The sequence below is a fragment of the Mobula hypostoma genome, chromosome 11, assembly GCF_963921235.1.
Source record: "Mobula hypostoma chromosome 11, sMobHyp1.1, whole genome shotgun sequence".
NCBI classification, from domain to species: domain Eukaryota; kingdom Metazoa; phylum Chordata; class Chondrichthyes; order Myliobatiformes; family Myliobatidae; genus Mobula; species Mobula hypostoma.
Window position 1 is genome coordinate 53,761,183 of NC_086107.1, and position 72,089 is coordinate 53,833,271.

At 40.6% G+C, this 72,089-nt stretch overlaps 2 protein-coding genes across 7 annotated transcripts; both read right to left on the reverse strand.

The window, feature by feature from the left end:
• Positions 1 to 359: 359 nt before the first annotated feature.
• pgghg (protein-glucosylgalactosylhydroxylysine glucosidase) lies at positions 360 to 49,035 on the reverse strand. Of its 5 annotated transcripts, none has more exons than XM_063062068.1 (14): positions 47,932 to 48,580; positions 43,388 to 43,645; positions 41,554 to 41,764; positions 35,641 to 36,076; positions 34,229 to 34,348; positions 32,628 to 32,759; positions 27,225 to 27,336; positions 26,757 to 26,829; positions 25,733 to 25,869; positions 24,642 to 24,739; positions 15,204 to 15,299; positions 8,901 to 8,998; positions 3,402 to 3,610; positions 360 to 1,794 (listed from the first exon to the last, which is right to left on the reverse strand). In XM_063062068.1, exons 2-14 carry the CDS (start codon positions 43,638 to 43,640, stop codon positions 1,709 to 1,711), a joined length of 2,061 nt encoding a protein of 686 aa, XP_062918138.1. In that variant the 5' UTR covers positions 43,641 to 43,645; positions 47,932 to 48,580; the 3' UTR covers positions 360 to 1,708. The 5 variants fall into 5 exon arrangements, with proteins under 5 accessions (XP_062918138.1, XP_062918137.1, XP_062918135.1 ...); XM_063062067.1 differs by lacking the exon at positions 47,932 to 48,580 and adding an exon at positions 49,017 to 49,035 and having other exon boundaries at positions 363 to 1,794; positions 24,642 to 24,775; XM_063062065.1 differs by having other exon boundaries at positions 363 to 1,794; positions 24,642 to 24,775; positions 47,899 to 48,573.
• A 4,229-nt stretch (positions 49,036 to 53,264) lies between these two features.
• LOC134354287 (uncharacterized) lies at positions 53,265 to 65,912 on the reverse strand. 2 transcript variants are annotated; one of them, XM_063063210.1, is made up of 4 exons: positions 65,270 to 65,911; positions 62,552 to 62,644; positions 59,804 to 59,896; positions 53,269 to 55,713 (listed from the first exon to the last, which is right to left on the reverse strand). In XM_063063210.1, the coding sequence occupies exons 1-4, from the start codon at positions 65,685 to 65,687 to the stop codon at positions 55,421 to 55,423; spliced, it is 897 nt and encodes a 298-aa protein (XP_062919280.1). In that variant the 5' UTR covers positions 65,688 to 65,911; the 3' UTR covers positions 53,269 to 55,420. The 2 variants fall into 2 exon arrangements, with proteins under 2 accessions (XP_062919281.1, XP_062919280.1); XM_063063211.1 differs by lacking the exon at positions 59,804 to 59,896 and having other exon boundaries at positions 53,265 to 55,713; positions 65,270 to 65,912.
• Between the last annotated feature and the right edge of the window lie 6,177 nt (positions 65,913 to 72,089).

Here is a 72,089-nt window from a genome sequence, read left to right on the forward strand (position 1 = left end):
ATGCCTAGTGATATTCAACATACTGTCTTCGACTGGCACCTCACTTTTCAGTAATGCCTAGTGATATTCAGCATACTCTCCCAGATTGGCAGACATCCCACCCTGCAAAAATTCATTTCAGGGAGGTAGCACCACCACCCCCGCCCCCCGCCCCGGTCGACCTCCAAGGGTGTATGTATACAGGACATTTGATCATGAAAGAACACAACAGTTTATTTGATCACATATTGAAACTATTTACACACACACACAGATATATATATATATATATATTCCTTGTAGAGTAGCTCCTTAGCAGCTAGTCAGCTAGTTTAAATAACGTTAGCTATGCTAATGAATGAATGACACCTGTTAAACTCACCTCAACATGTCTTTTGCACTCCTAACCCACCATGGTCAATAGAAAAATCACTGGTGCAAACAGTGCAGCGAGCAACATTGTCATTATTTTTGACCCCTATTAGGCAGGGGTACACTTTAGTGTAGTCTGGGGTGAAGTACGTTTTATATTTTCGTTTTTTTTGGAACACTCAGCCATGGCGCTGCAGGACACTAAACGGAAATGATGGACAATGAAAGAGAGAGCGAGAGGTCGACTGTAAAGCCGGCCCACAGAGAAAACTGATAGGACTACTTAGCACAAAGAGAGACCAATCAGGATGATCTCTCTGTCACTCTCTCGCTACATCTGTCACTCGCTCTCAAAAGAATCGATTTCCGGGATATTGTATATAATTTGCGGGCGTCAGAGAGCCACTAACAACATGTGGGAGACTCACGGAACTTCTGGAAGAGGTGGGATGTCTGGATTTGTACCTCAGTTTCCAGTAAGGCCTAGTGATATTCAGCACACTGTACTAGACTGGCACGGCACTTTTCAGTAAGGCCTAGTGACATTCAGCCTATACTCCCAGATTAGTACATCACTTTTCAGTACATCTAATGATGCTTAGCATACCCTTCTGCACATTTCACTGAATCAGGAACAGGCCCCTAGCCTACTAGTAATAGTAAAGTGTGAGATATGCCAAGACATAAGGTTGCATTTTGTGATGAGATATGCCAAGATATGAGATTACATTTTGTGGGGAGAATACAGTTTAAAGCAAAAAATATTGGTTAAAAATGAAAACACAGAATATAAGAGTCAACAGGCATCATTTATTGAAACAATTTATACTGAATTTTAAAGATAGTTTTGTGTTTGAGTAATTCATAGAGATTAGGATTAAGTTGCATTTATGAATGGATCACAATTGTCGATAAAATATGTGATATGTTGGGGAGTACTCACATACACTTGAAGTAAAAAGCTTGCAGACTCAGTCTGCAAATAACTCTGAGCTTAAAAAGAAGCTGGGAGTGGAGTGAAGGGAATCGGTCAGAGTTCCCACTCTTCACCCAAATACAATGACTCCACTCAGAAATATCCATGCAAACACACCTTCAGGTTCATCTAATGTAATATTCCTCACAGTCTAGGCTTATATATAAAAACATAACAGTTGAATATTCGATAACTCTGCACTTTAGTGAAATCATACCTCAACAAGAATCCACATCTTTGGTGTAGAAAGGCAGAAGAAAGAAATTAAGAATTCACTATAAAGTTTACAATCCCGGTGGCATGCAATGTCTCTCAAATTTTCATTTAAAAAAAATGCCAGAACCTGCATTTTGCAGGTGATAAACAGTGTTCAATAACAAGCTATAATTTTGTACACATTTCAGAAGAATCAGTATTACACCTAGTTTGAATCTTCCCAGGTTCCAGAAGAAAAGACACAGGTTGATCTGTAATAAAGAATGAAATAGATTGTTACAAATTTCGGATTTAGCCTTAGAAGCATTTAGCCCTTTGAGCCTGCTTTACTTACCTGCTTATTTATTGAGCTGTGCTGTGGACTAGGCTCTTCCTGCCTTTCAAGCCACACTGCCCAACAACCCCCAATTTAACTCTAGCCTAATCACAGGACAACTTACAATGACCAATTAACCTACCAACCAGTACATCTTAGACTGTGGGAGGAAAGCGAACCACTAGAGGAAACCCACGCAGTCACGGGGAGAAAGTACAAACTCCTGACAGACAGTGGTGGGAATTGAACCCGGGCCTCTGGCACTGTAAAGTGTTATTCTGATCACTACACTACCGTGCTGTCCCCTCTGCCACTCAATGTGTTCATGACTCATCCGATCTCAATGCAATATTTCCATCACTTCCCATCTTTATTGATGCCTTTCAATGTTTCTTGTGACCTTGTTGATACGTAAGTGTGCCTCTTGTTTTCAAAATGTAATTAGGATAGCAAATGTTAGTGACCACTAATAATCTGAGATAGATACTTACGTATCTTATCAGCTCGGCAAATTCATATTTTCTTTCCCTCTCTCTCTCTCTCGTTGGTGAGGGAGAGTTTGTGCCAATTCTCAAGTCAGAGAACACGGAAAAAAGCAACACGGCAAGCTTTATGATTGCAAATCAGCGAGATGTTCTATTATGTCTCCCCTCTCACTGTGAAAGGGGACATCTCTCTGTCCCTTTATCGGGGAGAAACAGAACCTGTGGTGTGTTGAATTGTCGGGTGAACAATTAGTTTTTGTTGTACTGCAGATCATGGTCTTTCTTGGGGGCTTTGTTAATGCTTCCTTTGTGAGTGGAGGGTGCTGATGCTTTTTTTTGTTGAAGTAGGGGAGGGGGAGAGTCATTGCTTTCCTGCTGCTTGTGTGTGGAGGGAGGGAGTAGGGGGACTTTAGGGTTCTAACATTTTTACTGTCACTCATTCTTTGGGTCACTCTTCTATTTTCGTGGATGTCTGTGAAGAACAAGAATTTCAGGTTGTATATTGTTTACATTTCTCTGATATTAAATGAAACCATTAAACTATTGAACATTCCCCAACTCCAACGTCACCAAGTTTAATTCAGCAACACTTGATAGAATCAGGCCAAACACAAAGTATTAATTTCATACAACTGAACATACAGAGCAGGTTAAAATCGGATCCTCTAAACTTCATTAGAATGTGTGTTTTACATATTAATTCAAAATAAAGAACGCGCTTAGCTTCCCCAAAGAAGGGACATATTTTGTATCAATAGAACAATATAATTTTCATTATCATTCAATAACCTTTAACAAGTAACAAAGCAGCATCAGAGTGAAGCCAACTACTTCTACCCATAGAAGTTGTATTTAAGTTGACATAAAATGGATATAAGTAGAGAAGAGGGAACCAACATTATAAAATGGATGAGTCCTCTGTCTAACTTGTTCCCAAGAGATTGATTTAAGCAAGGTAGGTAGCATATTTTTCTATATGAACAGACAAGCAAGATGATGTGTATGTTTATAAAATTAATTACTGCACACAGCATTACATGAACAAGTTTTCCTGTACCTCTGTTTAAAACAAAAATCCTTCCTGAATCCTGTAGAACAATCTCCAAGGCCATGTACCGAATTTCACATCTCATCAAAACAATGGTGGCCTGTTCCTTTGAAAGTTTAAGTTGCAGTATATTTCCAAGGTAATTAATTCCAGTAATCTGTAATTCATCAATATCCTCTGGGATAATGGGATCAAAGAGCAAACAATTCTTTGTAATTCTGCAGAACAAAAAGACAAAGCAAAGATCTGGTTTAATTATGGACATCATAAAATGAAATCAGTAACTGGGAATGGCAGTAACTACAACAAAAAAGGTCCTCAACCGTGATTCTTTGTTCAGGGAGGAAAGGTTGCGTGCAGTCTGTGTAGAGTCACACTCAGAAGCATATCCCCTCAACCGAGTACTGTGGAAAATGAATTCCACAGAGACTGAAATATTTATACCTATAGTGTCTTGGGATAATGTTGAATATACACCAAGCAGATATATACAGGATAAGGCCATAAGGATGTGTTAATACAATTATCTAGGTTAGTTCATTATCATTTTACCCTCACATGGGAAAGTATTTATCTTTGAAATAATTTTAAAGAATGACCACACTTTTCTCGGAACAAACAGAATTTATTGTGAAACTGGAGTCAACTGCTAAAAAGATAAATTTTTAAAGTTTGCTTCCAATTAGACAATAGACGATAGACAATTGGTGCAGGAGTAGGCCATTTGGTCCTTCAAGCCAGCACCACCATTCGCTGTGATCACGGCTGATCATCCACTATCAGTATCCAGTTCCTGCCTTATCCCCATAACCCTTGATTCCGCTATCTTTAAGAGCTCTATCCATCCCTTTCTTGAAAGCATCCAGAGACTTGGCCTCCACAGCCTTCTGAGGCAGAGCATTCCATATATCCACCACTCTCTGGGTGAAAAAGTTTTTCCTCAACTCCGTTCTAAATGGCCTAACCCCTTATTCTTAAACTGTGGCCTCTGGTTCTGGACTCACCCATCAGCGGGAACATGCTTCCTGCCTCCAGCGTGTCCAATCCCTTAATAATCTTATATGTTTCAATAAGATCCCCTCTCAGCCTTTCAAATTCCAGAGTATACAAGCCCAGTCGCTCCAATCTTTCGACATGTGACAGTCCCGCCATCCCGGGAATTAACCTTGTGAACCTACGCTGCACTCCCTCAATAGCAAGAATGTCCTTCCTCAAATTTGGAGACCAAAACTGCACACAGTACTCCAGGAGTGGTCTCAGTGAATGATCAGTGAATTTGAATAACTCTAATATTTAATCTGCTATCTGTGCAAAATATGTCTATCTCTATTCAAAGGCTGATGGGCTTAGAGATTTCTAATGCTGCTTGGTAGCCAAAGATCAAGCCTGGAAGTTGTGGATGTGTGAACGTCAAGTACTGTAGGTCTACCCCATCAGCAAGTTGCTCATTGTTGGAGAAACTGAAGGAGCTGGACCTGGTGCAGACTGTAATGCTGCCTGCAACAGAGAGGCATTGGTGCGTGAAGGGGGCGTACGGTCTAAAAGCAAGTTGCTTTTCTTCTGATTAAAAGACCTGTTGGACACTGGTGGTGTGGAATGCTGCAAGTACAATTCATTGGTTTATTGGCAAAAAGCAGGATCGGGCAGCGAGAAAGCTACGCGGCCTCAGCCATAGCGATGACTAGGCCTCAAGCCACAGTGTTGCCTGTTTGCAGCGATGACTAGGCCTCAAGCCACAGTGTTGCCTGTTTGCAGCCACCCAGGTGGAGACATTGGAGTGGGGCTCTCGTCTGGAGTGCAAGAGGCAATGCGGCACAGCGTCCATGCTGGAGTCAGTGCTGCAACCCAGTGTTCGCTCAGCAGGAGATCAGCTGTATCGTGTTCAATTGCAGACTGCTGCAACATTCATGGACTCAGGGGCTTAGACTATATATTTTCGTGTACTGTATTTTACCGCCTATATGTACGCCTTGTGCTGTGTATGACTATCGGTACTGTGTTTTGCACCCTGACCCCGCAGTAACACCGTTTCATTTGGCTATATTCTTTTTTTTTTAATTTTATTTTTATTTGGATAAGGAGTTCACAATTATCATGTACTTTTTTCACACATATAACCTTTTCCATTTTTTTATATGTATAAAACTACAATTACTTATACATTCTTAAGTACACATTGAGATGATATAAAAGCAAAATAAACATTTAAATAGATAATTATGTACTGTGGTAAATCTAACCTATTAGGCTAAGTAATGAAATTAGTTGTTAAGAAAAATGGTAATAATAGTTTCCATACAACCCTTCTGGACCATTTCCACTGGTCCAAAATGTTGCATACAAGCCTATATACCAACCATTGTAGGTGTTTATATCCCAATTTGTTCGTGCTTGTTCCTGCCCGCAGACATAATTATCCAATCCCTATGTACTTATTTACTTAATTTTTTCATTTTTTTTATCCCTTTCCCAAATCTTTCCCTTTACTTGTGTTAATTCTCTATTTTCCAAAAAAAAACAACAAACATTTAGACTAGGGGTGCTTACGTTAGCAATATTACTGTGTTGATGAGAAGAGCAATATAAATCATTAGGAGAGTCATCTAAAGTCTGCTCGCATTGGGGTTATATATTCAATCCATTTATTCCAGATTTGATAAAATGTTTCTTTTTGAGTTCTCAGGGAGTAGGTCAATTTTTCCATTTTAAATATTTCCAAGATAATTTCGTACCAATCTTCTAATGTAGGTGTTATTGGATTTAGCCATTTTCTAGTGATTGATTTCTTACTTGCCGCTAAGAGGGCCTGCAGCAACTTTATATCTTCCTTCTGTTCAAGGAACAATACATGCCCCAAATAGAGCGTCTCAAAGTTCAGAGGTATCTGGGACCTAAGTACCTTAACTAATGTTCTATGAATACCTTCCCAAAATAGACTTAATTTAGGGCAATCCCAGAAAATATGAAAATGATTTGCCTCCTTAGAGCCGCACCTTCTCCAACACATCACATTTGTATCTTTATATTTTTCCTGATATGGGGTCTTGAAGTATCTTATAATGTTTTTCCAACAATGTTCTCTCCAAGTCAAAGAATTAGTCGAGGACCATTGAAAGCTGCAGATTTTCCCCCAAGCCTCCTCTGAAAGTACCAACCCCGCTTCTTTCTCCCACTTCTCTTTAATATACAGTGTATTTACATTTTTAGCATGGGAGAGTGCATTATATAGGCGAGAAACTGATTTACTAGGTATTGAACTGCAAGCCGAATTCAGAATCTTGAAAAATTCTAATTCTACTGTTGATAGGTCTGTATATCTACAACTCTGGTTAACATAGTTTCGTATTTGAAGGTACCTAAAAAAGTCATTATGTTCTAGGCCATGTTTGTCCTGCAGGATTTGGAAACTTTGTAATACTCTTTTATCTATAAATGAGAGGTAGGTTGTAAGACCTTTCTTTATCCATAGCTCAAATCTTTTATCTCCTCTGTTGGGAAGGAATTCGGTATCATATGCACACCATCTAAAGAGTTTTAGCATGTTATTAATTCCACATGAATTAACCACCTTCTGCCATACTTTTAATGTAAGATTTATCCAAGCATTATTTAATTTTTCCAACTGGGCCATCAATCCTTTGTCAGCTATTGAGGCCTGAAGAGGAAAACTGTCAACTAATCCAAATCCTATTTCCTTCCATCTAGCCTTATATTCCCTATTACACCAATATAACAGAGGGGTTATCTGTGAGGCATAAAAATAATTTCTCAGGCAAGGAAGAACCATACCTCCTCTTTCCTTCCCTAACTGTAAAGTGTTATATCGAATTCTAGGTTTCCTTCCTTGCCAAATGAAGCGGGAAATCCATTTGTCCCATTCCCTGAATTGATTATCATCCACCTCCACTGGTAAAGTACGGAAAAGATATAATAACCGAGGAAGAATATTCATTTTTATAGTATTTATCCTTGAATTTAAACTTAAAAAGGGGATAAGATTCCATCTATGCATATCTGCTTTTATCTCTGAGATTAATGGCCCATAATTTACCTGTGACAGTGTTGAAAGATCCTTCGGCAGGGTTATTCCTAAATATTTTAATGATTTAGCTTCCCACTTAAGATCGTATGTATCCTGCAATTTTTTGGATGGTGTATAATTTAGGGACATAACCTGCGTTTTCTTTACATTTATTTTATAACCTGATATTTTCCCAAAGTCATCCAACAGTGTAAACAATCCTATAAATGATTTTTCTGGTTCACTCAGATAGACCAAAACATCATCTGCGAATAACGCCACTTTCTGTTCAATCCCTGCCACCTTGATACCTTTTACGATTTCGCTCTGTCTTATTAGTTGGGCAAGTGGTTCAATATATAGCGCAAAAAGGAGAGGAGAAATTGGGCATCGCTGTCTAGTGCCTCTCTCTAAAATGAAGGAGTCAGAGAGGTCCCCATTTATCTTAATTCGGGCTGTTGGGCTGTCATACAGAGTCTGAATTACTTTAATAAACCTTTCTTGAAAGCCGAATCTTCCTAACACTCTGTTTAGGAATGCCCAACTAACCGAATCAAAAGCTTTCTCAGCGTCCAATCCTACTACCATTGTCTCTGTCTCGTTCTTATTAACCTGTTCTAATATGTGCAGAGTTCTCCTTATGTTGTCCTGTGTTTGTCTTTGTTGAATAAATCCAGTCTGGTCTAAATGGATTAGGCCAGGTAAAAGCTTTTCCAATCTGCGCGCTAATATAGATGTAAATAGTTTGTAATCTAAATTAAGAACACTAATTGGCCGATAATTGCCACATTCTAGTTTATCTTTACCCTCTTTAGGAATAACTGAAATAATCGCTTCTCTCCAAGAAGGTGGAGTTTCTCCTCTCTGCAAGATCCAATTAAAGGTGTTAAGTAGTAATGGGGCTAACTGTGTCTTCAGGGACTTGTACCACTCTGAGGTAAACCCATCAGAACCTGGGGACTTTCCAGCCTTTAACCTAGAGATGGCCACGTTCAGTTCTTTGACAGTTACTGGTTCTAATAAACTTTCATTTTGTAAATCTGTAAGTTTAGGTAGATCTAAAAAATTCAATACACTGTCTATATAGGGCTCATTGGGGGCCCGGGGTTGGGAGTACAGCTCTCGATAATACGTTTCAAAACTCTCTTGAATTTTCCCTATTGTACTCTGCACAAGCTTTGTCTTTGGATTCTTTATTTTATGAATTGTATTGTCTGCTTGTTGTTTTCGTAATTTATATGCTAATAATCTAGCTGATTTACCTCCTACTTCATAATTCTTTTGTCTCAGGTAAAGAAAATTTCTTTGAGTTTCCAACGTATAAATATCATCAATTTCACTTTGCAATTTCCTAATTTCATTTGGCTATATTCATGTATGGTTGAATGACAATTAAACTTGAATTTGAACTTGAATAGAAGTGTTTGAGCAGAATAAAATCAATTGGTGGATATCCCAAGGATCCTAAAAAGTATATTTGCACTGACCTGAATCCTGTGTAGCCAAATAGTACAGTCTGTAAAAAGCCACCCATTCCTGTTAAGAAATTCACAGCTCCTGACCCATCTGCATTTTCACTCCAAATCTGAGGCCATGAGAGAGAAAAGTAAAGGAAATATCAGTATCATGAAAACTGTCACTCAAGCACCTTGCTCAAATTTTGACTTGTATTTCTCATTGTCATGACGTCCAGGTTTAGAAGGCCAAGAATTCCAATCCCTGTTCACAGGGAAGTATGTTGACAGCATCCCCTGGTGAGATGGAGGGCAATGTTGGGAATTCAACAAGGGTGCTTCCAACACACTTCCTTTGATAAGTCTGGATCATCGTTAAAAACATTATAAACTTCATTACATGCAAGTCTAATGCAATGAAAATGCAAGAAGTACCAACCTCTCAAAATACACTTCTTGTCTTCAGCCTAAATTCTTCCTTGCCTCCTTATTCCAGTCATTGCTCCACTCTCACAACAGTTTAGATTCTACATTCAGATTCCCAATACTGCCTCTTGATATTCCAGTCTAGAACACACACGTAATCTTTCATGTCAGCTCTCCTTGTTTCCCTAAGAATCCTATTATATATAGGTTTTGCTACCATTTTTATAACCACTCTCTTAATCTTGTCAGTTATTATAACTATTTTTACCAGTTGGGCAATCTCTGACCGCATTCCTGTTTTCACTGTGTCCATTCATTTCTACTTCCCAACCCGCCCCCACCACCAGACCTCATTTTTCAATATGTACTGTGGAAATGTCTCCTCAAATCCCCTGGCTCTGCATTTTGAAATTAATTCCTAATTACTTAACCTTAGGCCCGCCATTGTTCATGATATTTTGGTGGCTGAATTGATTTGCTGAATCACATCTATTCCAATATCTTGATGGCCTTAACCCAGTGGTTCCTAACCTGGGGTCCACGAACCCCTTGCTTAATGGCATTGGTCCGTGGCATAAAAAAGATCGGGATGCCCCGTCACCACTGAAGATTCCCCACAGCCTATGCACTCACTTTCAAGGACTCCTCAGCTTATGTTCTCTATATTTATTGCTTGCTTGTTTGTTTGTTTGTTTATTTACTTATTCTCTCTTTTGTATTTGCAGAGTTTGTCGTCTTTTGCACATTGGTTATTTGTCTGTCCTGTTGGGTGCAGACCTTCATTGATTCTATTGTGTTCTTTGGATTTACCATGTATATCTTCAAGACGACAAATCTCAAGGTGTATATGGTGACATATATGTCCTTTGATAATATATTTACTTTGAACTTGCAACTGTTGAACTTTGAGCTTCCCATGAGGGACCCTGTCAAACACCCTACTAAAATCTTTGTAGACAACATCCACAACTCTGCCTTCAACAATCACCCTCTCAGTCAAGCTAGTAAGACATGGCTTGCCCCATACAAAGCCATTCCAGCTCTCCCTAATTAGGCCATGGTTTTCCAGGACAATGCCTGGTTTCCTTCATGAATCATGGAACAAGATTTGATACTCATCAGTCCTCTGGGACCTCGCCTGTGACTAGAGAGGACACCAAGATATTGGTCAAAGCCCAAGCAATCTCTTCTCTTGGCTCCTTCAATTACCTGGGGTATATCCTATCAGACCCTGGGGACATATTTGTAGAGAACACCTTGGGAGTCTCTTTACCCTACATGAAAAGGACTTTTCATAGCCCCTCTTGGCTTTCTTACTTCCCTTATTGAGTTCTTTTCTGGCTTCTTTATAACCCTCAACATCTCTGTTTAATTTAGCTTCCTAAGCTTTACACACTTTTCCTTTTTCTTCTTGATTAAATTCATCATCTCTCTCTACATCTAAGGCTCCCTCATCTTGCTATTCTTGTCCTTCCTTCTGACTGGAACACACCTGTCCTGTACACCACGCAGTTGGTCCTCAAACACCCAATGCGTGTCAGACGTGGACTTGTCCAAAATGGCTGTTTTCAATTAACTCTCTATAGTTCCTGGCTAATGCTCTTGTAATCTGCCCTGCTTGAACTTAAAACTCTCCCGCAAGGTCCATACTTATCCTTACCTATAGCTATCTTAAAATTTAAGGAGTTGTGGTCACTGTTCCTTAAGTGCTCACCCACTGAAAGGTCTCTCACCTGGACAGAATGATTAGCCAACACCAGGCCCACGGTGGTTATTGTGGACTGTGTAGTGATTGCACCCTTCCTATTTTTGAGTTCCACCTACAAAAACTCAGTGAATGAGTCCTTCATTATGTCCCCTTTGAGTGTGACTGTGATATTGTCCCTGATTAGTAGTGCAACTCCCCCACTTCTTTTATCTCTCTCTCTATCTTTTCTAAAACATCAACATCCTGGGAAATTAAGCACCCATTCTTGTCTCTCTCTCTCTCTCGCTCAACCAAGTCTCTGTAGTCAAGATGGCTCCAATGATCCTTCAGGCAACATCTTCCAAATGACAAATCTTTTAAATTATTTCACTTTTTCTATACCTTCTGTTTGTACTTTCCGTCTTGTTTGTGTTATGGAAACGGTTGGAATCTGTGACGTGCAGCTTGGAACTCGATTGAATGATTTGGCGCTAAGCTGTGTCCGGAGAGCTGCCTCGAGGAGATCAGAGGCGTGGGGACCGAAAAGGACCAAGAACATGAGCTGGCTCGTGGGAAAGACCAGAGATGAGACGCAGAGTCATGAACGACTCCATCTCGAAGTGGCGAGGAAGAGTGAAGCATCGAGGTGAATGCAGAAGGGGTCAGCGATCTTCCCAACACAGGCCACTGGGTCAGCGGCGTTCAGACCCAGTCAGTTACTGCTCTTTACAGAGAACACTGAGGTGAATGCAGAAGGGGTCAGCAATCCTCCCAACACAGGCCACTGGGTCAGTGGCGTTCAGACCCGGTCAGTGAGCGCTCTTTACAGAGACCACTGAGGTGAATGCAGAGGATGTCACTGATCGCTCCCAACGGAGCAGGCGTGAGTTCTGAGTCACGGAGGATTGTCCAGTGTTCCCAGATCTATGTGATTGGACTGTACTTTAAGTTGGTCTCCTTCAGTTTCTCAGCGTTTTCTTTCTTGTGGCCGATTGGCGGGTAGGTGATCTGTTAGTTCCTTGTGTGTGAGCTGGAGGTGGGGGAGAGGAGGGAGGGCATTTTTGATGGTACTGTAGCTGTTCTTTTTGCGAGAGAGGGGTCAGGGACTATTAATTGCCAATGTTTTTTCTCCAGGGAAGGGGTGGAAATTTGCTGGTCTTGTTACTGTTTTTTTCTGCGGGGAGGGGGTGGGGGATTCTGGGGTCTGCTAGTTTTGTTTTGTTTTCTTTTCATGTATTTCATGGCTATCTGGAGAAGACAAATATCAGAGTTGTATTGTACATACATACTTTGAAAATAAAGTGAACCGCTGAGCCTTTGTAGTGGGCACAACATCATAGTTCCACGTACTGATTCAGGTTCTAAGTTCATCAACTTTACTCCGAGTATTAAAATACACATATTCAAACTATCTGTCCTATTGTATCTATCACTTTGTTCCTATCTGGCTTTACTGGCTCATACATCTACCTTCCTCTCCATCTCTCCACTTTATGACCTGGTGCTCTGGTTCCCATCCCCCTGCCGAACAAGTTTAAACTCTCCCAAGTAGCACCATGTCTATATATTGGTTCCCCTCCAGTTTAGGTGTAACCTGTCTCTCTTGTCCCAGAAAAGGTTCCAATGATCCAAGAACCTGAAACCTTGCCCCCTACATCAGTTCCTCAGCCACCCATTCATCTGTACGATCATCCTGTTCCTGCCCTGACTAGCACATGGCACTGGGAGTAAATCAGAGATTACTACCTTGGAGGTCCTGCCCGCTAACCTCTTCCCTAACTCCCTATACTCACTGCACAGGACCTCCTCCCCCTTTCGACCTATGTCACTGGTGTCAATGTGCACCACCACCTCTGGCGGCTCACCCTCCCTCTCTTGAGAATATTCAGCAGCTCCTCTGAGACATCCTCGACCCAGCACACCATCCTGGCATCACTTTCATGGCCACGGAAACTCCTGCCCATCCCCCTAACTATCGAGTCTCCTACCACTATGGCTCTACGTGACTTTACTCTCCCACGCTGAGCCTCAGAGCCTCACTCTGTTTCCATGTGAAAACCTGGTTCCTCAGATTCATTTTAAATCAGCCTCCTCTCACCTGAAGTCTATGCCCTCTACCATCCGGAAAAGACTGTAATCTTCCAGCCTTCCAATAGAACATAACAATACAATACTGGTCCTTTGGCCCACGATGTAGTTCTGACTTTTTAACCTACTCTATGATCAATCTAACCTTCCCCTCCACAGAGTCCTTCATTCTTCTGTCATCCATGTGTCTATCCAAGAGTCCCTTAAATGACCTCAAAGTTCCTGCCTCTACCCACACACCCACCGATCTCTGTGTAAAAAAAACTCACCTCTGACATCACCCTTGTACTTCCCTCAAGTCACCTTAAAATCATGACCCCTCGTATTAACCAATTCTGCCCTGGGGAAAAGGCACTGGCTGTCCGTTCAAATTATACTTCTTATCATCTTGTATACCTCTATCAAGTCACCTGTCATCCTCCTCAACTCCAAAGAGAAAAGTCTTAGCTCACTCAACCTATCTTCATAAGTCACGCTCTCCAATCCAGGTAGCATGCTGGTCAATCTACTCTGCACCCTCTCTAAAGCTTCCACACCCTACCTATAATGAGGCAACCTGAACTGAACACAATATTCTAAGTGTAGTCTAAACACAGTTTTATAGAGCCTCATAGCTCTTGAATTCAGTTCCCCAGGACCACCACACTATATGCCTTTTTAACAACCCTACCAACTTGTGAAAATCCATCAATTTGTGACAATCCTATCAACTATGCCTTTCATAATTTTCCAATCTCTCCTTATAGTTCAAGCCCTCCAGTCCTGTGTGGAAATATATCTGTAACCCTCAAGTCTTTATGAAATTGTAACTTTTGTAAAATGTAATGTAATGAAATGGAGTCTATGAAATCCTAAGGTGCTTTGCTGATTTGGATGAGAAAATGTGAAAGTGTGTTTGTGTTATATGGGAACAAACTATCTTCTTTGATGACAGGTAATTATTTTGTGAACTGAGGGGATGTTTGATAACACAGGGAACAGGATGGAACTTCTAAAGATCAAACATGTGAACGAAATAACCGAGGAATGTAATGTTATGAAATGGAGCAAGCGAGTCGCTGTTCTTTGTAAAAAAGGTATACATGAACTTTGGTTGAAACAGAAATCAGAGCTACCGTATATTTCCAGACGAAACTTGGCTGGAAGTACATCTCCCCTTGCAAGTAAAATAATAAATGCATTAATAATATGATCCACTCTGAATCTGTTGTTGTTCGTTCCTTTATATTGGAAGACCCAGCTGAATAGTACACACCTGGTAACTTGGTTCTCTTTTCTCTACACTCTCTGACTTAATGACAGCCTATGATTTGGCAACCAAAACTACACAAGTGCAGTTTAACCAATGTTTAGTATACTAGTAAGATGGTATCCCAACCCTTGTAGTCCATGCCATAGCCATGAAAGCAAGCATGTTACTTGTCCTGTTCCCTCTGTCTAGCTGTGTTGCGAGTTTTATGTACAAAGATTGTAACTGTCTCAGGGACATGTTTCATTGAGATGTTTATTTTATATGTTTTGTCATAAATTCATGATTAATTTATCACCTTAAAATATCTTATGTAAGGTTTATTTAATGCAGAGTGTAATGGGTCACATGACCAAGTTTAATGAAAGCATGACTGTGGTATTATGGGTCAGAACCAACATGGAAGCACAGAAAGACACATGGCCCTAAAATAACCTCACTCTGCATGTGGTCCAAGAGGTGCACACGGTATGTTTTCTTAATTTGTTTTATATAATGTTGTTGAGGTGTCTTTATATGAACAGTGTGATATGATTTAGTGATTTATTTGATTTCAGCACACTTCTGATGTACTAACATGTTTGGGCCTGTTTATTGGCGGACACTAGCTTGAGAGACTTTTAAAGACTGAGGGATGTATGTTTCAAACTTTATGTACTTTACTTTCTTGTAGTTTTCACGGTGTCTACGGAAGAGAGAAAGAAATAAAAATAAATCTTCAAAGACATCTGTATGTTGCGTGGGCATTATTTCATTGGACCGGTGCAGTTACAAAGATTGTATAAAAGTTTTTGATGAAGCACTTAGATAGCTTCTGATAATTTTAGTTTGGAGTGCGGGTAACCAGAAAGAGCCATAAGAAGTTTTCATGACAACACTTATGTACCTTGAATGGTTCCTGAATATTGCTATAGCACTTGTTCAGTTGCTGCCGAGCTTGGGTAGCATTCTTCAGCTCCAACCATCCAACTGCAAACATGCTCTGAAAAATAAAAAATAAAATAAAATAATACATCCAGACAAGAAACAGGCAGCATCTGTGGAGGCAACTAAAGTTTCAAGCAGATGACCTTTCATTTACAGAGATAGGGCTGGTTTGATAGAACTAGAGAATTGCTCTAATTGAGAGCTAGTGTGACCACGATAGGCGAAATTTTCTGAGCCGTAATCCTTCTATGATCTGAGGCATTAACTTTGTTTCTGTCTCCACAGATACTCTCCAGACCTGTACAGCTCCTGTAGCTAACGGAGAGAAAACTTCAAAAGCAGACTGAGCTGAAAAGGAATGTGGTCAAGAGGAAATAGTGCTTTTGTCCATAGGAATTGGTTTTTAATTGTTTACTCTCCATTTTGGATTGTTCCAACATCAGTCTGATTGCACAGGAGTGAGAATTAACAGCATGAAGCAGGACACAATTTATCTTAAATTAGCAATCAAATGCAGGATGACTAAAATGTCATGCCAGGAGGGGGATTATGCCGAGGCTCTGAGGAGGAGGAGCTAGTTAAACTGACTGCAGTTGGGGCAAAGGACTGAGCCTGCTGTTGGGGGTTTTCCCTCAGGCAGGAAGGGGGATAGAGGTAGCAGGAAGTAACGGAGAAGATGGAGGTAGGAAATGGGAAGCGGTATTGGGTTTTTTGGAGGAAGGTGAATGGCAGATTTCTGGAAAATGGATCAATAAACAGCCGGCTGAAGACTGTAGCAGCTTATCATGCAGCAATGAAGGCAGTAGAAGGAAGAGTTTAAGGTTTTGCTGAGTTTTGAATGTGGACCTGTTTCTAATATCAATCCAATTAGAGCAACTAAGGATTTGTAAAAAGGACTAGAAGATATTGTGGGTATAAAACCTTTAAGAGATGGGGCATTCTTAGTATTTTTTTAAAGATAGTAAACGAAATGAGAAAGCTTTGGAGTTAGATGTGGGAAGAAGAAAAGTAAAACCAAGAAATTATATTAAACAACAGTGGCTTTTTAGAAGTTTTTTGTATGACGCATGACTCCGGGGTTGTACACCTAATGGGTTCTTTTCTTTTCTCACTTTTTCTGCTTAGTAGGTTTTTTTTGTTATCACAAGATTTTTTTCAATCTTTAAGATAATGTCTTTTTTGAGACATTGTAAGTGTTGTTACTTCAGTGTGCTCATGTTATTTCTTTTGTCTCATACAACAATAAAAAGATTTGAAAAGAAAGAAACAACAGTGGCTTTGGGGAGTAATCTCTGGAGTGCCTCTAGATGTAATCACGGACCAAGTAAAAAATAATTTAGTTGGGGGAAAGGTTGTGGACATCAAATGTTTAAGAAGGTTTCATGGTAGAGCTAGAACAGATAGCTTATTGGTATTAATTCAATTTGATGGGACAAAAGTTACCGGAGAGGGTTAACAGGTTATATGGTTCAGGTCTGTGTGCCACCCCCTCTGAGATGTTTACAATGCTAGAGGTTTGGTCGAGTAGCAGCTGTGTTTAAGGGTGAAAAGTGGTGTGGTAGATGTGGTAGATTTGGTGGAGAACATGATTATGACAATCATGGAGAACATAACTTTGTTAATGCAGGGTGTCCTGTATATAGGAAAGCTGTGAAGTGCGGCGTGTTTGGGTGGAAATGGGCATATCATATGCAGAGGCTCTGCAGAAAATACAGAAGACAGTGTCAATGAGACCTATTAGTATCTGCAATGCAGACAGTTTAAATACAGTGTGTAAAGAGGACTAGAGTGTAAAAGTAAGGATGTAATGCTGAGAGTTTATAAGGAAATAGTCAGTCTGCAGTTTTATCTAAGAAAGGATATGTAGGCATTGTAAAAGGTACAGAGGAGGCTCATGAGAATGATCCTGGGAATGAAAGGTTTAACATTCTTGGAGCCCTTTTTGGCTCTGGGACTGTATTCACTAGAGTTTAGAAGAATGGAGGGAGGGGGATCTCACTGAGGCCTATCAAATATTGAAAGGCCTTGACAAGAGTGGATGTGGAGTGGATGTTTCCTACAGTAGGAAAATCTAAGACCACGTGGCACAGTCTAAAAATAGAAGGACATCCCTTTGGAACAGAGAGGAGGAGAAATTTCTTTAGCCACAGGTTGGTGAATCTGTGGACTTCATTGCCACAGACGGCTGTGGAGGCTAAGCCATTAGGAATTTTAAAGCAGAGGTTGATAGGTTGTTGATTAGTAAGTGCATCAAAGGTCATGGAGAGAAGACAGGAGAATGGGGTTGAGAAGGATAATAAATCAGCCATGATGGAATGGTGGAGCAGACCCTGATGGGCCAAATTGCTTGTTTGAATCTCATTGATTGAGAGGAAAGGTTTTAGCCTTTGGTGCTCATGGCTGGCTGAAATCTAACTCAGAACATCAAAATGCTTTAATATCAGCAGTTTGAGATATGAATAAGGATTTAATTTTCACATGAGACCCTGCACCCCCTTCCTCAACACCTTCCACCCCCACCCCTATCTTCTCCTCAACTTCAAATGGCCATGGAAGAGAAAAGCTTAACCAAAAAATTATAATGAACTAAAATGGTGTGCTAAGCAAGCGTCACAGCAAGTCACTCACCATTATGAACACACTCAACGGAGGGAAACAGGTGGATGTGGTACACTTGGATCTCCAGAAGGCATCCCTCAAGGTGCTGCATAAATGACTGGTACATGGGATTGGGGGTAATGTATCAGCATGGATAGAGGAAGAGTTAACCAAAGGAAGGGAAAGAGTTGGTATAAATGGGTGTTTCTCTGGATGACAATGAGCAGAGTGCCACAGGGGTCAGTGATGACCCCATAACTTGATTTGGAAGAGGGGGCCGAATGGAGCGTATCTAAGTTTGCTGATGACACTAAATTGAGCAGAAAAGCAAATCGTGCAGAGGATATGGAGCCTGCAGAGAGATTTAAATAGGTTAAGTGAAGTGGGCAAGTGTCTGGTATATGGAGCACAATGTTTGTAAATGGGAGATCACCCACTTGGGAAGGAAAAACAGAAGATCAGATTATTACTTAAATGGTGAAAGATTGCAGCATGCTGCTGTGCAGAGGGACTTGGGAGTGCTCGTACAGGAATCACAAAAGGTCGGTTTGCTGGTGCAACGGATTATCAAGGCAGCAAAAGGACTATTGCCCTTCATTGCTAGAAGGATTGAAATTAAGTTCAGGGAGTTTATGCTGCAACTGTACAGGATATTGGTGAGGCCAGTATTGGCCAGTATCTGGAGTACTGTGTGCAGTCTCCCTACTTGAGGAAAGATATTCTGAGGCTTTGGAGGCGGTGGAGAGGAGGTTCACCAGATTGAATCCAGAGATGAGGAGGTTAGACTATGAAAAGAGACTGGTTGACCTGGGATACAGAAGAAAGACAGGGGTTCTTACAGAAACATTAACCGATAAACTGGATCGATAAGACAGAGAAAGAAAAGTTGTTTCCTATGGTAAGTGAGACTAGAATTAGAGGACATGGTGTCAAAATTTGGGAATAGATTTATGACTGGGGAGAATCTGCTTTTCCCAGAGAGCTGTGAATCTGTAGAATTTTCTGCCTAACTAAGTAATAGAGGCTACCTCATTAAATATATTTAAGACACTATTAGGTAGACTTACAAAGCAGGGGAATTAAGAGTTATGGGGAAAAAGGAAGTGTGTGGAGCTGTATTATCAACCATGATCTTATTGAATAGTGGAGCAGGCTCGATGGGCCAGATGGCCTACTCCTGCTCCTATTTCTTATGTTCTTATGATATCTGTCCTGACTGAATCCATGTCACCCAATATGAGGATCTGTTCAAGGAGAAGGAGGGGCCGAAGACACAAAATTGTTCCAGATTATGGTGTGCTGCACGAAAAGATTGTGGCCTTTGGGTGTAGTCGGTGATCAGGATTTGAATGAGAGATCTCAGTAAGTTAGGATGAACAGAGGGGCTATGGGACTTAAGGGATCTGATTTTTGGGATATTGGACCTGGGTGTCCTTTGGAATGAACAATAAACTGAATCTCTGACTTTCTAACTGGAAGACCACAATCTGTGCAGATTGGAAATGATATCTCCACCTCACTGAGGATCAACACTGGTGCACCACAGGGATGTGTGCTTAGCCCACTGTTTTACTGTATCTACATCCATGACTGTGTGGCTAGGCATTGCTAAAATGTCATCTATAAATTTGCTGATGATACAGCCATTGTTGGTAGAATATCAGATGGTGACGAAAGGGTGTACGGGAGCGAGATATACCAGTCGGTTGAGTGGTATCACAGCAACAATCTTGCATTCAGTGTCAGCAGGACTAAAGTGCTGATTGTGGGCTTCAAGAAGGGTAAGACGAGGAAACACAAACCAATCCTCATAGAGGGATCAGAAGTGGAGAAAGTGAGCAGTTTCAAGTTCCTGGGAGTCAATATTTCTGAGGACCTAACCTGGTCCCAACATATCAATGCAGTTATAAAGAAGGCAAGACAGCGACTATACTTCATTAGCAGTTTGAGATCCAGTTTGTCAATTAAAACACTCGAAAACTTCTACAAATATATCGTGGACAGCACTTGGACTGATTGCATCACCCAGGGAGGGGTGCTACTGCACAAGATCCAAGTAAGTTGCAGAAACTTGTAAAATTAGTCAGCTCATTCATGGGTACTAGCCTCCATAGTATCCAAGACATCTTCAAGGAGCTGTGCCTTCAAGGCGGCATCCATCATTAAGGATCCCCACCACCCATGACATGCCCTCTTCTCGTTGTTACTGTCAAGAAGGAGGTACAGGAGCCTGAAGGCACACACTCAGCAATTCAGAAACAGCTTCTGTGAGAACATTGCCAGGACTTGAAGAGCTGAGGGAGAGGTTGAGCAGGTTAGGACTTTATTCCTTTCAGTGTTGGAGACTAGGTAGAGTCAGGAGATATATAAAATCATTGGTAGAAAGAATGCATATAGTCTTTGACCCAGGGAAAGAGAACCAAAAGCTGGAGGCTTAGGTTTAATGCAAGAGGGGTGCGATTTAAAAGGGACCTGAGGGTGTGGTGAGTATACTGCATGAGCTGCCAGAAAAAGTGGTTGAGGCAGGTACAATAATGATATTTAAAAGGCGTTTGGATAAGTACATGGATGGGAAAAGTTTAGAGGGACACAGGTCAAACATTGGGTAAGTCTGACTAGCTTAGGTGGTACCTTGATTGGCAAGGATGAGTTGGGATGAAGAGCCTGTTTATGTGCTGTGCTATTCTATGACTCCATAACCCTATGAAATGGGAATTCTATTGTATTGCAATGTCGTTTTCCATAGAAGGGAAAAAAAAACTCATGATCTTTAAATAAATATTACAGAGATATCTGCCTTCACTCAAAAAGATCCAGTTATTTAAAGTTACATTTTTAGCCAATTTAAAGTTCAAGATTTAGATTCTCTAAATGCCATATGCATGTTAGAATGTCTGGTTCTCATTTAACAAGAATTAAATTATTCAGTTAAGAGCAGAGAAAATTGCATTTTACCTCTCTGGTGAGTGGGCAAAAATGGAATTTTCTATCCTCATAGAAAATCAGAGCCTTCGGAATTTAGTTGAGCTTTCTTTTCTCACTGGTACACTCTGTGGTGAAACTGTCAGCTGTCATGTACATAGCACACCATTTAATAGTGTTACAAATGTTGAAGCACACTCAACAACCAGCCTAATTTTTGCCCCCCTTCTCAGATTTTCATTGTCATCCACTACTAATTTCACAACTCTTCAGCAAAGCTGACAAACTTTGCTAATCTTTGAATTACTAGTAAGAAAAATAACATTGCTTCAAAGGTTTCAAACTGATTTCTCCTGCCCTGCTGAAATAAGTCTAAAACATTATTCTAAATATATGAAATGGTTTTGTACACTCAACAAGTTCCTTTTATCAAGATTATTTGTCTCCCTTCTCTGATCAACACAAGATCATCTTTACAAATCCAGGTGGACTAGATAGAATTGGATATAATTGTGATCATCTTAAAGTTCTAATAACAATGAACTCATATTTTAGTCAAAATTTAGTTACTCTTATGATATTAAGCAACTTCCAAACCTGAGCCTCTATACTTCCATATGCCACTGGATCCTCGACTTCCTCATTGGGAGATCACAATCAGTATGGATTGGTGACAATGCCTCCTCACTGACAGTCAATGCAGGCACACCTCAAAGTAGGCGCTTAGCGCACTGCTCTACTCTTTCTACACTCATAACTGTGTGTCTACACTCAACACAGCTCAAATACTATCTATAAATTTGTTGATGACACTATTGTTGTGGGTAAAATCTCAGGTAATAACAAGGAGGCATACAGGAGTGAGACAGATTGGCCAGTTGAGTGGTGTTGCAACAAGAACCCTGCACTCAATGTCAGCAGGACCAAGGAATTAATTATGACCTTCAGGAAGAGGAAGATGGAAAACACACACCAGTGTTCATTGAGGGATCAGCGGTGGAAAGGGAGTAGCTTCAAGTTCCTGCGTGTCAACATCTCTGAGGATCTATCCTGAGTCTAACAATATTATGAACCTATATCATTTCCATGAAGTAGTAAACAGAATATTTTCAAAAAGACTTGGAGATATTGTTCCCTTGAAAAACAATGTAATTTTTTTAATGGAGATACAGTGTGGAATAGGCCCTTCCAGCCCTTTGAGCCGCGCCCCCCCCCAGCAATCCCACAATTTAAACTGAGCCTAATCACGGGAAGATTTACAATGAGCAATTAACTTATCAACTGGTAGGTCTTTGGACTGTGGGAGGAAACCGGAGCACCCAGAGGAAACCCACACGGTCACAGGGAGAATGTACAAACTCCTTACAGGCACCAGCAGGAATTGAACCTAGGTCACTTGCACTGTGAACCGTTGTGCTAACCACTACACTACTGTGCCAATTTGCTCAATGAAGAAACTATCCGAACAGTAGAGCTAGCTGCATTAGACAAAATTAATACAGCTCCACCTTCAATACTATAATTCCAAGCAAACTCATCTCCAAGATCTCAGACTTGGAACTCAACATCTCCCTTCACACCTGAATTCTTGACTTCCTGACCAACAGGCCACAATCAGTAAGGACAGGCAGCAACACCGCTATCATGAATATTCTGAACGCTTGTGTCCCAAGGCTGCATCCTCAGCCTCCAACTCTACTCACGACTTTGCTCGTTTGCAGATGATTCCACCACACTGGGCCAAATCCCAAAAAAGATGAGTCAGAACATTGGAAGGAGCACAGCTCTAGACTGAACTGAGATGAACTGAATATGCCTGGACTCTTTCGATTTTGTGTTTTATATATTCTATGTTTCTCACTTCATTTTTTTTTACCATTTGTGTTGTTTATTTTTGCACATGGGGGGAGGTTTGATTGTTTTCTTTGAACAGGTTCCATGGTCTTCCTTGTTTCGTGGCTGTACTTTGAATCTTTGAATTTGAGACGAAGAGCCAAGTAGCACGGTGCCATGACAACAATCTTTCCCTCAAAGTCAGCAAAACAAAAGAGCCGGTCACTGACTTCAGGATGGGAAGGGGTGCATATGCTCTTACTTACATCAATGGTGCTGAGGTTTAGAGGGTAGAGAGCTTCAGGTTCCTCAGAGACAATGTCATCAATTACCTGTCCTTGTCCAATTACGTAGATACGATGGATGAGAAATGCACCAGTACCTCTACTTTTCAGGAGGCTAAAGAAATTTGCCATATCCCCCTTGACTCACACCAATTTTCATCTATCCAGATGGAAAGCATCCCATCCCGATGCATCATGGCTGCGCCTGGCAACTGCTAGGCCTAAGACTGCAAGAAACTGCAGAAAGTTGTGGACACAGATCTTGGTTCCCTCCATACACTTCTCACTGACCCAGTAAAGCAGTCAACATAATCAAAGACCCCTACCACCCAAACCTTCACTCTTCCTCCCTTTCCCATCAGGCAGAAAATACAAAAGTCTGAAAGCATGTACCACCGGGATAGAAGCTCTCAAAGAGAGCTTATCCTGCTGTTATAAGATCCCCAGTCTGATAAAACGGGCCTCGCTCTACCTCGTTATGGCTTTGCAGCTTATTGTCCGCTTGCACCACACTTTCTCTGTAACACTTCATTTTGCAATCTGTTATTGCGTCTCCCTTGTACTACCTCAACGTACTGAGATGAAGAAATGCTCTGTAGGGATGGATGGCATGGAAATCAAAAATTTTCCCTGAACCTAGGTTCATGCGACAATGATAAAGCAATTTACTCCATTTATATCCATTGGATTGACAATGCTTCAGAAAAAAAATTCAACCCTAGCATTTGGAATTTCACTGGTCATTTGTCGCATCTCAATCCACTGAATATCTGGTCACCCCATTACAGGAAGGATCTGGATGCTATGAAGAGAGTGCAGAGGAGATTTAGAAGAATGTTGCCTGGACTGAAGAGTGTGCTTTATGAGAACAGGTCGAGTGAACTTGGCCATTTCTCCTTGGAGTGACGGAGGATGAGAGGTGACCCAATAAATCAGAATGAGAATCAGGTTTATTACCACTGGCATATGACATGAAATTTGTTAACTTAGCAGCAACAGTTCAATGCAATACATAATCTAGCAGAGAAAAAAAAAATAATAAATAAAATTTTTAAAAAGGTGCATAAGATGATGAGAGGCATTGATCGTGTGGAGAGCCAGAGGCTTTTTCCCAGGGCTGAAATGGCTAACAGGAGGAGGCATAGTTTTAAGGTGCTTGGAAGTAGGTACCAGGGGGATGTCAGAGCTAAGTTTTTTTAAACAGAGAGTGGTAGATGTGTGGAAAGCACTGCCAGTGACAGTGGTAGAGGGAGATACAACAGGTCTTTTGAGAGACTCTTAGATAGGTACATGGAGCTTAGAAAAATAGAGGGCTCTGTGGTAGGGAATTTCTAGGCAGTTTCTAAAGTAGGTTACATGGTTGGCACACCATTGTGGGCTAAAGGGCCCATAATGTGCTATAAATTTCTATGTTCTATGAATACAGAAGCTAATCAACTCAATATACTAACAAAGAAAATGGTTTTAATGAAATGTTTTGCTACTTGTTTTATTTATTGGTAAGTTTTCAAGTTGAAGTTTATTGCCATCTGACAGTAGGTATATATAACCAAACAAAATAACGTTCCTCCAGACCACAGTGCACCCATGAACATATATCACACACAGCATATGATATATGTTTTGTGGGTGCACCATGGTCCAGTGGAACGTTGTTTCAATATGTGTAGTCAGATGACATTTAACTAAGTTTGACAATAATCTTTTAAAATGGTGTCTCTCCTGTGCCTGTTAAGATCCAGAATTAAACTTGTACTAACCCAGGTCATGGCTGGTCCCTCAGGATCCGTCACAGCTTCATATATTACCAGGTCATTCTTCCGCACCTGAGGACTCATTGGATACATGAGTGGGTAACCTAGCAACACAACATCTGCCTGTTTCACAACATCCCCTGTAATGAAGAAACAGCTACTCACATAAGTTATTTCATTCCTTGTTCGGTGTGCTGCAGACCAGAGAGAAGACAGTTGGAGCTGCTGCAAGAGATAGTGATGTTGGCCAAAGATTTTTCACCCAGACTCATTTTCTGATATGAGACCTGTGTAATCTCTGACTGACAGGCTCACAACTGAAACATCTATTCCATTCTGACCACTGGGAAAGGCACCAGGCCTTAAAGGAACTCCCCCTATATCAGCTGCATATAGGACTGCTGACTGCCATGGAGGGAGGCATGTCAATGTCTGGGATCTTTTCCCACACTATTATTGAATACTTGTGATGTGTGTGTGCGTGTGCATGTGTGTGTGCGTGCACACTCGCGCATGTGCACGCACAGGAAGTGAGGAGCAAATGTATTCAGGCACATGTTATATAATGTAATCCATAAACCCAATTTGATACAGCTGGGCTTTCGAAAGAGCTGTTCAGTTAGTATCCACAATTAATCTTGGCCCTCAATTTTTTTGTTCTCCACTCTTCCCTTAGAAAGTTGGGCTTCACTGGATGGTACAGTGATCCTGCAGGAACTGCAGTTGTTTCACAGCTCCAGTAAACTGGACTGAATCCTGACCTCCAGTGCTATTTGGTCGAGCTTGCATATTTTCCCTGTGACCTCATGGGCTCTTCCCGAATGTGCCTGTTTCCTCCCACATTCTAAGGACATGTGGGTTGTTCGATTAATTGCCTACTGCAGATTGCTTCCACTGTAGATAGGTGATTGAAGGACCATACTAGGGGGGTTGGGGGTTTGGGGTTGCTGGGAGGGGGCATGTGTAAGTAAAAAGGTCACAGGGGAATAAGCTGGATGATAGGATTGCTCTGACAGCAGGATGTGCCAAATGAACTCCATCTGCCATAAGGCACTATGATTGTAAATTAAGGATGTTTAAAATAAATCTTACACCACCTGATTTATATCCATCAAACTCAGGATGATATTGCTTCTCATGGTCAAAAGGCACTTTGATTTTCCCAGCTATTTCCATCCATTCTGATGGAACTTCGATCTGTAGCTTGGACGCCAACTCTGTAGCGAAAAGTAAGCTGGAAAATATGACAGAAATTCCACTGATTAACTGGAAAATAACAGCAATTAGGAGCAGTGCTGTGTGAAAAAATTCAAAGAACAATCCGAGAAGCTGAATTAATAATCACTAACAATGGAATTTACCAGAAGTACTGAACTCCATTTTAAAGCTCCAAAAGTCAAAAACCACACACACAGTTCTTCCTTTTGGTCCCAGAGGTACGTTGTTTCATTTAGCTGTATAGATACCCACAGCTGAATAATAATTAAACCTACACTTGAACTTGAGTCCAGAAGACTGGCCCAATCATGACCTGGTCCCTGAGTGTCTGATCTAAGGCCTGGAAAGGATGACATCTGTTACGTCTCAATACCTGGAGGATTGATCTCATTGGATGTGAAGCAAATGCTAAATGGGCTTGGCGTCTAGTGGGCCCCGTATCTGGGCCCAGGTTCACTGGATTATAGAGAAGGAGTGAAGTCCTACAGTGGATCTTCACTCCACGGTGCTTCTGCTGGGTGTCACACAGGCTTCCCCTTTTATGGAGTTGCGACAGAGTGGTAGGGGTGACTGGAAGGGTGGGCCACCACGTGGAACAGAGTGGGCGCTGCCAGAATGGCAAGTGTGCTCCAGTCAGTGTTAAGGGTAGCCCTGGAGTCAGCAGTCAGTGTGGTCATGCAGGTGGTGCTTCAGTGAGAGGAAGTTATGGGCCAAAAGAAGTTACGCTTCCTGAATGCTTGAACTTCAATTCCACCAAATAAATAACACTGAACAAGACATTTCCAACCATCAGTGCTCTCTCCTGTGCTGGATTGACACTATAGAAATTTATCACTCTCATTCTTAAAACTGGTGAATTTGCAAAACGAATACAAATCTCACCGCTCTCTGCTGCACCCTCACCTGTACTTGGCACCCACAGCAGTGAAGGCAGAATTGTTAACGTCTGATTGATATTCATCAGGTGGCATCACTCCTTGAAATTAGATAAGATTAAATAATCAGTGACTTGCAAGCACAACATTCAGTATATTCCTAATTTGATTGGATTATTCCCCACAGAATGCTTTAATTAAGTGTATTCCTAACAAATCAGGACACTCACATATCACAGTTTTAGTGGTGTGCTCAGTATAAAATGTAAACCTGATCAAAATCAGGCACAACTCACCCTTTCTAACAAGAGTAGTCATGAGCTTGGGGTTCACAGAAATGTAGAAATTTACACCATAGAAAGAGTTTATTTTATTTATCAAATTCTTTCAGAGCAGTTAGGCTCAAACCTTCATTCTCACAGCTTGTCTGTTAGGGTAGATATCGTCAGCATAGAAGAGAATGTAATTTCTGCCTGCAACATATTACATCTGATACCTTTAATTTCGTAGCACATCTCAGAAGGGTTCCAAGTCACTCGGCTGTGCCAAAATTCAGCAATGCTGCGTACCACATCCCAACCCCCTTCCTTCTGAAAAAACTCCAGGTCCTAAAAAAACAAAGAAAATAAAGTAATTTAAACAAATGGCCAAGAAGTAGCTCATACAAGATCTTGCAACTACAGGAACACCCAACAGAAAAAAAGTCCTCTTTGAAAGTGCATCTCAAGAGTTGCTCCCTTTAGATAGTTTTTAGAAGAATTTGCAAACTGGAATTATGCATTTCTGAAGGTAAAAGATCAAATAGGTCCATGATAGAATGTAAAATGGGTCCATGTAGAATTGGACGGCAAACATACTGATGAAGGGTCACGGCCTGAAACGTCGACTGTACCTCTTCCTAGAGATGCTGCCTGGCCTGCTGCATTCACCAGCAACTTTGATGTGTGTTGCTTGAATTTCCAGCATCTGCAGAATTCCTCATGTTTGCGTTGAACAGCAAATGTTTATTTTTCTCCCTGGGATTTTCAGATGTTACCTACCTAGAGTCATAAAGTTATACAGCACAGATACAGCCTGTCTAGTCTATGCTGAATTGTTCATCTGTCTAGTTGCATCAACTTACACCTTGATCATAGCCCTCTATACCCTTCCCATCCGTGTACCTACCCAAATTCCACTTAAATGTTCAAATCAAACCCACAACTACCATTTCTGTTGGCAGCTCAGTCCACATTTCCACTGCCTTCTGAGTGAAAAAGATCCCCCTACATGATCAATGACAAACAACGTTGATCCCTAAGGCACACCACTAGTCACAGGCCTCCAGTCAGAAAGGCAACCAGCTACTACCACTCTGGCTTCTCCTGTGAAGCCAATATCTAATCCAATTTATTAGCTCATCTTGAATGCCAAGTGGCTGGACCTTCTTGACCAGACTGCGATCCAGGACTTTGATAAAGGCCTTCCTAAAATCCATGCAGACAGCGTCCACTGTTTTTCCTTCATCAACTTTCCTGGCAAACTTCCTTGAAAATCTCTATAAGACTGGTTAGACATGACCTACCATTCACAAAGCCATGCAGACTATCCCCAATTTAATCCCTGTCCATCCAACACTTGTATCTCTGATCCATTAGAATACTTTCCAATAACTTATCCATTACTAATGTCAGGCTCACCAGCCTATAATTTATTAGCCTATTCTTACAGACTTTCTTAAAGAATGAAAGAACATTAGTTATCCTCCAATCATCCAGTAACGCACTTGTCACTACGGATGTTTTAAGTATCTCTAACAGGGCCCCAGCAGTTTCTACATTAGCCTTCCACAAGGTCTGAGGGAATGCCCTGGGGATTTCTCCATCCTAATTTGCCTCAAGACACCAAACACCTCCGCCTCCCTAGTCTGTATATGACTTCACTGCTAGTTTTCCTCACCTATAGACTCCGTATCCATCTCCCGAGTAAACACAGATGCAAAAAATATGCAATTAAGATCTCCCACATCTCTTTTGGCTCCACACATAGATGACCACTTTTGAACTTCACGAGGATCAATTTTGTCCGGTGCTATCCTTTTGCATTTAATATATCTATAGAAACCCTTAGGATTCGCCGTCCTGCTAGAGAAACCTCACGCCGCCTTTTTACTCTCCTGATTTCCCTCAAGTGAGCTCTTGCATTTCTTGTACTCCATCATCACTTCATTTGTTCCTACTTGCCTATACCTGCTATGAACCACCTTCTTCTTAACCAGGGCCTCAAAATCTCCCTAAACCTATTGTCCTTGATTTTTGTTTTGACAGTTACATACAAACTCTGCACTCTCAAGATTTCAGTTTTGAAGTCATAGTCATTGTCATACTTTATTGATCCCGGGCCTCCCACTTAGCAAGCACACCTTTGCAGAAAACAACCTATGCCAATCCACGCTTGCCAGATCCTTCTGATACCATCCAAATGGCCTTTCTCCAATTTAAAATCTCAACCCAAGGACCAGATGGCATTATGTTCACTAGATCTAAAAGGTGTTCCTATAGACACATTTCTGTCACCTGCCTGTCCTGTTCCCTAACAGGAGATGCAATATCACATTCTCTCTAGTTGAGAGATCAATATATTGATTAAGGAAGCTTTCCTGAACACACTTGACAAACTCTGTCCTAACCAGTGCTTTTACAATATGTCAATATGTGGTAAGTTAAAATCACCTATTATCATAACCTTATGTTTCTTGCAACTGTCTGCAGTCTTTCTACAAATATGCTCCTCTAACTCCTGCTGACTGTTGGACTGTTTATAGTATAATCAGTGCTGCCAGGATAATCAAGGACACGACCCACCCAGCCAACACACTTTTCGTCCCTCTTCCCTCTGAGAGAAGGCTCAGGAGCTTGAAGACTCATACGGCCAGATTTGGGAACAGCTTCTTTCCAACTGTGATAAGACTGCTGAACGGATCCTGACCCAGATCTGGGCCGTACCCTCCAAATATCCGGACCTGCCTCTCGGTTTTTTTTTGCACTACCTTACTTTCCATTTTTCAATTTTCTATTTATGATTTATAATTTAAATTTTTAACATTTACTATTTGTAATCCAGGGAGCGGGAAGCGCAGAATCAAATATCGCTGTGATGATTGTACGTTCTAGTAGCAATTGTTTGGCAACAATAAAGTATAATCCCATTAACATTATTCCATTAAAGGATAATCCCTTTCCTATTCCTCAGTTCTATCAACATAGCCTCAGTATACGAACTCTCCAGTCTGTCCTATCTGAGTACTGCCGTCACATGTTCCCTGACTAGTAATAACCTCCCCTATAATCTCTCCCATTCTATCATCTCTACAGCAACAGAACCCTTCTACATTGAGCTACCACTAAATCTCACTAATGGCTACAATGTCATAATTCCATGTGCTGATCCCTGCTCTAAACTTACCTGCCTTCCCTACAATATTCCTTCCATTGAAACACACACAACTCAGAACATTAATCCCATGAATTTTGATTCCTGACTTTGAATGTACGCTTAACACCATCTTCCTCCACAATCACTCCACTATCTGCTCTGGTGCTCTATTGCAATTCCCCAGCAACACTGATTTAACACCCACCCCCTCATGCAGCACTAGCAAATCTTCCTGCAAGGATATTAGTCCCCCTCCAGTTCAGGTGGAAACTATCCTGTCTGTACAAGCTCTACCTTCCCTAGAAGAGAGCCCAATGATGCAAAAGTCGGAAGCCATCCCTCATTCACTAACACTTCAGCTACCTGTTAAACTATATTATCTTCCTATTTCAGACCCCATTAGCACGTGGCATGGGTAGTATACTGAGATCATGACTCTGGAGGCCATGTCTTTTAACTTAGTACCTAACTCCCTGAAATCACTTTGCAGGACCTCGTCACCCTTCCTACCCATGTTATTGGCACCAACGTGGAACATGACCTCTGGCTGCTCACCCTCCTGCTTAAGAATGCTTCAGACTCAATCCGAGATATCCTCGACCCTGGCACCCGAGAGACAACATACCATCTGGGAATCTCGTTCTCATCTACAGAACCTCCTGCCTGTTCTCCTAACTATTGAATACCTGATCACTACAGCTGACCTTTTCTGTCCTTTTACCAGACACCTAACCACTGTGGCTTTCCTCTGCTAGGCCATCCTGCACAACAGTATCCAGAGTGGTGTATCTATTACTGATGGGAACAGCCACAGGATTACCCTGCACTAGCTGCCTATTGCCTTTTCCTCTCCTCACAGTCACCCAGTTACCAATGATGTCTTTCACCTTAGGTGTAACTACCTCCCTGTATCACCTTTCACTCAACCCCAAGCCTCTTGAGTAATCTGGAGTTCATCCAGCGCTAACTCCAATTCCTTAAAACCATCCGTAAGAAGCAGCAGCTAGGTGCACTTCTTGCAGGTGAAGTCATCAGGAAGACTGGAGGTCTCCCCGTCTTCCCACATTCAGCAAGAGGAGCATTCCACTGTTCTGCCTGGCATTCCCATTGCTCCAAATGTGCATTAAGAAAGATATCTCCCTACAGCCTCTCCCTCTCCTCACCAAAGCCTCAACTCCACACTCTAACACTGGCCCACTCCAACAATGGCTGTTCCCACAGTGGCCACTCTGCTTAAACCTAACTTTTTTTTAATTGGCTCTTACCAAGTGCCTAATTACCCCAGGTGCAGAATGTCCCAACTACACCCACTTGCTTCTTTTCAAATCTCGTCCCTGCTACGCAGAACCCACACAATCTGTGACGTGCAGAATGTTCCATCTAACCCCGCTTGCTCCTTTTCAAATCTTGTTCCTGCTACGCACAATCCAATGGTTCCCTGCTATCGGTGATACCTCATAGTTGCATCATTAGTGCATGCAGGCTTACACGTTTCCTGCAAAGCTACATCATTACCAAATGACTTAAACCAGATAATGAGGCAATTTTATTTTTCTCTATAAGCTTGGAAGTTGAGAATACTTTCATACAACCCAACTTGAAAGGCCACCATACAATGGAATTTTATCACAATTATGACTAGTGCAGTAGTATCGTGCCATTGTTGAGGGTTCTCTGTGATCGCAATGTAAACAAACACATGGAGTCCACACGATAAGCACCATAATATCAAAGGCTAATCAAAGCATATTCTGATCTCACTTGCACAAAACTGTCATGTGTATGTGAGAGTCTTACAATTGCTTGCATGCTGAAATAGGCATTGAGACCCACATGAGCAATAATTAAGGGGGAAGGGTCTGACCTTATCATTCATGTAAATTTACCATGAAGAGTATTGTAACTGGCTGCATCACCGTCTAGTATGGGGGAGGGGGCTACTGCACAGGATCAAAGTAAACTGTACAGAGTTGTAAAATTAGTCAGTTCCATCATAGCCTCCGTAGTATTGGTGCACAGGACTTCAAGAGGATCTACCATGGCCTATATTTAAATATTCTACCTCTTGAGTAGAAAATGACTAAACCTTACAGAAAACTATTCTTTAAAAATAAAAAAAAACTAGAAATTAGATAGGACATTGCTGTGATTAGGTGATGTAACCATTACAGATGCTGGGAAATGATGAGTCCAGACATTATCCATGACTCTTGCTCTCAGCAATACGGATTTCACTAAGCAGACCAACTGTGAGACATTTACAGTTTATGATTAGCAAATAGAAAATTCAGAGAAATGCTAAGGGTTAATATAAGAAGTAAGTCAGACACCCCAGAAATTTAATTGGGATTGAACAGCATGCGACAAGTTCATTTTATATGTTGTCCCCAGAACTGAGACAGTCCTTATCCAAATGGTCCATAGTAACACAGTGATACAAATGATAATCTGCTAAATCAAAGTGTGCAGAACATACTGAGCTCACCTGGGTGAGATAAAAATACTGTTGAAATGCAAAGCAGATGTCACTGTTGATGTGAATTTCTTTCAATCCATAAATATCTTCGTTACAGACCTCAAATCCAGTCAAGGCACTTTCCCATGGGTATTTGGCACCCTTACAAAACAAGGCATATTTAATTTCCTTCACAATTTTTATTTGTCATTACGTAATTATCAATATCACCAGTAAGAAAAATGAATTGCAGTGAGGTTAAAACAACCATGGTTCTGAATCCGAATCGGTTCTATAGTCAAAGAAGGTTTCTAAAAAAGCTTAGATATTGTTTTCCAAAAAATGCAAGGGAATAAATCATAATCAAGAGAAAATCTGGAGATGCTGGAAATCCATACAACACAAACATTCCAAATCATTCCTGGAATGAAGTGATCAGAACGTAGTGACAGAAATGCTATCCAAGTAAGTGTTGGGGCCCATTTTATATTCCCTGATATTACAACTAAAAGTAATGCCTGCAGATATTATATACAGAACACAAGTATCAGGACTTGCTTTTATTTTCATTTCACTCCATTTAACTATATTCGCTTTCTGGTCTATTTATGTTATACAATTTGAGCAATATGAATAACGAACCAAAGTTTAGTGGACTCTGCTCTCTAAATTTATGGCAAAGAAATTCATTCAACCTATCTAATATATAAGGTTTAAATTAGGACTTATGATTTGGAGGTACTGTGCAAGGAACTTTATTCCTTCTTGCTAAAAAGTGCATGCGAAAGTTAAACTTCACAGACCATCAGCTCTCTGACCTCCACTTAATTAAGTATTACTGTATAGAGAGAAAGCATTTGAAATATTTCAATAACATCTGTTATGTGGGTAACTCAGGGTAATTCAGCTTGCTGCTCCATGACGTATACTCCACTCCGTGCTGAACTAAGGGTCTGGGGACAGACTCTCTTTGTGGATTTCAGTTCAGAATGCTTTTGCTTACATTTGTTGTTTGTATGATTTGTTTCTTTGTTTTGTGGCTGTCAGTTAGGAGACGAATCTCAAGGTTGTAGAACAGTGGTCCCCAACCTCCGGGCCGCGGACCAACACATTGCCGCGAAGAATGCAGCAGTACAGCGGTAGTCGGAACGCACCCAGCACATCTTTAAGAAAAAAAGCCGAAATAAACAAGCCAATTATTTACATGCCGGGCGGCACCTATTTGATTAGATTGTTTATTTCAGTTTTTTTCTTAAAGATGTGCTGGGTGCGTCCCGGCTACCGCTGTACCGCTGCATTCTTCGCAGCAATGTATCAGTCCGCGGCCCGGAGGTTGGGGACCACTGTTGTAGAATGTACACATACTTTGATAATAAATGAACTTCGAACTTTTAAGTTCTGGATACAGGTTGGAAAAAAAGAACGGGTGGATGGCAAAATCTTCTTGTTAAAATACCCATCTACCTCGTCACTGCAATAGAGTGAACATGCAGGATTGCAAAGAAAAGCATGAATGGGAATTCAGGGCAGAAGAGAAATGGGGAAACCCTAATCACTGATAAATCGTAGGTAGAAGGCTGCAAGTCCGCAATGCCAGGGGTTGCTGGTTTTAAGTGATATCATTTCCTTACCAAGAAACCTTGTTGGGCTGCAATGGACTTGGCAGCAGGGAGTGTTCGAATTCGGTTCTTCAGAAGGGTAGCAGCTAATTCTGGGTAGAATAGAAGCACGATAGGGTACAACCATATTTCCTGAAACAAGCAATGTTAAACATTTAATAGAGAATGACAATTTATATTTGGCACAAGATAATTAATGTCATTAAATAAAAGCAGTTATGTCTGGAAGGCACCACCTTCCAGACCCACGGCCACGACCATCTAGGACGAGAACAGCAGATACCTGGGGACACCACCACTTGGAAATCCCCCTCCAAGTCACTCACCATCCTGACTTGGAAACATATCGCCGTTCCTTCATTGTCACTGGGTCAAAATCATGGAATTCCCTCTCTAACAGCACTGTGGGTGTACCCACACCTCAGGGACTGGAGCAGTTGAAGAAGGCAGCTCATCACCACCTTCTCAAGGGCAACTAGGGATGGACAACAATAGCTGGCGATGCCCACATCCCGTAAATGAATGCTTTTTTTAAAAAAAAATCACAAATCGGGACAGTCAGTTTATGAGAACAAAAAACTGAGGAAGCTATCCATCTGAAATAACAATAGGAACTGCTGAAAATGCTCGAAGTGTCAGACAGGATCTGTGGAAGCAGAGTCACCATTAACATTTCAGGGCAGAAAGGTTGATAATAGTAACAAATGACTTTTCCAATGGTTTAATGTATCACATGACCTGACTGTGAACCTGTCATTTAGTGTCCAATTCATGCATAGTGGATCTCATCGAAACAGAAAACGGTATAATAATAAAGAATGATGTTATTTTGTTCTTCTGCTCCACTGTAAAGATTAAAAAGGGGAATAACAGGGTTGACACAGACAGTGGCCTCGAAACACAAGGCTAATTGGAAGAAATTTGAAAATAGAACAGAAAAAGCTAGAAAAACTCAGCAGGTCAAGAGCATCTTTGTGGGCAAAATGTGCTGAGTTTCCAGTATTTCCTGTTTATCTTTCATTTTTCTAAACCAACTTCAGCCATAAATCACAGGATTTTGTTTTACCAACATGTCCTAGAAATAATAACTTCTCAGATTCCCAGACTAGAGTCTTAAAAAATACCGAATATCTTAAGATAAAATGTACATGTTTTTTTTTAAATTGCAACTGTCCAGAGGCATCAGCCATAATCTACTACATCAAATACTTTGGCTTGTCATTGTCCTTCCATAGCTAGCCCAACTTTCCTAATCCTTATCTCACCTACGACAGAAACGGCAATAATGCCAATAAAATGGAAGTAAGCTTAATCTAGCATCATCTAGCCACTGAGCACTCAGCCACTGCAGTGGGGAGAAAGATATTGTCATATATCCTACATATTTTAAATAAGTGAGCTGGCTCTTCACCAAAATCTCCTACCTGATCCCAGAAGATGTGCCCAAAGTAGTCTTCTCCTTTCCCCCCATTGGAGAGACCCCCAGGACTTAGACCAATGTACTGAAAGTCTGTAGGTTTCTCTGGGGGGAGGGCACTCAGCACGTAGTACAGGCATCCATGCAGCACCCGGTTTAGCCTTCCACATCCTCTCAAACTGATGCAGCTCTGCCTCCACAACGTGGTCCAAGCTAACACATGTGACGAGTAAAGTTGATTTGACTGCACCAGGGTCTGTCCTTTCACAAAGCACTCCTTAACTCGCTCTTCCGTGTCAGCTACTGCAGTCAGGAATACCCAAGGCCTACTCTGCTCGGTAGGCAGCAGCGTCAGGGACTCCGGAAGTGGCATCAAGATCATATGAACACTTTGCCTTGCAGCACCTCTGACCTCTGGGGTAATTGTTTCTCCATGGATGTACCTAAATTACAAAGAAAATCGGTAAGGAAAATCTATATGGCTAGACTTAAAGTAAACGAGTCACCTGACCTGGGTGGGCTCATCTTAGGTTGAAGAGCAAGGTAATTGCATACAAACTTAACCAAAATTTGACATTTCAATGGGGTTTTGTAATATAAAATGCTCAAAGTAATCAACTGTACAAAGACTGGGGAAAAGCAGACTGCAGGTGTTCAGATGAGATCAGGGTGAGGTCCCTGTTCTTTGTTAGTACATGGGCGTTAAACTACTATGCTAAGATACTGTATGCTAGGAAATAAATAATATGTAAATAAATGTAAAATCAAGAGAGGAAAATCACAGTGACAAAAGGTATAGTGATTTGGGAGATCTGCGGCTGCAACTCAAGTACTGTACATACAACCAACCAGGGGACACGTGGACACAATACCAGGATATCAGGGTGTTATTGGTTCCATGTGAGGTAAACAGTATGTCATCATCTTTTGTAAATTTGCACTGAACAACGAGTGTTGGATAATTTGAAATGGTTAATGTGACTCAGGAGAGTGAGACAGTTTTCTAAAGGAGCACTGACATGTCCAACATAATAAAGTATCCTATATGATTAATTGATGAGTAGTATTACAGAGAATTACAGTAGATTGAAATGGAAAGTTTATATTGACAAGTTGATGAAAACTAATAATAAGGAAATATTTATCCATTGGAATAGATACATACAGTGAAAAAAAAGACCTGGAAGAATTTATGTTCACATTTGGAATTAAATATGAAACTCCGGTCTTCTAGATATTGCATTTCATTTGTATCATTACTCAGCATTTTAAATATAATCTTTGTAATTCAGTGTCTGTAATATTTTGCTATATCAGTGTGACATATTTAATGGACTAGTGTGGGATAATTTTTAAAATTAAAACAGATCTGTTGTAATTTATCCTACGAGAGGACATGAGGGGAGCACTATATAACGCTCGGCACCAATGCCTGTCAGAGTTGTTTAGCACATGACTTATATGAGGAGCAAAAATACTCAGCTTGAATACACACGAGTGGACAGTTTATTAGGTACACCTCAACACCTGATCATTTATGGAAATATCAAATCAGCCAATCATGTGGCAGCATAAAAGCATAAAAACATGCAGACATGGTCAAGTTCAGTTGCTGTTCAGACCAAACATCAGAATGGGGAAGAAATATGATCTAAGTGATTTTGACTATGGAGTGATTGTTAGTACCAGACGGGGTGGATTGAGCATCTCAGAAACTGCTGATCTCCTGGGGTTTTCATGCACAACTGTCTCTAGAGCTTACAGAGAATAGTGTGAAAAATAAACAAGAAAAATATCCAGTGAACAGCAGTTCTGTGGACAAAATGGCCTTGTTAATGAAAGAGGTCAGAAAGAATGGCCAGAGTAGTTCAAGTGAACAGGAAGGTGACAGTAACTGAAATAAACATGTGTTACAACGGTGGTGTGCAGAAGAGCATCTCTAAACATGCAATTGTCAAACCTTCAAGTGGACGTGCTACAGCAGCAAAGGATCACAAATATACACCTGTTGGCCGCTGTGTAAGATACAGGAGGTACTTAATAAATGGACATTGAGTGTACATAGAGAGCAATGGTCCTGCTGTCCATTGAGACTCCATATCATTTGAGTGAGCTACAGATAGACTGACAGTGCCCATATCAGAAGCTCCAAATGCAAAAGACAGGAAGTTTTGACTTCAGTGAAAGAGTTCATTTTAGTTCAATTCTTGGCACTTCTTTAATGCAACCAAAGTACTTTTTTCAAAATTTGAAATGTTTTCCATAGGAAACAAAGTCCTCAGGACACCGATAAACCATCAAGGGATTATTCAAGTTTTCCAATCACTTTACAACAACTAGATACCTAATTTAAAATGTGGGACATTAAAAAGAGAAGATGGTTGGCTATTGTGATGTTCACTGAAGCATCTTCTAATGAAGAAAATTTTGAAGATTTTAATGTTCATTTCCAGAAATCAGCCATTGAAAAAATAGTTAAATCTGCCTTCACAAACCAGTGCAACATCGAAGCATTAACAATATAGAAGCAAAGGTTGCAATGGATAAAGAAGTTAAGGTTGCACACATTTTAAATGTTGCAGAAATGATAGATTTTAAATGATGCAATAAATTCTGGGAACTTGAAAAATAGTGGTAAAGACTTTGAAAGTCTTCAGAGTTGAAAGGACTTGTTCTCTGCTACTTCTGTGTTCACTACAGTCCTCAGATAGTATTAACATGGTGCTCTGCTCTTACGGTCTTCTGGTCAATTATTCAACAGTAAGTTATGCAGCTGTATATCTTGCTGCATATTTTGCCCCACCACCCAGGACATGCCCTCTTCTCATTGTTACCATCAGGAAGGAGGTATAGAAGCCTGAAGGCACACACTCAGCGATTCAGGAACAGCTTCTTCCCCTCTGCCATCCAATTCCTAAATAGGCATTGAACCCATGAACACTACCTTACAACATTTTTTTTAAAATTCTATACTTATTTTAATTTAACTATTTAATATAAAATATATATTTACTGTAGTGATACTAAACCTGATTCCGGTTATACTTCTCGGCATAAAGGAGTCAATGTACTGGGTTGGTATCCTTGATTTACTCATGGGAATTCTAGAGTTTGCCATGGGGCTCAGGATCGTGATTCCAAGGAGGTACACCAAGCAACAGAGAAAAGACATCTGTGCGAGATGAGAAATGTGACGAGAGACAGCATGGCCTGGATGACGGGAGCCCTTAATGATGGATGCACTTTCTTGTGGCAGCACTGTTTGTCATGTTTAAGGAATCATCAGGTGACCTGGGTGAATATGCCACTGTTGTCACCAACTTTATAAAGATGTTCGTAGATGAGTGTGTCCCCACAGAGTCATTCAGAGTCTTACCAAACCAGAAACCCTGAATGAACTAAGAGATTTGCAATCTGCCAAGGGCTAGATTGGTGGTGTTCAGGTTCAGCGACCAAGGAAAGTATAAGAGCTCTAGGCATGACCTCCAGAAAGCCACCTCACATGCAAAGTTGCAATTATGAACCAAAGCTGAATCACAGAAAGATGCTTGACAGCTGTGGTAGAGCTTGAACACTATCACCTCTTACAAAGCAAAATTCAGCAACATACAATCAGTGGGCACCTCATTACAGCTGTACACCGGCTCATTAATGCAAATATCTAATCAACCAATCAAAGTGTTAGCAAATCAATGCATAAAAGCATGGGGACAAAGTCAACAAGCTCAGTTGTAGTTCAGACCAAACATCAGAATGGTGAAGAAATGTGATCAAAGTGACTTTGACTGTGGAACGATTGTTGGTGCGAGACAGGGTGGTTTGATATCAGAAACTGCTGATCTCCTGGGTTTCTCACACACAACAGTTTACACAGCATGGTGTGAGAAACAAAAATCATCCAGTGAGCAGCAGTTCTGTGGGTGAAAATGCCTTGTTAATGAGAGAATGGCCAGACTAGTTCAAGCTGACAGTAACTCAAATATCCACACGTTACAACAATGGTGTGCAGAAGAGCATCTCTGAACACACAACACGTTGAACCTTGAAGTGGAAGGGCTACAGAATCAGAGGAGCACACGGTTTCCACGCTGTACCTAATACAGTGGCCACTGAGTGTAGGTGAGCTCTTACGCTTGCTTTAACCAACAGGGCATGGAGGCACCTTCACAAACTCCCACAGTCGCCAATGACCCTGTGATTTCATTCTCTGAGGTCAATGCGACAGCATCCTTCAGGAGGCTGAACTCACGGAACGCATCTGGCCCAGACGGTGTATCCTGCTGAATACTGAAAACCTGTGCTGGTCACCTGCTGGAGTGTTTACTAATATCTTTAACCTCTGCTTCAGCAGTATTGTACCCACCTACTTCATACTGATACCCAAGAACACTGTAACCTGCTTCAATGACTGTTGGCGGGTGGCTCTTCCATCCACTGGGATGAAGTGCTTTGAGAGGTTGGGCATATCAACTCCCACCTAAAGAGAGACTTAGATCTGCTCCAGTTTTCCTACCGTCACAACAGGTCAGCACCAAATGGCATTTCATTCAGTCCTGGAACACCAGAACAGTGAAGATGCAAACATCAGGATGCTCCTCATTGACTATAGCTCTGCATTCAAACTACCATCCCCTCAAAACTAATCAATAAGCTCCAGGACCTAGACTCTGATACCCCCTTATGCTACTGGGTTCTCGATTTCCTCACTTGCAGACCCTAGTGAGTTTGGATTGGCAACAACCTCCCCTCTACAATCACCAGGTACACCACAAAACTTAACCTCTTTCTCTACTAACTTTACACTTATGACGGTGAGACTAATTACAGCTCCAAATGCCATATTTAAGTTTGCCGATGACACCATTGTTGTCAGCTAAATCAAAGGTGTTGACGAATCAGGTGGGAGATTGAAAATCAGGTTGAATAGTGTCACAACGATAATCTCTCAACGTCAGCAAAGCCAAAGATCTGATTACTGACTACAGAAGGAGGAAACCTGAGGGGCATAGGCCAGTCCTCATAAGAGAATCAGAGGTGTAAAGCGTCAGTAACTTTAAATTCCTCAGTGTCATCATTTCAGAGGATCGGTCCTGGGTCCAGCACATTAAGGCCATCACTAAGAAGGCACAACCGTGCTTCTACTTTCTTAGAAGTTTGCACAGATTTGGCATGTTACCTAAAGCTCTGACGGACTTCTATAGATGCACAGTGGAGAGTATCTGACTGGTTGCATCACAGCCTAGTACGGAAACACGAACAGCAAGAATGGAAAAGCCAATAAAGAGTGGTGGATGCAGCCCAGTCCCACATTTGAGTGCATCTACAAGGAGCTCTGCCACAGGAAAGCAGCATCCATCATCGAGGGCCTCCACCATTTAGGCCTCGCACTCTTCTTGCTGCTCCACTGGGAAGGAGTTACAAGAACCTCAGGTGTCACACCCCCAGGTTCAGGAACAGTTATTACCCTTCAACCATCAGGCTGCTGATGGTTATCATCCTGGACCAGCATGGATAACTTCACTCAACTCAACACTGAACTGATTCCACAATCTACGGACTCACTTTAACGGGGTCTACAACTCATGTTGTCAGTATTGTTTATTTATTACCGTTATTATGTTCTTTGTATTTATGCAGTTTGTATTCTTTTACACATTGGTTGTTTGTTAGTCTTTGTGTGTAGGTTTTCATTGCTTCTATTGTATTTCCTTGTTCTTCTCTGAGGAAAATTGACCTCAGGGTAGTATTTGTGGTATATATGCAGCTTGATAATAAATTTCCTTTGAACTTTATATATTTGATTAATCAGAATGGGTCAAGTCTAGAATATACTGGATAACTGAGCTTTTGATATATATGCATTGTTGTCCCTAAGTGCAGGACATGGATTGCAAGACAAGAATTATTCACAGACACTTACATTGCTTCCATGAAGTCTGGTCCTCTTCTAAAATCAATATTCTGGCTTTGGGGAACAAACATTGACTTTATCTCCACTGTGAACTGTTCCTTGGAAACGGTAATCCGTTCCAAAGTTATGGTGAGAGCCATGAGGTGGACCTGACTGCGATGGGCAAATATCTGCTGGGTCACCATAAAATCCCTTGTCTCTGTAGTACTGTAAAATGTACCTAGCAAAAGGAAAACAGAAACCATTATACGCCCCAGAGAAAAGAACACTGGCAAGGAGTCCCCATTGATAAAGTTCTCCTTTATTGCAACTAGGACATTAAACCTTTTTCAAAAACACATTTGTTGAAGAAAGGAATCTCATGCCTTTGTTTTCTCTCCTGGAATGCTAAGGCTGGCCTCCCGTGACAAGATAAGTTCAAGATGTTTCCTCAACCTTAGGCTAGGAAAGAATTTCGACATGATAAAGCAGGATACCATGTGACAATTAAATAGTGAATCTGATGACGCGGAATAAATAGACAGCGTGGGAAAACAAAGGAAAATAGCATGTTGAACTTATTTAACATTAACAAAAGCAGTCAGCCACTAAATCACCGTCAGCTCCTGACAGGGAAATCCCATTCGTCCCAATCCCCAGCTCGTTCACTGCCCTTAATTTTAATCTCTCTCATGTGTTTTTCCCCAATCTAAAGTCTGTTGCTGTTTCCACCACAATTCTAGTCAGTGACTTGGAGTTCATAACTACTCTCTGCATGAAAAAGATTGCCTTTGTGATTCCTTTACACTTTCAGCCCAAAGTTTTAAATCTATGCTTCTGGTCCTTGAACCATGCATTAGTAGGAAGATCTCCTTCTACTTACCCTGTCTAAACCAATCATGTACCTACCTATCAATTCCCCTCTCAACCTTCTTTGCTCAAAAGACCCCAATTTCTCCAGCCCAATGATATTCGGCATTTCCGGAACCATTTCTGAATCTTCCCTGGGACTTTTGCATCCTTCCATGAATTAGATGACCAGAATAGGACGAAATGCTTCAGCTGTGACCTAACCACTATTTTAAACATGTTTAAAGCACCATTTTAAACATCATTTTATACTCTATGTTTCTATTTACGAATCCTAGAATTTCACAGGGTTTCCTCATCAGTCTCTTAACATGCCCTGCAGCTTTTCAGGAATTCTGCCCATTAACATCCTTTAGAATCATGCTATTTAATCTTTATTGTTTTTCTTTATTTTTGTTCAAAGGTGCATCACTTCACACATCTGTTTGAAATTCTACATGTCACTAATTTGTACCTTGAAAGGTAATATTATAACCCTCAATGGATACCTTTCCTTGAGTTTAATCTTCTGTACATTTGGAAATGTTACTCCTCATATCGATGTCCAAGTCAACAATATGCACGAAGCGGTGCCATTTAATACAATCACTTTTCACTTGCATTATTTAAGGCCTAGTTTCTACATTCACTGATTATGAATGAGTGGTAGAGTTTTATATTTGTTATTTCAAAGATCATAAAGTTGCAGGTGCACAAGTCAAAAATATCACATTACTTGTGTTGAAAATTTGCACAAAAGTACTTCACTCGGAATCTAATCACTTTACAATTCATCTGAAAACAATTGTTCCTGCTTCACTGAGGAAGAAATAGAAATTATTCCATTTTTCAATAAGTAATCCCCTAACTGATATAAAAACAAAACCACAGCAATGATACAACTATCCAACATCAACTGAATTTCTGTCAAATTTTTAAAAAACACCATATTGAACAAAAAGCTGAAAATATGATTAAAAGTTTAAAACTGCAAAGCTAAATGGAACTCTTTTACCTGTCCTGGTGTTTAACGTGAAGGTCTTCTTTGCAGTGTTCTCATCAGGTACAGTCAGTTTGATATTAACAGTAGATGGTACATCTGCCCGACAACAGTCACCTCCTTCACCATTATATACCCCATTAATGTGCATTACGTCACTGTATATTCTAGTACCAATGTATCCATTGGCAACTGTTGCCATGAATCGAAGGTCAGAGGGCAAGGTATCACAAGTAAACACTGCAGGGTCATCTTCACATTCAGACATATTCTCTAACAAAAGAGAAAAACATATTGGTAAAATTATGACATATATCATTTAATGTTTTATAGTGATGTTATCCAGCAAACTAACAATTATTATATTGTATCTTTGCTATCAAAAGTACTCTGACAACTCTTTTTGCTCAGTTGTGTTGGACTATCTGCAGGTTTCATGTATTGAAAAGGCAGCTTCATTGTAATCTTAGTATTGCTGTTGGGAAAATCATTATACTCTCCCGCTATATTTCCCCAACAGAAACTAAATTAATAAGGCTACATAAGTCACAATATCTGGAAGAAGGAGAAACAGTGAAAAATACAATAGGCACAGGTGCAAACAGCACAGATTGTCCTGTGAGGGGGAGGGCAATTAAAAATTAAAACATAACTAATTACTTGGTGATGATATTGATCGGTATCCTATTTGTTGCACCACTCGTCCAAACCCAATGCAGTTGCTATGCCTGTGGCAACAGGCCTAATGGTAATAGTAGTTTAGTTCAAGCTCTCTACATATTCCTAATACACAGATTAGGGTATAGATCTGAATTATAGACCTGAAACATCTCTTATTCCAAAAAAATTCATCATCATCCAGTAATAGTGAGGTGGTTATTTGTGGTTAGGTAGCCTTAGGATATAAACTCCTCAGAATTATTATTACTTTCTGAAAAGAGGTAACCTGCTGGAAATATAAAAGACTCTGAAAGTGTGGAAGGTGGAGAGTACGTATCTAGAATGAAGGGTCTCTGTTTAGAAGTAAGGGTAGCCCACTTAAGACAGATGAGGTAAAATATTTGTCTAAGATAGTCTTGGAATTTACCTTTTTCAAAAGACCATAAGATATGGGAGCAGAATTAGGCCATTTGGCCCATCGAGTCTGCTCTGCCATTTCATCATGGCTGATCCAATTTTCCTCTCAGCCCCAATCTCCTGCCTTCTCCTTGTATCCCTTCATGCCCTGACTAATCAAGAATCTATCAAACTATGCCTTAAATATACATATAGATTTGGCCTCCACAGCTGCCTGTGACAAGGAATTCCACAGATTTACCACTCTCTGGCTAAAGAAATTCCTCCTCATCTCCATTCTAAAAGGATGTCCCTCTATTGGGAGGCTGTGTCCTCTGGCCTTAGACTCTCACCATTCGATAGATTTCAATTAAGTCACCCCTCATTCTTCTGCATTCTAGTGAATACAGGCTCAGAGCTATCAAACAATTTTCATATGACAGGCCATTCAATTGCGGAATTATTTTTCATGAACCTCCTTTGAAACCACTCCAGTTTCAACACATCCTTTCTAAGATAAGGGGCCCTAACCTGCTCACAATACTCAAAGTGAGGCCTCATCAGTGTCTCAACATTGCATCCTTGCTTTTATATTCCAGTCCTCTTGAAGTGAATGCTAACATTGTACTTGCCTTCCTCACCACAGACTCAAGCTGCAAATTAACCTTTAGGGAATCCTGCACAAGAACCTCCAAGTCTTTTTGCACTTCTGTTTTTTTTCTCCATTTAGAAAATATTCAACACTTGCTTTTCCCAAAGTTCATGACCATGCACTTCTAGACACTGTATTCCACCTGCCATTTCTTTGCCCATTCTCCTAATCTGTCTAAGCCTCTCTACTTCCTCAAAACTACCAGCCCCTCTACCTTTCTTCATATTGTCTGTAAACTTTTCAACAAAGCCATCAATTCCATCAGTCAGCTCATTGTCATATAACATAAAAATAATCAGTTCAACACAGACCTCTGTGGAACACCACTAGTCACCGGCAGCCAGTCAGAAAAGGCTCCCTTCATTCCCACTCTTTGCTTCCTGCCAATCAGCCACTGCTTTATCCATGCTAGAATCTTTCCTGTAATACCATGGGCTCGTAGCTTGTTAAGCAGGCTCAGGTGTAGCACCTTGTCAAATGCCTTCTGAAAATCCAAGTACACAACATCAACCGATTCTCCTTTGTCTATCCTGCTTGTTATTTCTTCAGAGAATATCAGAATCTTTGAATAATGTCAATACAACGATAGATACACATTTAATAAACAAGGTTATGGTGGGTAGATAGACTACAGGGCAGAGGTTACAATCAGATTAGCTGTGATCTGAATAAAAGGTAGATTAGACATGAAGTGCTGAATGTTTTACCTCTTTCCCAGTTCAAATGTTGGAGTGAAGTTGTTGACCAGTGACCAGAAAGCGCCATAAACTGGTGATGTTTTACAGACACTAAGGCAAAGAAAGTGTATGGAGCAACACAAAAAAAAGAGAATATAGCTGCTCATCATTCCAGCAAACTTTAATGGGAAAGGCTGGCTGAGGCAACTCAAGTTAAATTGGAAGAATCTTTTCAGCATTGACAACTCAAAGTCATTGATTGGCACATCATTGGAACCATACTACTGCACTGTGTTTGAAGATATCTACTCTGACATAACTGAGTACAATGCACACATTTGCATCAAGCCAGATAGAAAGCCAACACGCTGTTAGTCTAGCCAAATACAAATGTTCTGAAGAGTCATGTTAAGAATTAACTGAACAAGTTCCGACAAAATGCCAGAATGAATGGTTAGGCCATATTGGTTATGATAACGACAGACAAAATGGTGCAGCGATGTAGGGACTACTGACAGTTTTTCAAGGAGTGGGGAAAATTAGGCATCAATTTGGAATTAAGCAATGCCATTAGATTTTACCAGCAGATTCTTTAGCCCAGTTAACTACTACTTCTGATATGTTGCAAATCATCGTTACCTGCTACAGCGATAGAAAGGATGTAAAGATGAGCATTCCTTCTATCACAAAACAACCACACAAATGATCCAATCAAAACACCACTGTATATATTCTTTTAAAGCTGCCATTAAAACTGATGAGTTACCATGAGAATAGATTGTAACATGGGAGAGGCAGGAGGGAGGTCAAACGGTGGAAATGCTTCCTGGATAAACGATTTTAGCTGAATATCATTCTGAACACACAGTAGTGAAGACTATTTGTAGAAAGATTTGTTTACTGGGATGCTTCAGATTGTGCTTTTGAATCATTGGTCACTTCTGCCAAAATTCTTGAACAGGACACTTTGTAGACAAGGTCATAAACTATTCATGGGGTACATATATAAAAGTAAATGGCAATATCCTGACACTCCTCAGCATCACTTACAGTGAATTAATCTGAATCATATAGGATCATGCATCACAATTCAATATTATTTGATGAACTACAGTCTACATATGGGCTGCAACTCATGTTCAGGAAATGAATGAGGTGTGGGCGATGAATGATTCTTCCACATGGTTGAGCTGAGTTGGATCCAGAAGACATCAGGCACTGAAGTAGCAGGCCCATCAAAACAAAACAGAACCTTCTTTGGATTGCTGTTCAGAACAATGACCCAGAAGTTTGTTCAACACTTTGTAAGGACATTAGGAAGACTCCATGAGGGAGCATCCATGTCAAAAGTGGGATCTATCAGGGAACATCTCAAAGGCAGCTATAGAGTGAAGGTGGAATAATGGACAGGAGCACCAAAGCTCTAGCAGGGCTGAGGAGGGGCAGCCCCTGAGGAATGTCCAAGCCTTTGGAGCAATGGCACCAAGGCTACACTGATGGAACAGCAGTGTTGAAGGAATGCCGAGGTCAACTCTCCAACTCCGGGACAGTATTGGGGAAATATCCATGCCATGGAAGAATAGTTACAATGAGGGGGTGGGACAGGAACACAAGAAAATAGAAGACAGAGCAGGTGAATGAGTCCCTCCACTACCCCACCATTCAATATCATCTGCTCTGGCTTCAGCCTGTCATACCTTCAGATGTTTCAAAAATCGAACTCCTCTTTAATACCTCCAGTCATCTTGGCTCCACAGTGTTCTGTGGTTCAAAATTCAAGGGATTCACCACAAAATATTTAAAGATATTTCCACTCATTTCCATCTTATCGAACTGAAATTCAGTTGCGTCTACCACATAATGTGTACCCGAATCCTTTGTTAAAACCTGTAGTCAGAGACGCTTTGAAGTGTGAGCAATTCAACTCTGACAGAGGAACTCGGGTTGCCGCCGAACTGGAGGGCGAGGGAGGGCAGCACTAGTCGCCCATTTGGCCCTCGGCAAAACCTGGTTACATTGCCTGGTAGGACACTGCTGGAGCTCGGCCGAATATTAAATATTTAATGGACTGGTTGAAGCGAACCCCCCTCCGCTCAACTTTGGTGAAAGAAACCTTGTGTGTTGCTACATTTCCTCCTTACTCTGCAAACGGCGAATTTCAGTTTCTATCTCACCAACTTCCGCTCCTGATTTGCTCCGCTCTGTTTATAAACCGCCGGCTCTTCAGAATTGCGGACTCTGGTCTCGGAACTCTCGGGGTTCTCGCCTGCTCTCGGGCAAGAAGGCGCCTGCCTCGTCCCGGAATCGGCCGCTGGGTCTGGAAGGGAGAGTCGACGGTGGAACAAACTTTTCTTCACACTGGCGCCTCTGGACATTGACCAATATCAACACAGGAAGGGAGGGGGAGGGTATCACGGCAAAAATTAGTGAAAAAAGAATCCTTGAAATTATTTATCTACCACCACAGACACCACATAAGCAACGGAGCCGCGTTGTTTAGCAACTTCCCTAATACCAAGGAGCCCTTTTGTCCAAATGGCGACGCCTCTGCCGGCGAGAGTTCATCGTATCCAAGAGTTGTGGCGGATAGTATCGGGGAATGGTTTACACGGAGTACAACCTCGAAGAACTTTTCCACGGAGAAAGTGAACAAGATAAAGCACTTTGTTTTCAGTGGGAGTAAAATATATGCGGCTCCAAGTCAATCCCATCCAGTGGAGGAATAGTGAATACTTTTCTCAGGGAAACTTAAAGTTGGGTTGCAGTGTAGGTGACTTTGAACGTGATCTGTATTCTTTTGGCTGGATGTTTGGGATAAGTGCTGCAAGAAATTCTGGGCTGCCACATACCATCCGTTTCTAGAGTGACCTTGCTTTCTGAAGGGAATCGGGGACTTCCTGGGTGACCACAACGTGAAAGATGTGGGTTGTATCCTGGGTGAAGAAAACATTTTACTAGGCTAAACTTAACTGTTCCCATATACACAATATGACTGGAAATCTAACATGCATTATAATCATCGTGTATCTGCATTGCTGAAACACCAGCAGCTTGTGACTATAAACAATTTGGCTTTCTTTTCTGTCATAGAGTTAGAAAGTCCAAGTTACAGCACAGAACCAGGCCCTTAAAAGTCTCTCATGTTTCTTCTTCTATCATCACTCCAGGCACCCACCACTCTATATTTAAAAAAAATAAAAATTTTAAAATGTTAAAAAAAACTTTCTTCTCACGTCTCCTTTGAAATAACCCCTCTCACCTTAGATGCATGCCCTCTGGTATTAGACACTTCAACTCTTGAAAAAAGGTACTGTCTGTCTATATATGCCTTTCATAATCACATAAAGCTCTATCAAATCGCCCTGCAGTCTCTGCAGCTCCAGATAAAACAACCCATGTTGTCCAATCTCTCATTCTAGCATATGTCCTCTGCACCCTCTCCAAAGCCTTGACATTTTTCCTATAATTGGGCAACTGAACTGTATGCAATACTCCAGGTGCAGCCTAACTAGAGTTTTCTAAAGCTGCTACATTACTTCCTGACTTCTGAACTCAATGCCTTGACTAATAGAGGCTAGTATGCCATATACCTTCTCAATCACCCTATCAACTTTATACCACTTTCAGGGAGCTATAACCTTGGACCCCAAGATCCCTCTGCTCGTCAACACTGTTAAGGATCTTGCCCTTAACAATATACTGTCTGTTTTCATTTGACCTACCAAGGTGTAACACTTCACATTTGACTGGGTTAAACTTCTTCTGCCATTTCTTCACCCGTATCTACAATTGATCTATATCCTGATGTATCCTTTGCTAGTCTTCTACACTATTCACAATAACACCAATTTTTGTATCATCTGCAAACATACAAACCAACCCATCTACATTTTCATCCAGGTTATTTATATACATCACAAAGAGGAGAGATCCCAGTACAGATCCCTGTGGAACATCACTAATAACAGAGCTCCAGATAGAGTAAGTCCCTTCAGCCATTACCATCTGTCTTCTATGAGTAAGCCAGTTCTGAATTCACATGCAACTTAATCTTCTGGATGAGCCTCTCTTGAAGGATGTGTCAAGTGTCTTTCTAAAATCCATGTAGACAACATCAAGAGCTCTACCTTCATCAATCGCCCTTGTCACCTTGTCAAAAGACTCAATCATGTTAGTAAGACACAACTTGCTCTGCACAATGCCACGCTGATTCTCCCTAATTAAGATATGGTTTTCCAAATGCTCATAAATCCTATCTCTAAGAATTCTCTCCAGTAACTTCCCTACCATGGATATGCAAGTCACCGGTCTATAATTTTAATGATTATCCCTTGTTCCCTTCTTGAATAATGCAACAACATTAGCTGCTTACCAGTCCTCTGAGACCTCGCCTGAGGGTTGAGAAGACACAAAGTTATCGGTTTCTCTTTGCCTCTTTTAATAACCTGGGGTATATCCCATCAGGCCCTGGGCACTTATCCACCTTAATGCTCTTTAAGAGACCCAACACTACCTTCTCCTTTATCTCAGAATGCCCGAGTTTATCAATATGCTCAGCACTGATCTGCCTATCCTCCATGTCCTTCTCCATGGTAAATACTAATGTAAAGTGCTCATTAAGGACTTTTCTCATGTTCTCTGCATCCCAGCAAACATTCCTCCCTTTATCCTTGAGTGCTCCCATCCTCTCCCTGGTTATCCTCTTGCTCCAGATGTATAGAATCGCTTGGAATTCTCTTTACTTCTCCTTGCCAAGGATGTTTCATGGCCTGTCCTCTCGGGTTCTTTTCTGGCTTCTTTATAATCCTCGAGAGCTCTTTTTGATTCAAGTGTCCCAAACTTTACATACTTCTCCATTTTCTTCATGACTCAATTCATCCCCTCTCTTGACATTAAAGGTTCTCTTACCTTGCCATCCTTGTCCTTTCCTTCTACTGGAACTTGCTGTACCTGTCCTGTACTCTGTCGTTTTTGTTTAAACATCCTCCACATGTCAGATGTGGACTTGCCTAATTAACTCTAGTTCCTGCCTAATGCGCTAGTAATTTGCCTTGCTCCAATTTAATAATCTCCCACAATGTTCATATTTATCCTTATCTACAGCTATCTTCAACTTAAGGAGTTGTGGTCACTGTTCTCTAATTGCTCACCCACTCTGAAATGTCAGTCACCTGGCCAGGCTCATTACCCAGCACCAGATCCAGTACAGTCCCCTCCTCTTGTTGGACTATCTACATACTTGTAACACCCTGGGAAAGATTTCATTGCTAATGTAATGGTTTTTCTGTAGCAGCAGTGTTTGGGTTATGGCTAGAAATAATGGGGGCTTTGGAATGTGAGCAGTCCAATGAAAGGAGTGCTTTATTTCTTGTTATGTGCCTGCAACCGAGGTGATCTGGGTCTTTTGTTTGGTGGAAGATGAAGAGAGAGGATGCCAGAAAGGAGAGGCTGTAGACACCGGAGATGAGTGGACTTGGGGTGGGGCTGGAAGTCGACAAAGCCCGGGGAAATCGATGGAGGGCCAGCGGAAGGGAAACCGTGAGCTCCAACTTGTGCACATTAGACTGTTTCCTTAAAATGGCCCTCTTCCTTTTGTTTTACTTTACTAACCCTTTAGTCAAATTAAGAATTATAAAGCCAAATCGTTTAATTGCATATGGTGTATTGTCTGTTATTTTGTGGTACTGATTTGTAACAGGGGAACACATCACACAGCATCCACACCAACAGGAGGTTTGCACCTCAATCTCATACATTTGGTGGGGCCAGAGATCGTCTTCCCTAGATTTACACAGCCGATAGAACCCGTTACATACCCATTTAAGAAACTCTCCTGAATGCACCTAACAAACTCTTTGTCTTGCACTAGGAAGGTCCGAGTTTATATTAGGGAAGTTGAAATCCCCCAAGACAACATCCCTATTGCTTTTACACCATTTCTTAATCTGACTGTTTATCTGTTCCCCAATGTCCCGGTGACTGTGTGAACCCTACGACCCGGTGACTGTGTGAACCCTACGACTAGAGATCACAATTTTGATAGTACTTTTAACAAACATTAACATTAAACACAAATGCTGCACTGATTTAATGTTAACAGTTATGAACTGGGAACCTTAAGTGTTTAATCCTTTATGTAAATAATCCAGTGTAGGCTACAATTAACCATAGAACCAAAGAACATTACAGCACAGAAACAAGCCTTTTGGCCGTTCTTGGCTGTGCCAAACCATTTTCCTGCCTAGTCCCACTGACCTGCACCTGGACCATATCCTTCCATACACCTCTCATCCATGATTTAAGAACAGAAGTGGGGCAACTTTGACGACAATTTGAACAAAAGTCATAATTGTTGTTATATGTTCCAGATACTTTGCAATCGCAGAAGAACCTGACCTTTCTGATTGAATAGGCATGCCTTCACCTCCAGGTGCAATCAGTGTTTGGCAAAATCCAAGAACCAATCTTCAGCAGAGACTATTTTCAATCCATCATATGCTTAGTGGGTTACATCTGTTCGCCAATAATTTTTGCCTGTCTGGATAGTCAATATCATACACAAAGCTGCTGTGAAAGCCACAGAGGTGTCACATGGCTAGCGTGGTTCACAATACAATCATTATCCCCCATTTGCATGGAAGAACGGGTCTACAATTAATCAGTTTTTTCTTAATCTAAGCCCTTGCTTGAAATTGGAAAACAGTAAGAAGCACTACATAAATCTCAATATTTTAATGATTTACTCAAGGGTGACCCTACTAACCAACTATATTCATTTCTTGTTTGGTCTTTGTTTAAATTCTTTCTCTGAATCTCTGCAGAAGTAACATTGCAAAACATCTAAGCTGCGGATTGAAACAGGTTTACTGAAAGCTGAACATTGGTTTCTTGTGTCATTCAGCTGTTATTGAATTCAGGAGGCCTGGTTCACTCCGGCAACTTCATCCTCATGAATTCAATGGGTTCAACCCAAGATCTGTGCACAGAATATGTGTGGATCAACACAGAGTGCTGCATTTTTTGGAAGTGTTTGAGATTTTGTGACTCGGCAAACATCATTCACTATTAGTGCTATTCCTAATTACTCGAGTTATTTGTGAGGTGTGACGCAGAATACCACAATACTTTTCTAAATACCCTGTCTTTCAGATTAATGCTTTGATGCAATGACTGCAAGGATTAATTTTTTAATTCTACATTTAAATATATCTATGTTAAGTGACTAGAACTAAAACTGAATTGACTGGTCATATCCATCAGCTAGAAGTCAATTGAAAGTTTTTGTTCTCTTAATTTATGAGTGCTGGAAATGTCCTTAATTACCCTAGAAGTGGTGTTGCACCACTTTCTTCAACTAGCAAAGTTTCTGGTGAAGATTCCTCCCACAGACTTGTTGGGTAAGGATTTCCCAGATTTAGATTAACGAGGGTGGAGGAATGCAAATTCAGAACTTGCTGCTCTAATCCTAGACAGCAGAGCTCATGGTTTGAAGAGTTGCTGCAGCGCATTTCATAGATGACACAAACAGCAATTAGAATATGCTACTGGTGTAGACAGCAAATGTTCAATATAGTGGATAGAGTGCCAAGTGCATTGGCTGCTTTGTCCAGGATGGTGAGAAGCAGAAGTTTTGTTATAACTTAATGCATCCAGGTTTGTTGAGAATACTTCATCGCATTCCTGATATGATTTATGGATAAAGGAAATTAGGATGTCAGAAGGAGATCTGAACCTCAAAGTTTCTTATAGTAACCACAGGATTATTGTCCAGTTGTATGATCTAGTTATGTTTCTGGTATACTAGATTAATAAACATTTAATTCATTTTTAATAAACCAGAAGTTGGCTAGTATTTCCATTTTCATTATTTTTGCACATGAATGATAGAAGCATACCAATGAAAGATCTCATTTAACATATACAATATTCCAAAGCTGGATTGTGAAATACACTACTGTATCATAAAAGGTAATGATGCACAATGCAATGCTTGTACAGTACGCTCTACTTTGTGTAGCCTTCAGTTTTTACTAATCAACGAGCACAAATTATTTCCTGAAAATGTAACATCAGGAATCGAATCCAAGTAGACCAGTTGCTGGGTCCTACGATAACATGACGAGACTTGTAACCTGACAGGTTTCATTCATACCAATACTTGACCATAGGTTTCAGGTGCTGCTGCCAATGAAATCACCGGATTGATTATTTCAAAGCCCAACTTGTTCACTTACGCCCTTCTGAAAAGGAAATCTGCTATCCTTACCCAATCTGGCCTATGTTTGACTCCAGCATCCTCTTTTGCCCCCAACACCCCACTATGGCTGAATGTCAATTGCCTCAAGGGAAAAACCTGCAGAATGGTTTAAAATTAAGGAGGATTCAGATGGAGTGGAAAAAGAGGAAATGTTTTCAATAGCTGATTGGGCATTGATCTGACAGCACAAATTTAACTTAACAGCCATAAATATGTGATAAAAAGATGGAACTATTGTGCTTATATATGGAACCTGCTGCCTGATAGTTTAGTGGAAACACATCAATAGTACTCAAAGGAACTGGATGAACACTTGAACAGAATGCGGCAATGATTTTAACTGGATGACTATACTCTGGTGTACTGTTCTGAAATACTATAATTAGCCATCAGTTGTCACCCAGCACAAAAATGCTTATTAGCATTGGATGGACTGATTTCTGCCCTAACTGAATAACTCCAAAATAATGGCACTATTCACAAAAATACTTTTGCCTAAGTATTAAGGAAATCAAAACTGAAAGCTACATTTCCCTTCCAGCACATCCCACAGTGCATTTATCCAGTAAGTTATAATTCAATCTGAGGGACCGTATTTCCCAGTGATAGAGCATTCTAAAACAGCAGAAGCAACAGGTTTACCTGCTGAATCAGTGTTTACTGATTTGTGCTGTAATAAATATCACTCATCAATCTTTGCACATCTAAGCTGTCTGTTTTTCTGAAGCAATTGAACATTACAGCATCAGACTTCAGTAGCAGCCAGGTGTGAACTTCTACAAAACAAGCAAGGATGTAAGTGGGGGGGGGACATCTTTCAAGGGAAATTTTTTTTCCGGGTTTTATCCAAAATATACCGGAGTTCTTTCTCTTTTCAATGCTTTAACCTTCACAGTTCGCTTTTAAAATTAAAAGTTCCTTCCTCTCCAGATTCGTACTAGGATAGCATTCCACAACTGCTTATAAGCTTCTGGCACCCAGTCCAATTGTTAATATGTAAATGTAAGCAACAAACATAAGCAGGATTTTCAACTGTGTGGAGGGAGCGAGTTTTATCTGTGCTCCATTTTGACCTTCCCCCCAATATCCACACATGTACTTTTAAACTGGAGAATGATTCATGCGGATTTGGCTCCTCCCAGTCAAGCCGAGAGAATTATGTTAAAACACCCAAAGGCAGAGTTAAATTAACTTGGCTTGTTTTCATGGAACATTTACTGTATAGAGGTTAATGGTTAGTTTAACAAGGGAACGTGTCTTCAAGTCAACTTGGTCTCTATACCCTACTTTTTCTTTAAACTAGGATCCTGTAGGAGCTGCAGACCAGGTTAAAAACTGCTGCAGCTCATGCACTCCTGGTTAACATTGATGAACAGAGCACATAAGCAATGAAGAAAACGTAAATGTTAATTGTTTGAGGGAGAAGGTGTGAATATATGGGTGTTCTGACTGTGCAGAGATCTCAGATAATCCGGAGTCTGAGGCGTCTGAATCATCGAGGATCTGGAATGATCGAGCAACAGCTGGATAATCCTCAACTCATGCTCACGTTCCTCTCTCCGCCTCTCTTCTTCCCATTTGTAGAACCTTTCCTCTGCTTTCCTCTGATAGTCCATGAAGGTGTTGATAATGGTCCCAATGTGTCTCTGAAACATGGTTCCTCTCTTCACCTTCATCCTCTTCTTTGGCACCGAGCAATCTATAAAAAGACAAAATTTATTGATCAGATTACTTGGGAGAAAAAACTTGAATTTACTATATACAGTGATGTTGATAAGTACAGGATATCACAAAGATATAATTATAACGTTATGAAGGGCAGGAAACAATTTGTGCCCACAAACACCCATAAAAAACAATCTGAAAACAAAAATAATCTCATAATCAGGTTTATTATCACTGATATATGTCATGAAATTTGTTGTACTGGGGCAGCAGACAGTGCAAGACATTAAAAATACTGTAAGTTATTTATATTAATAACTTACTTATTAATAATCAAAAGAGGTGTTGAATTGCCGCAGGCACAAGTATATTAATTAAAAACAGAAACACAGAAAACCTACAGCACAATACAGGCCCTTCGGCCCACAAAGTTGTGCCGAACATGTCCCTACCGTAGAAATTACTAGACTTACCCACAGCCCTCTATTTTTCTAAGCTCCATGTACCTATCCAAAAGTCCCTTAAAAGACCCTATCGTATCCGCCTCCACCACTGTTGCCAGCAGTCCATTCCACGCACTCACCACTCTCTGAGTAAAAAACTTACCCCTGACATCTCCTCTGTACTTACTCCCCAGCACCTTAAGCCTTGTGGCAACCATTTCAGCCCTGGGAAAAAGCCTCTGACTATCCACACGATCAATGCCTCTCATCACCTTATACACCTCTATCAGGTCACCTCTCATCCAAGCAGAAAAGGCCGAGTTCACTCAACCTGTTTTCTTGGGTATGAAGGACAAAAGATCCTACCTCAAGCAATTATTTTTAACGGGCTTAGGCTACCTTCCCTTGGGTGGAGGTCAGGATGCGGTGCTGAAGGAGTCTAGAATGCTTCCAGTTCAGTTTGTGGGTTTTCTGGTGGACTACTAGCCCCACAAGGAGGCAATTTGGGCAGCAGACATAAAAAAATACTGTAAGTTACACTAAGAATATATAAAATCTGAGTAAATATTGCGAAATAGTGAGGTAGTGTTCATGGGGCCATTCAAAAATCTGATAGCAGAGAGGGAGCTGTTCCAAAAATGTGTCTATGTGTCTTCAGGCTCCTGTACCTCCTCCCCGATGGTAGTAATGAGAAGAGGGCATGCCCTCGATGGTGAGGGTCCTTCATGATGGATGCTGCTTTCCTGAGGTGCCCCTTCTGAAGATACCTCAATGATGAGAAGGCTAGTGCCCGTCATGGAGTCGGCTAAGGCTGCAGCTTTTTTCGATACTGAGCATTGGAACCTCCATTCCCAGAAGGTGATGCAACCAGTTAAGATGCTCTCCATCATACATCTGTAGAAATTTGTGAAGGTCTTTGGTGACATGCTAAATCTCCTCCAACTCCTAATGAAATATTGCCACTGACGTGCCTTTTTTGTCATTGCATCAATATTGGGCCCAGGATAGATCTTCAGAGATGTTGAGCCCAGGCACTTGAAGCTGCTCACCCTTTCAACGACTGATCCCTCGAGGACTGGTGTGTGTTCTCCTGAGTTCCCCTTCCTGAAGTGCACAATCAGTTCCTTGACCTTACTGACATTGAGTGCAAAATTGTTGTTACAAAACCACTCAACCAGCTGATCCATCTCATTCCCGTATGCTTTCTCGTCGCTCTCTGAGGTTCTGCCAACAACAGTTGTGTTATCAGCAGATTTATAGACAGTGTTTGAGCTGTGCCTAGCCTCACAGTCACGAGTGCAGAGACAGCAGAGCAGTGGGCTAAGCATGCACCCTTGAGATCCGCTTGTGTTGACTGTCAGAGGCTATTTCCGATCCACATTGACTGTAGCTGTCTATGAGGAAGTCAAGGATCCAGATGCAGAAGGAGGTATACTATGTTAGTTATGTTATCCATATGGACCTAAACATTGGAGAGAAATGATCCACGGGATTGATTATATTTACCTGAGACAACAGGGCAAGGCATTGATTTAAATGTCTCAACCATGACATAGTAGCACTTGCTCATCATTTCAGTGAACTATCAAGACAGCATGGTCAGGCTACTGGAGGGGGATGGAAACCATTAAAGTCCTGCTTGTGTCGCCACCGCACCACCTCAAGAACCGATATTTGATCCTGACCTCTGAATCTGGAGTTTTTAATGTTCTCCCCACCTCTGCATGCTTTTCTTCTCTGGAAAGGAAATATGCATTTCTGTGAGTAACAAGATTTCCCTTACTCCCCTCCTCCTACCTACTTTATTTTGAATAAGGGGGAGGTTTGTTCATAGAGCTTCAGTAACTAAAGGGCTCAATGCAACCTGGCTCAATGCAGAGCAGAGGAACTTCTGGCTGTCATCATGCCAGTCAAGATTTTCATTCTCCTAACATTTTCTGGCACCAGAACTCAACCAAATGGTGTCAATATAATTCAAGGTACAAATTTCATCTTCAGGTTAATTTTCAATGTTTTCACAGGGTTTTGGCTGATAGGGACCAACTATAGGGGTCACATGCAGATGGGAGCGGAATATGCTCCCTGACCTGAGCCTCATTTGGGATGTTGGCCCCACTGCCATCTCACAGTGTTTCTGCAGGTTCCCAAAAGACAGGGATAATATCCATAATACCATCTCAAATACTCCTCCTCTGATTGGATTCCCATGAACTGGTTACATCTTTTTCAAGCAACTTTGAGAACATCCTTTCAGTATTTCTCTCACCACTGGTAATCACTTGCCTTGATGTCGTTCCGTGCAGTGTGCCTGTTTCAAGAGTTTTGTGTCAAGTACAGTTTCAATATAGCCTTCCACTTGGAATAGGCTGCATGCAGTGACAGCCTTGATGCCAGGGGAGCATAGTGACAGAAGTCAGGGTTGTGAGTTTAGATACACTTAGCATGCTGCTCAGTTTTAAAGACGACCACATGCATTTTCATAAATCAATGATAAGAACCCAAAGAATTTATAATTTTTCACTCCTTAGCACAGTACTGTTAAGGAAAGAAAAACTGTATCTTCTGATTTCTGTGTGGGTTCCACATTGCATGATGTTAACGATGACAAAGTATTTTGTTTAGTTCGGAGAACAGTGACACCACGTAGGAACTTTAAACCAGGGGTCCCCAACCTTTTTTGCACCACAGACAATATTCTTGCGGACCGGCCAACCGGGGGGTGGGGGGGGGGGTGTTCAAGTAGGGTTAAACTCACCTCAACATGTCTTTTACAGTTAGGGTTGCCAACTTCCTCACTCCCAAATAAGAGACAAAAGTAGCTGTCAAATCCTGGGACACTTTACCCCAGGAAAGACTGCTATGACCATGAAGCCTTCCGCGGGCACCTGTGTGCGCATGTGATGTGCTCATGCGCGTATGTGCCTACTTTTTCCCACAAATCGGTTATCTCTTCATCTTCCCAACTATACTGTACATACATTATTTCTACTTTATATAGGCTGTGTATTTATCATATCATTCCTGCTTTTACTATACGTTAGTGTTATTTTCAGTTTTATGTGTTATTTGGTATGATTTGGTAGGTTTTTTTTGGGTCTGGGAACACTCAAAAATTTTTCCCATATAAATTAATGGTAATTGCTTCTTCGCTTTACACCATTTCCGCTTACGAGCGGTTTCATAGGAACGCTCTACCTTAGCGGGGGTAATACGGGACAAGGGCGGACCCGTATGGGACAAACCAATTTAGCCCAATATACGGGATGTCCTGGCAAATACGGGACAGTTGGCAATCCTATGTTCAAGTTCAACAGTGCGCAACAGGGAACGAGGAAAGGTGCAGCTGACTCATATTGTTTCCTCGCGGCCCGGTAGCACATACTTTACGGCCCGGTACCGGTCCGCAGCCCGGTGGTTGGGGACCGCTGCTTTAAACCATGTCAGTTCATTTCTAACAAAAGTACTGGCTTTGCTCAAATTGAGAAGCCAGCAACATCCCAAGAGTTGGGCAAGGAAAGAACAAGCTGCAGCTGCCAAGGCAGAAGTAGCAGCCTCTCACCAAATGGTACACCAATATCATGGGATGTTAAGTGACTGGAGAGAATACGAAGAGGAAGTAACACGTCATTCGGCAGAGTCAGTATCTTATTTTCACTGTACTATTCCTGTCCAGCTTCATACCATGCTGGTGTTCAGTCCTCTTTCTGCTTGCAGTGACAGGGTCCTCTGAGCTTGTGCTCATCATTTCTTCTTCTACGGGAGCTTCTGTGTCTGCTAAATAAGTAATCAATAACAGTAAATTATCCAGTCTCATTACAGCACAACATCATTCATCCAAGTGACTCCCAATGAAATTGAAAGGAATCAGTCTCATTTTTAACCAATGCCATTGAGCTGGAATGTTAACCTGCAGCCATAATTTAATCCAAGAAACTCAATAATTGAATTAATACTGTGTCCTACTTGAAAATAGTTTGTTATAGGAATTAATTCTTCATTCTTGCAAATAGCAAATCCTAATCTGCTCTCAGAATAGATTACATTCCACAACTGTTCCAGGTTTCAAGGCCCAAGCACTGTTACAACATTTCTCCTTTGCATTTCACTTATTTTATCTTCTATTCAATTTTGTTTTATCAGAAAAAGAGTCTTGCACATTGGACAATGAACACCATGAATTTCAATTGATACAATGAGTCAATAAGGATCCAAGCCTTATAAAGTGATTAAGAGTGGAAGAGTCACGTACTTGCCACTAGAGCCAACATCTTTACCATCACAACAACTTGGAGGTAAATGCCCTCAAAAATGCATATCGACTCCAGGAGAACCGAATGCCCCCTCCATCCGTTCGTCATTAATATCTCTACAGTTAGCGCAATTTCAACATTAAGGTTCCTGGGCATGATTATTTCACAGGATCTCAGGTGGGAGAGTCATTAACAAAAAAACTTGGCAGAGGGTGCACTTCTTGTGCCAGCTGGTAAAATTCCAACTTCCCCAGAACATACTGGTACCGTTCTACTGGAACATCCTCACATCAACCATTACTGTCTGGTTTGATGCAGCATCCTCTCACAAAACATGTAAAAACTGCAGTGAGGGTCATGAGAGGTGGAAATAGGGAAGGGTGACTAACAAGGTTCTGGTGAAGCTATATGGACCAATCCCCTGTACAGTGGAAGCAGTGGATGGCAGAAACATTGATGAACTCCAACCATACCGTCAACTTCAGAGGATGATGGAGACGGGGATGGGTGAGCATCGATGGCCTCTGCTCCACTTAGGAGCAAAGGGCCCGAGAAAGTAACAGTGAACTGTCAGGTCAGCAGAAACCATTGCAGTCTATCGTCACTGCAGGACTTGTATGTGTCCAGGACAAAGAAGTGGGCTGGAGAAATCACTGCGGATGCAACTCGCCGAATAAAATACTTTTCCAAAAGCTATCTGTAAAGTGCTATAGGGCTATTAAAACAGTTAGTCTGATCAGCCATTCTGGTTAGCCCCCACCCCCTCTATTACCCACATCACTGTACTACACAGTAAATACTTTAAACCACTTTTAATAATGCTGTTTACATTGTAAATGCATGCTGGTATTTATGTATTTATCCACATTTTATTCCAAATCTGTTCTTTAACTAACTTTAGTTTTATACAATTCTTTATTTATTATAATTGTTGAATAATGCTTTTTATTGCATGTTGTGCCCTGACCAACACACCACAGCAAATTCCTAAGACATGTAAAAAGAAATTAATTGGCTGCAGTCCACCACCACTGTAGAACCTCTGTGTCCAGGATAAAGAAGTGGGATTGCCAGCCTTAATGCTGATCTTTACAACACCCTCTTATCGCTTTTGCAACACTGCTTGCCAATCTCATTTACAATCTAAGTAACTTGGGTGAAGGGGCTGAACGTCTACTGTGGCCAGAGTTGCCGGTGATACAACAAAAGATGGGAAAGCAATCTGTAATGAGCAGAAGGCCTGAAATTGGATGTGTTTCGGTTAAGTGAATGGGTAAAGTGGCAGATCATGAGGTTTGAAAGGGGGCTATGGAATGCTGCCAGACCAAAAGATGCAGGGGTCCTTGTACATCAAACAGGGATCGGCATTTCCAATACAGAAATTAATTTTGGAATGAATCAGTAGCCTTTATTGCAAGTCCTACTATAGATATACATGCTGTTGGTAAGACCACACCTGGAGTACTGTACTGCATACTGTTCTTGTCTTCCTAAAGAGTATATACTTGCATAGAGGCATTTAGAGAAGGTTCATTCAGTTGATTCCTGGGATAAAAAGCTTATCTTATGAACATGTTGTGCCTATACAGATTGGAACGAGGAAAAATGAGAGCTGATTTTGAAGCATACAATAATCTAAAGGATGCCAAGAAGAATTTCCCCCTTGTACTGTATTTATTAACTGGATGAATAATTTCAGAATATGGGTTCACCTACTCACTGTTTAAAATGAGGATGAACTTCTTTCCTTAGAGGCTTATGAATCTTTGCAACTCTCTATCTCAAAGTACTGTGGAATTATGCCAGTCATTAAAGGTTGAGGCAAGTGAAACTATTGAATTAGAGGGGAATCAAGAATGATTGTGAACTGCCAGGGAAGTGCAGTTGAGGCTGAGAGTTGATTAATGAATGGCAGAAGATGTCACAGACAATTTCTGCTTCTTTTCCGCACGTGCAGTACATATGTAGAACGTGATAATACTCGGTCATGAAGTGTAAAGAGACTTATGAGAAATGGAAGAATTTTACTCAAGAACTTTAGTAAAGAGAGAAGACTGAACATCTCTTAATAAGATATTTACTTGGTAACTTTCACATCGCTTTCTGGGCTACCAAAGTTTCACTGGAATGCCCAGGACAGGTCTTCTTTTCATTACATATCACATAACATAACACATACCTGTAACACCATCTGCTCCTGACTGTGGTTCAGGCAGAGCCTCATCTTCTTCCTCATCTCTGCTGATGGTTGTGACTGGTTGGGCACAGCAAGCTGTGGGAGTTTATCATAAAGTGTGTGAGTGCTTAGGCAAATTTAGTAGCAATTATCATTTGTTGTGACTGTGAAATGAGTCACTGGAACGTTACTAAATCCAGCTGATTTGTACGTTTTTTAAATTTCCCTGTAAGCAAACATTCTTCCAGAGAACCTCTTAGTCGAGTCTCCCTAAATTTGAACTACGTCAAGTTATACATTTTAAAAAAAAACACCAGGTGATTTAATGCAATTTCAATAGCTACAATGACATAATTTTCTTCAATATTCTGACAAATGGTTCCATTGAATAATGTTCACAATGGGAGCACATTGTAACTGACAAGACGCCTCCTAATGTTCAAACATTTTTGTTGGCACGAAGTAATTCACACAGTTGGTGTAAAATGTTTCTGAGTACAAAGAAAACCAGACACCCAAAATCAGTGTTGTGAGGGCTGAATCTACGAGTACACACAATCCCAATTATCAACAGACCAATATGACCGTCACCATGTTTTATGTAATGGATTTCAAAATCAACCTGGCCTGGATGTTTCCTTGAACCCAGTCACAATGATGCAAAGTAACTTAGCCGGTGGTGCCTGGTTTGATGTATGTCAATTAAAATACTCCCATTATCTCACTTTATCAGCCATCTCCCTTCAGCAGCCAGCCTCCTGCTGTGTGCCAGTAGCTTGTGCTCTGTAGACAGTTCATATCAAACTAATTGTTGCTTGCAATTAAGAACTTAAGATTTATTCATGTTTGAATTAATGTCTTCTATCACTCACTTGATTCTGCAACCCATGAATCCCTAAAGTGCCTTTCCCTAATTTTGACAGAGAGACCAGAAGCAAAAGCATGGTGAACACAAGATATAATATCTTCAAATAATATCTGTAAATCACTTCTTTTCTAATACTTTTTCCCACTCACTTCTCTTTCATTGGGGTACAGTCCCATTGGAAATGGTGCCCTACATAACCTGAACTTCAAAATGCATTGGCCAATTTGCTCATAAGACAAGCCCTTCATTCCAATGAAAAATGGTGTGCTTTGATACCGCGCCCAATGAACACTATACATCTTTGGTGTTACCGCCAAAATTCAATCCATATGGACTCCCCAAATCCACATTCATACATCTGTATTATTGCCAGGCTCCACAAGTAGGAACTCTTAATCAAATTTCTTTTCTGGAATAAATTGTACCAAGGTGTACAGTATTTCCCTCCCCAGTATCCTGAACAAGATGGTAGCTCAGCACAGACAGGGGATGAGACATCAAACATATTGGGCAGAACAACTGTTACTATTAGTTATAGTGCAGACTATGACCAGCAAATTCAGCACTTTGCAGGTAGGGGATCAACATAAAATTAAATTCTGTTGCAGAAGATCATGGCAGACACCAGCTTTATGGCTAAATTTGACAGAGCAAGTAGACAAACAGATAAATAGTTAACCTCCAAATGTCTACATTAACAAAATAACTCAAGAATAAAGTAATGATTATTTGTATATTGTAAGGTAGTGTAGACACAACATGGGTGGAAATATTATCAAGATTAATACTAGAGATACATTAGGACTTTTGCAACCTTTAACTATGAATCAAATCATAAAATATGAAATTAAAACAAAAGTGCTGGAAATATAGATTAGCGTTTGTAAAATAAATTGGAATATTCTGCTACATTCTGTCATTGGGTTTCAAAATAATTAACTTGGTACAGTCTTTTGATATAATTTTAGAGCTAGGTAATAATACTTTTTAAAAAGGCATTATTTCAAGATGTTTACTGTATAATTTCTCTTACATTAAATGTACCTATGAAACCTATTTCATTCTATAATTGCCGCTGCTTTTCGATGACCTGGGTATTAATGTATTTGAGGAATAGAAGAAACAGCCCTGTCAAAGAAGAGCGAAAGCAAGTTTCTTTGGCCAAGAGAGATTATTTCTCTTCTAAACATTCTAAACATGTAGGGATCAACGTTTTGAATGCCAATGCAAACTACTCTTGGTTGCCCCATCAGATGCAAATACCATGGATTGACACGGGTAGGACGTTGCGGTCTCTATCCACTTGAATTTACAAATAAATGCAACCAGAAAACAGGCCAAATTCTTAGCCTGAAAATCATGCAACGTTGGCCCGCAATTCCCCGAAACGTCTTCTCTGCAATCACCACTCCTCACAGTAACATGCCTTCGAAGCATCCGTAATCTGCGCTCTGAATATTAGAAAAAATAATTTTCGGGGTATATTATTCACATAGGGACTGGGGAGTAAAGATTTTTAACTGTAATTTGGTGTAGTTTTTAAATATGCTTTTAATATTCAATGTTCTATCTTTTTGACAATCTTATTTTCTTGCACTACAAGTAATTTCAGGTCTCTAGGTTTGCATGGAAGTAGGACAGTATAATAAAAATCTGAATGCCATACATCGAAGAGCATAATATTCTCGGACGCCTAATAACGCGCCCTTAAACCTACGTTCGATACCTTCAGAGTTGCCGTTTCCGTCACCACATTTTGTAAAACTGTACTATTAGGGTTAATTTAATTTTTAAAAACATACGTTAAAATTATGCAATCAATTATTAATTTCCCCATTGGAGAGACTGGCTACCTGTAATGTTTTCGGATGCTGAAGAGACCGGGGGCAGTGCATTTTGTAATTTCCCTTCCTCTTCCTCCTTGATGACCACATTAAGGAAGGTTCTGCCCTGAACTCTCTCCGTCTGGGGATTACGACATCCCAACACCGCATCAATTTCATTGTAGAATCGCATGGATTTACACATCCTGCCGGATTTCCTTTGATTCACCATGATCCTGTATTCGTATTTCAGGTTCTTCACTTTGGCCCGGCATTGCTTCCAGTCGCGATTGATCCCTAATTCTTTAAGGTTGTTGGAGATCCTCACGAACACATCTTTATTCCTCACTGTTCCGGCCAGCTGATCCTGAATGGACCTGTCTTTCCAAATGGACAACAACCCTTTGATCTCTTGGTCTCCCCAGTTCTTACTCGCTCTCCTTGCCATCCTTGAGGTCACCGGTGACCATTCGGTTTATTCACAATTTAAACAAAAACTGGCAAAGCAAAAAATAAAATCCAAAAGAAGTCGTGAGCTCAAAGGAAGGTTTATCATAATGGTGGAGGAGGAGGAGGAGAGAGTGGAGCTGGCCCGGACTCGACAGCGCACACAAAACACAGCTCAGCACTTGGAGAATGCGTCACTCGGTAATTCGACGCTGCAGCCGAATGCTGATTAGCCACGTCCACGGGGGTTGGGACACGCACTTCGCAGCCGCTCGGATTTTGGCAGATACGTTTCTATTCAGGCAGTGCGGCGCACAGAGAGGCGATCTGCTATCTTGGTTCATATCTCTATGCTGGGCGCAGATGGATTAACAAAATTCCATTAAAGCGGGAGTTCAAAAGGGAAACAAATTGCACCCCCACTGAGCACACATTTACAAGCAGCATTGTAGCAGGAAAGTAGCATCCACCCCCACGAATCCCCACTATCCAGGCCAAGCTCTCCTCTCGCTGCTGCGAAGGACGGGGGCACAGGAGCCTCAGGACCCCACACCACCAGGGTTCAGGAGCAGCTGTTCCCCTCAACTATCAGGCCGGATTTCACTCTCCGTCACTGAACGGCCTGCGGACTCGTTATCTCATGTCCTCTGTGTTTATTGTTTATTTTTTTTTCGCTTTTTGTGTTTGCATAGTTATTGTCTTCCGTCCTGATGGGTGCGGTCTTTCACTGATTCTGTTGTGTGTCTTGTATTTGCTGTTAGTGCCCACAAGAAAATGAATTTCATATGTACCTTGAGAATAAATTTACTTTGATCGTTTTCAGTTCTTATTCCTTGTCAAGTCAAACGTGTTTGGACTTATTGCGGTCGATTAGTTGCATAAGGCAGGGGCGTCCTTTGGTATGATGGTATTAATATTGAAACATAACCTCACTTTGATGATATAGACTGCTTAAATTGATGAAAAGTTTAACATGATGGGGGTTTGAACACTAGATACACGCAACGCATTTCATTCCTGCTTCCTCCAGAAAAATATTTTAATATTCTAGATGTAGGTGCCTCTGGAATCTGTGCAACATCCAAAAAGTGGGCGTTCACGGATGAAAATCACATTAACATGGTGTTATCCTAGTCTAACGACGTCTGAACTATGTTAATGTCAGTCATACATAACAATGGACATTTTGGTGTAGAAATTAATGCACTTTTTTCTAGTCAACAATGGTGTACCCAATGCTGAGATTTTCGAACAATTGTTAGTCACATCAAGGGACGAAACTGAACGCTGCCCCAAGGGTTTGATCTGCCAAATAAAAGTCAAGTAAATTTGTCTTGACAGCCGGGAATGTTATGTTGCAACTTAATTAAACATTGGTTCAGCCTCACGTGGAGCATACTGTTGCAGCAGGACGGATGTAATTACATTGGAGAAGATGCAGAGCAGATTAACCAGGATGTTTCCTGGATTAGAGCATTTCAACTATAAAATTGGAGATGCTGTGTTTGTTTTCTCTGGAGGAGAGAAAATTGTTTGAAATATAATAACAGAATAATTCCATAAAAATAACTACACGGCTTCAATGAACTTAATGGCTTAAATCGTACTTGTTGCATACATTTACACATACAAATTACTACAAAATTAATAATTCAAAACCCCCAGCCCTTCCCCCAATCTATTCATATTGGCCCATGTTCATACCTTCCCCTTTCTGTGGCTCACAATCCCCTTTCTCGCTCTCCTTTACTCCTCCCTGTTTGTGTCTCCCAACCAATGACTGCCTCTCTTTCAAACCAACTATTCTGCCACCTTCCTTCACTTCTGAGCTGTAGGCTCTCTAAAAACTGGACAAGAAGTAGCATATGTGGAGAAGTACAAGGTACAAAGTTCTGGGAAAGGCCCCAGGGCTGCTAGGGACACATGGTGCAGGGGTAGGGAAGGAGGGAGGGTGCAATGGCTTGTGAAAAAAACAGCAGTTACAATCAAAATCTGAAAAACAAGCATTATATTTTATATTGCTTTTATTTTTCTTGTTTGTTCTAATTTGTATGCATTATTTATGAAATCACTGTTATATGAAGTCTCATCATTAAATAACTTCAACTTGGGCCAGTGTGCATTGAATGCCAGAGCAAGTTTTAATTATCCTGTATTTGATCTGTATTCTAGATACTAATTGTGCTTCTTCAGACATGGAAAAAGCTAAATTATTTTGTGTGAAATGCTAGCAGTTAGTATTTAACAAGGCTCATGAATTTAGAATTTGACAAACTAGAAACGTGTGAAGCTGGACTAGCAGGGCTGCACCAGCTGGGATGTGAAATAGAACAGGAGCTCCATTTTCGAAAGCTAGAGACAAAAACAGTAAATATCAACACTTGTCAATTAACCAACAGAAGCACATAGGAAACTTAATCTGTTGTACATTCTTCATTTTATTTTTCTGACCAATGCTAGACATCAACAGATTCTACCTGCCTGCTCCTAAACTCCTAAATTATCATAATTTAGGAGCAACTGAGCACCATAATATGGTATAAATCATAATCTTATCCCTATGTTGATGACATAACTGAAAGCAGCTTTCATCTAATGTTTCGCTGATGAATCACAAGGTGAGATTTTGAAACTTTCAGAGGGTGATATGTTCTGAATTAATTGAAAAACAATTGATAAAGCTCTTACAAACGATTTTAATGTTTTTAGATTTGCAAACTGAAGGAAGGAAGGAGGGATGCTCACAATGTCCAGTCAATCCTGCAAGGAAGTGTTTTTCTACATCTTCTAATGAGGACAAGATGAGGCTTGCCCTGAATACTCTCCAAAGATGAATAATCTCTTGACACTCACTGGAGGAATATATTTATTATAGCAATATGGAAAATGTATTGGAATACATCTGATGTCTTTGCATCACAGTTCAGGTTGTCTATAAACTTGGAAGAGGAAAATACAATCGAACAAAAACAAAACTAAAAGCATTTAATGGCGTTTGAGTTAGGGGACTCAAAGTGTATGTCAAAAATCATGTTTATTTAGTTTTATTTCCACTTTCACATAGAAGCCAAATATTTCATTACAAACATAGGTTAAAGAATGCAATATAATGTATCATTTCTTAATGCATGCATTACTAAATGACAATAAAGGAGCACTATGTGTCCTCATAATCAAAAAAAAAGACCATAAGGCATAGGAGCAGAATTAGGCTATTCAGCCCATCAAATTGAAGCCATGTTTTAACTACAAATAGGAAGGAGAAAAAAATAGAGCTGATATTGAAGAGCAAAGGTTTATAAATTAATCAGAGGGGAGTTCAGCTAATTGATTTGCTTATTTGATTATTGAAGAAAATAAGGACATGATGGCAATCCGTAACCTGTGGAGAATGACAATATAATACTGGAAATGAAGACAAAAATTAGTAAAAGGGTAAAAATGTATAATTCAATTTAAACATTAAATATTAAAAGGGATTAAAACCATGTTCAACTATTTCAAAAAAATTTAAAAATAAACAAGGAACAATAAGCTTAAATTGAAATATCAATAGTAGTAAAATTCCTCGAGATCCTCATCAGGGATAAAACAATGGAACAGATATGTTCAGCCCTATATGATGCAAGATATAATCTAAGTACAATGATTTTATACTACCCATAGTTCTAAATAACCTACAGTATTTAGAAGCAGAGTGTCAACATCAACTGAATCTTGTATTTCTATGAGCTATCAGTCACGTTCGTTTTTAAACCTGCCTTTTAGTTAATAAGACTGATTATAATAAGACTGTTTGTACTTTACCCATTTCAACAGGTTCTTTGAAGGCTGGTTGGTTCATGTTTGTATTAATGCCCACTGCCTGTATTCCTAATCCATACAAGATGCCCCATATCTGACATTTCTCTGACACATTTCAAGGAAGTTTGCAGTTAACTCTGATTTTATCCAGTGGCTATTGGTGACTGGGTGGCTCACCACTGACTGAAAACTGATCCTGTTTTTCCATTCCTATTACAAGTTTTCCCACATTTTCCACATATACACTTGCCCCTTCTTGCCCACGCAACCAACCAGCCTATTTCCAGTTCAATCTACAAACTTTCTGTCCAGCTTGTTTAGATTGCCAAAAATCTTAGCTATAATACATTTTTTAATATCTGTGTTATTAATATAGATTGTAAATATCATTCTTCCTGCTGACATATCATTAGTAACATCCTATCAACCTGAAAGAAAATGTTTCTATTCTTTGTTTTCTGACTTATAAGCCACTTATTGGAAGTCCAGAACTTGAGGCTTGATGGCCTGAGCCCAGAATCTGCAAATCTCTGCGAATCCACTGGAGAATTTGAAGGCCCAATGTCTATGAGCCAAAGTCAGTCTGCTGGAGGCTGAAGACAGCCTGTTCTGAGGTTGAAGGACATGGATCAATGAATGGGTGGGACTTAGGAACAGGGCTTGTTCTACTGTTGTGTTCTGTGCTGTTCTGTTGAGCATATGGGCTTGCTATGTTGCCGCTGGAATGTGTGGCAACACTTTGCAGGCTGTTTCCAACACATCCTTGAGTGCGTTGGTTGTTAATGCAAATATCGTATTTCACTGTCTATTTCAATGCAGATGTGACAAATCTGAATCTTGATCTATTGTAGTTTATTACTTTGAACTTTGGGAACCCCTAATTTAAGATATCAACACTTGGTGTGGCACTTTGTCAAATACCTTTTTAACAATGAAATACACATTTGCTGCTTAGCTTTAATCTACCTTGCTATTTATCTTCAATATTGACAGGAAGCTCTATAAGATTGGTCAAGCAAATAATCCTTTTGAATATTTGCCACTTCTGTAATAATTGACTCCAATATTGAATTTGATCTGAGAATTTCCTGAATTATGGTGTTAAATTTGTTCGCTTCCAATTTACTGGGATGGTTCCAGAACCTAGGTAAACATTTGCTGCTACCCTTTTGAAAAGCAGGACTTGCAAAATTTTAAAAAATGTTTCTATTCTCTTTCTTCTAAATTTCTTATAGAAACCTTTATCATTGCTCGTGCGAATTTACTCTATCCTTTTTCAATCATTTTCTGTACCAAATTAGAACAGACATTTAAAAGATACTGCCCTCAAGAACAAGTCAGAAGGTAGAAAATCTCTGCTCATAAAAGCGAATATATATAAAAAAAACTGACAGTGCCACTGAAGTATTTACCCTATGTGACTTTAGTCTCGTTTTCTAAATGCCTGAATAGAAACAAAATTATATTCATGGTGAGTTCAGCTGCAGCAATGGTATGGCATGATAATTGGCACTGGTATGCTGGGGATGAGAAATAAGTAACGATTCCTTTTCAAATTATTGCTTGAATGTGTCTGTATGTGATGATCAGGTGAGAACAGCAAGAGTTCTGGCTGTAATATCTCCACAAACAAACAACTTACTAACACTGAAAATTTAGGCTCACATATTAATCATTTTGGTTTCATTCATTCACTGGCAAAGCAACACTTAAAATGCTCCTGCTCCATTACAGCTTTCATTTGAGGCCAGTTAAGAGTTAACCACATTAGTGGATATGGAGACACATCTGTGTAAGCCTAGATATGGAGGACTTATCTTCCCTGAACCAGATAGATAGATTTATATTATAATCTGGAAATTTCATGGTAGCTTTCTATGCCAGATTTATCTATACATTCCCCAGCTGCTGTGATGGGATTTGAACTCATCGATCCTGAACAATAGTGGTTGAACTCTAATAGCGACCTCACACTTGTTCAGTAACAAACATGTCGTTACATGTACTTGACTCCACCAATTATAATCATTCAGTCAAGTCAGCTGTATAGAATCCAAACCCCAACATGAGGCAGTAGCTTTAAACACAAAGTATAAGGGGAATAGGACCAACAATAGATTCAGTCAAGGCCCTCTAACCTTCAGAATCTTGGTTCGGTTAATATTTCTCTTCAGGTAAGCTCACGCTACCTGCCCAAGATTCATATATGGGATATGGCTCAGGTGTCAACCTGTTTACCACAGTACCAGCTCCTTCAGGGTTATGGTCATCCCGACCAGCTGAAGTCAAAGGCAATGTGATGCTTGGATTCAACAGATTCAGAACAGACATCCTCTGAACAGATATGTTAAGGTAAATACAATAAGGGTCATAGGTAAATTTAGATTTTTAAACAGTGTATATCTACATAAAGATTCTCCTAATCAATTAATTACTTTTAAAAGGGAAAGCTTTGCATTTGCGCAATCTCAGGGTTTCCCAACAGAGCTGATGAAGTACTTTTGCCGTGTAATAGTAAAGGAAACATGGCTCGCATTGGCTGTCCCCACAAATGGCAAAGCCATAATGGCAAGTTGACTTGTTTTCTTCGGAGATATTG

Coding starts and splice junctions, on each gene's coding strand:
- pgghg (XM_063062067.1), bottom strand. CDS start 43,640: ATGTCTGAATGTGAAGATGACCCTGCAGTGTTTACTTGTGATACCTTG. Junction 34,349..35,640: donor GGCACATCTTCTGGGATCAG/GTAGGAGATTTT, acceptor TGCTTGTTTCAG/GAAATATGGTTGTACCCTAT. Junction 15,300..24,641: donor AGGGACCAGCCATGACCTGG/GTTAGTACAAGT, acceptor TTTATTTTTCAG/AGCATGTTTGCAGTTGGATG.
- LOC134354287 (XM_063063210.1), bottom strand. CDS start 65,687: ATGGCAAGGAGAGCGAGTAAGAACTGGGGAGACCAAGAGATCAAAGGG. Junction 62,645..65,269: donor AGCATCCGAAAACATTACAG/GTAGCCAGTCTC, acceptor AAACTCCCACAG/CTTGCTGTGCCCAACCAGTC. Junction 55,714..59,803: donor GAGGACTGAACACCAGCATG/GTATGAAGCTGG, acceptor GTCTTTTTATAG/ATTGCTCGGTGCCAAAGAAG.